The following is a 72,089-nucleotide window of genomic DNA, read 5'->3' as shown; positions in this document are numbered from 1 at the left end:
TATTTCCATTTCTGTAGGAGGTGGGTAAAAAAGGATCTTGCTCTGACTTATGCCATAGAGTGTTATGCCTGTATTTTGCTCTAAGGGATTTATAGTGTCCGGCCTTCCATTTAGGTCTTTAATCCATTTTGAATTTATTATTTTGTATGGTGTTAGGGAGTGTTCTAATTTCATTCTTTTCCATGTAGCTGTCCAGTTTTCCCAGCACCACTCATTGAAGAGGTTGTCTTTTCTCCATTGTATATTCTTGCCTCCTTTATCAAAGATAACATGAACATATGTGTGTCAGTTTATCTCTGGACTTTCTATCCTGTTCCATTGATCTATATTTCTGTTTTTCTGCCAGTATCATACTGTCTTGATTACTGTAGCTCTCTAGCATAGTCTGATGTCTTCGAGCATGGTTCCTCCAGCTCTGTTTTTCTTTCTCAAGATTGCTTTGCCTTTTGGGGTCTTTTGTATTTCCATACAAATTGTGGATGTTTTTGTTCTGGTTCTGTGAAAAATGCCATTGGTAGCTTGATAGAGATTGCATTGAATCTGTAGATTGCTTTGGGTATTATAATCACCTTCACAATGTTGATTCTTCCAACCCAAGAATATGGTATATGTCTCCTTCTGTTTGTATCATCTTTAATTTCTTTCATCAGTGTCTTATAGTTTTCTGCATACAGGTCTTTTCTCTTCTTAGGTAACTTTATTCCTAAGTATTTTATTCTTTTTGTTGTAATGATAAATAGGAATGTTTCCTTAATTTCTCTTTCAGGTTTTTCATCATTTTTTTATAGGAATCCAAAATATTTCTGTTTATTAATTTTGTATCCTGCTATTTAACCCACTTCATCCTTTGCTGCTTTTAATATTTTTTCTTTGTATTTAATTTTAGATAGGTTGTTTAATATGTGTCTTGGTATCTTTCTCCTTGGATTTATCCTGTATGGGACTCTCTGCGCTTCCTGGAATTGACTATTTCTTTTCCCGTCTTAGTGAATTTTTCAACTATAATCTCTTCAAGTATTTTCTCATTCTTCTTTTTCTCTTCTTCTACGACTCCTGTATTTTGAATGTTGGTGTGTTTACTGGTGTCCCAGAGGTCTCTGAGACTGTCCTCAATTCTTTCATTCTTTTTCTTATTCTCCTTTGTGATAGTTTTTTCCACTATTTTTTCTTCCAGGTCATTTATCCGTTCTTCTGCCTCAGTTATTCTGCTATTGATTCCTTCTAGAGAATTTTAAATTTCATTTATTATGTTTTTCATAATTGTTTGTTTGCTCTTTAGTTCTTCTAGGTCTTTTTTAAACATTTCTTGTATTTTCTCAAGTCTATTTCCAAGATTTTGGATCATCTTTACTATCATTATTCTGGATTATTTTTCAGGTAAACTGCCTATTTCCTCTTCATTTGTTTGTTCTGGTGGGTTTTTATCTTGCTCCTTCATGTTCTATGTAGTTCTGTCTTCTCATTTGCTTAACTTACTGTGTTTTGTGTACCCTTTTCGCAGGCTGCAGGTTCATATTTCCTGTTGTTTTTGATGTTTGCCCCCAGTGGCTAAGATTAGTTCAGTGGGTTGTGTTGGCTTCTTGGTGAAAGGGATTGGTGCCTGTGTTCTGGTGGTTGAGGCTGGATCTTGTCTTTCTGGTGGGCAGGACCATGTCTGGTGGTATGTTTTGAGGTGTCTGTGAACTTATGATTTTAGGCAGCCTGTCTGCTAATGCATAATTTTGTGTTTCTATCTTGTTAGTTGTTTGGCATGGCATGTCCTGCACTGTATCTTGCTGGTCGTTGAGTGGAGCTGGGTCTTAGCTTTGAAACAGAGATCTCTGGGAGAGCTCTCGTTGACTGATATTACATAGGGTCGGGAGGCCCCTGGTGGTCCCGTGTCCTGAACTCTGCTTTCCCACCTCAGAGGCTCAGCCCTGACACCTGGTCCAAGAACCAAGACCCTGTCAGACACACAGCTTGCTGTGTAGGAACTTAAACGTGGCTCACCAAGGTTGCAGATCCTGAATTGCAACTCAGCTGATCCTGAATAAATCTATCTTTGGTGGAGAAATATCTGTTAGTCTATCTTAGGTAAACACTAGTTGGTGGCCGTAATCCAGGGAAGATGGAAAGGAATTGGTCTTTGATAAAAGGGGTCCTATTTTCTCACCTACGGCTGTTACCAGTGATAGCCACAGCCTATGCTTCCCCTGATGCATTCAAGGGTCTTCCCTTTCAAGCTACTGTGGTCTTGCTCAGTTGCATGCTTAGGTGTCATAGTCAAGCCTTGCCTTCTTTGTCTCTCCCCAAACTCCCAAGCTGTAATAATTTCAAGCAAACATTAGTTTCTATCACTGAGTTAGGGAGTGAATAGGGAAAGAATACATGAAGGAAAGGACAAGTGTTAATTCAGGGGATTCCAAGAGAGAAAAACTTTAAATCGCAAATTGTTAAATGTAGGAATAAATTTAAACTTAAAAGTAAGTCTTTGGGGAGTAGTGCAACCTTTCTAGATGTCAACTAAGCCACTTCAAGTCTTAAAATATACGAACACATTCATCCAGCCATTTTAATTTTAGAGATTTTTCCTAAGAAAATAATGGAACAAATGCACAAAATGCATGTGCAATTATATTTAATATACATGTTACCAAATAAAATGCAAGATTATTTTAAATGAACAGGTTTAAATAGATTCGGTACCAAAATAAAATGTGTAAAGTGAAAAAAAAAAGATTTTTACTTCTTTCTTCTAAGTTAAACTTCTTTTCACATTCATTAAAATATCCATCAAGGTCTCCACCAAGTATATCTCTGGTTAGACTTCTTCAAAATGGGTGAGAGCTGCACATAAATGGTCTACTTAGTCTTTTAGTCCTTCAAAGTTTAATGCATTTAAACATCATTGTTTACTCAGAGCTGGGTGCAAAGCTCTCTTGGTAGCCCAAAGATTTAATTAGAATCAGTCACTGTATTTGAAAGCATCATGACTTTGTTTTTTGAGCCTTTCTGAGATCTAAGTGTCCCTGGCCCTACTTTCAAGCTCAGTGCCTAAAGACCTCACTATCAATTAAAGGATTCTCACTCCAAACCCACTAGAGCCCTATATTGTGTTCCTGAAACATACATCAAAGTAGATTCCTAAAACTTACAGATTTAGTGTTCTAAAATAGCCACTCTTTCTATCAGACTCCTTTCTCCTCTGTCTCCACAGTAATTTGGAAAAAAATCCTCCTGGTACTCAGAGTTATCAGAAACCTTAAAAAGGAAACCAACATTTTGGTGCAGTATAGAATGTCCTGTAATTGTGATTCAAACCTTTATGCTTCTAAGATCTTTCTCATCATGCTCTGTGTTTCTTATTTTCCCTCCCTATCCTCTGTTCATAAATACAATTTTTCTAAAGTAAAATTTCATATATTGTTTGGTGTCGGTACCCAGCAATGAAGACTACTGTTGGAGAGTAAATATAGAAGCAGTTATAATGTTTATTCCTAAAACAAGAACAAAATGTCAAATTCATGGTTACAGATTATATACATTTACATATTTTTAAATGCCCCATAAAATATGTATTAAGATAAAGCTAACTAATAATTTTTTGTTCTCGTTTTTATTGTTATATGGTAGCCCAATTGGGTTTTTTTTTATGCCTATGTCACATGGGACTTTCAGATATATTAACAAACTCAACAGATTGTTAATTGAGGACTCAACTCAATAACTACAAGAAGCAATAACATGTGCAGAAAATTTTAAAAAAGCAATTTCTGTTCTTGGGAATTGTGAGATGACTGAGCTCATTTGCTTCCATCTTTAGCATGTCTTACCTTGACAAATTACACTGGGACCAACAGACACTATGTGATCAATGGGATCGAAATGAGTGACATTCAATCACATCTTGCATTATTATAAGCACATTTTAATAAGATGAATGATGGCCTTGCAGCACAAACAAGACACAAGAAATCATTTTTTCTCCACAAATTATCAATTCCTTGAAAAGAGGAGGCATACTACGGAGCTGAAGCACCAACTCTTTGCTCTACTTTGCTTACATAAAAGAGCCATTTCACCTAGCCTGTGATACAAAGTGGTATCTTTAATCTTACCGACATTAAATCCCACTGACAGAAGAAGGTAAACTAAAGGAGAAGTAACCCCACTTTCTCATAAACATTTCAGTAACTTGTACCAATGTGAGTATGTCATTGATATTTTTAATATTTATATAATTATTGGGTAGTTTTGAGTCCAAAAACCTGTGAAACAGTTTCTCAATTGTAGATAGATCTATATCTATGTCTATATATATATATATATATATATATATATGTCTATATTTATACCTCTATATATAGATATTGAGAGAGAGAGGACAGAGAGAAAAAGAGAGAGTTTTCACCATGTTTTACTTGGAAATAAAGAAACTTATGTCACATTGTTAATGTTATATTTCTTTCATCATTATTTAATACTTGACCTAAAAGACTTACTCAGAAGTTAAACAACTAAATAAGAATTTCAACTTCTAAACATTGCTTTAATTTTCTTTCCTCAGAGAAGATACACATCAATAGCCAAAATGCCCTTGTTTCTATTCTTCATTCCTCAGAGTCACACAACTTGTCAATCATATAATGTTTTCAGTTAGCTAAAGTTTATAATGAAAAGAATTCCTTTTTCCTGAGTAAAGAGTATTACAATGGAGTAACTGGGATTAAATATTTTATGACCTTCATCAGCTTGTGGTGACAAAATTTCTCATTCCATATTTTTAGTTACTTAAAACTCTTAACATTAAAGCCATATATTTTACCTGTAAGGAATCAGTCTCTTTCCCCAATTGCTCTGTAGGGATTTGGAAACCAAGTCTAACAAATAAACAAAGAAAAGCATGAAATAAAATTCCATTAATTAGAGAGAAATCAGTATGAAAAGACTGGAATTTATAAATGGGCAAGGTGTGTGATAAAATTTATAGGCAATGAAGATTGGCTGCAGATCATGAGGAAACTAGTCCAGAGCTTAGATTTCCTGTCATTTTTGTTTTTATTTTTTCAAGTCAATTTCTCAAATGCTTATTTTGAAAGGCAAGTTCCTCTCACATGAGTTAAACTTCAGGACTTTTGCATTTTACAATTTCATAATTTTTTTTAACCTCCAGAAAGATTACCCTGGACACTATCATCACCTAGTGATTTGATGCTATTTATGGTTCTTACACAGATTAATTTAGTTACACCACCATTCACTTCTGAAAGCAGGAACTTCTAGTTTAGCCTGTCATTGAACTAATCAATTAAGACTTGATAATGAATATGCTTTTGGAAGGATACTAGTACCACTAAGAATAGCCACAAAGAAACTAGTTTATGTAATATATTAGGATTAAAAAATAGTTAAATATAATTAGCACAATTTTAAACAAGATTAGTGTCAAATCACAACCCAGGATTAGGAAAAAAACACTTTGACTAAGAAAGCCTTAATCTGACCCCAGCCCTAAAGAGATGAAGCTAAATGGTTATAGTTTCAAAATTTGTCAAGATTCTATCAGTGCATATATAAATGAAAACTGAAAACTTGAGTCAAGTCCCCAAACTTTATATTATCAACTCTAAAGCAAGCATAAAAAATAATAGAAGAAAGCTTTCTCTGTATCTATTCAGAAGATCATATGGTATTTCTCCTTCAATTTGTTAATATGGTGTATCAAGTTGATTGATTTGCATATATTTAAAAATCACTGCATTCCTGGAATAAATCCTACTTGACTATGGTTCAAGATCCTTTTAATGTCTGTTAGATTCTGTTTGCTAGTATTTTGTTGAGGATTTTTGCATCTATATTCATCAGTGATATTGGCTTGTAGTTTTCTTCCTTTGTGACATCTTTGTCTGGATTTCATTTCAGGGTGATGGTGGCTGCATAGAATGAGTTTGGGAGTGTTCCTTCCTCTGCTATATTTTGGAAGAGTTTGAGAAGGATAGGTGTTATCTCTTCTCTAAATGTTTGATAGAATTCGCCTGTGAAGCCATCTGGTCCTGGGCTTTTGTTTGTTGGAAGATTTTAAATCACCATCTCAATCTCAGTGCTTTCGACAAAATTCAAAACCCATTTATGATAAAAACCCTGCAGAAGATAGGCATAGATGGAACTTTCCTCAATATAATAACGGCCATATATGACAAACCCACAACCAACATCATCCTCAATGGTGAAAAACTGAAACTATTTCCACTAAGATCAGGAACAAGACAAGGTTGCCCACTCTCACCACTATTATTCAACATAGTTTTGGAAGTTTTAACCACAGCAATCAGAGAAGAAAAAGAAATAAAAGGAATCCAAATCAGAAAAGAAGAAGTAAAGCTGTCAGTGATTTCACATGACATGATACTATAAATAGAAAATCCTAAAGATGCTACCAGAAACCTGCTAGAACTAATCAAGGAATTTGGTAAAGTAACAAGATACAAAATTAAGGCACAGAAATCTCTGGCATTCCTATACAGTAATGATGAAAAATCTGAAAGTGAAATTAAGAAAACACTCCCATTTACCACTGCAAAAAAAAAGAATAAAATATCTAGGAATAAACCTACCTAAGAAGACCAAAGACTTGTATGCTGAAAATTATAAGACACTGATGAAAAAAAATTAAGGATGATACAAATAGATGGAGAGAAATACCATGTTTTTGGATTCAAAGAATCAACATTGTGAAAATGACTCTACTACCCAAAGCAATCTACAGATGCAATGCAATCCCTATCAAATTATCACTGACATTTTTCATAGAACTAGAACAAAAAATTTCACAATTTGTATGGAAACACAAAAGACCCTGAATAGCCAAAGCAATTTTGAGAACAAAAAGGAAGAATCAGGCTCCCTGACTTCAGACTATACTACAAAGCTATAGTAATCAAGACAGTATGGTACTGGCACAAAAACAGAAATATAGATCAATGGAACAAGATAGAAATCCCAGAGATAAACCCATGTACATATGGTCACCTTATCTTTGATAAAGGAGGCAAGAATATACAGTGGAGAAAAGACAGCCTTTTCAATAAGTGGTGCTGGGAAAACTGCAGAGGTACATGTCAAAGATGAAATTAGAACACTCCTTAACACCATATAGAAAAATAAACTCAAAATGGATTAAAGACCTAAATGGAAGGCCCAACACAATCAAACTCTTAGAGGAAAACATAGCAGAACACTCTTTGACATAAATCACTGCAAGATCTTTTTTGACCCACCTCCTAGAAAAATGGAAATAAAAACAAAAATAAACAAATGGGACCTAATGAAACTTAAAAGCTTTTGCACAGTAAAGGAAACCATAAACAAGGCCAGAAAATAACCCTCAGAATGTGAGAAAATATTTGCAAATGAAGCCACTGACCAAGGATTAATCTCCAAAATTTACAAGAAGCTCATGCAGCTCAATAACAAAAAAGCAAATAACCCAATCCAAAAATGGGCAGAAGACCTAAATAGACTTTTCTCCAAAAAAGATATACAGATTGCCAACAAACACATGAAAGAATGCTCAACATCATTAATCATTAGAGAAATGTAAATCAAAACTATAATGAGATATCACCTCACACCAGTCAGAATGGCCATCATCAAAAAATCTAGAAACAATAAATGCTGGAGAGGGTGTGGAGAAAAGGGAAACTTCTTGCACTGTTGGTGAGAATGTAAATTAATACAGCCACTATGAAGAACAGTATGGAGCTTCCTTAAAATACTAAAAATACAATTACCATATGACCCAGCAATCCCACTACTGGGCATATACCCTGAGAAAACCATAATTGAAAAAGAGTCATGTACCAAAATGTTCACTGTAGCTCTATTTACAGTAGCCAGGACATGGAAGCAACCTAAGTGTACATCGATAGAAGAATGGATAAAGAAGATGTGGCACATATATGCAATGGAATATTACTCAGCCATAAAAAGAAATGAAATTATTTATAGTGAGATGGATGAACCTAGAGTCTGTCATACAGAGTGAAGTAAGTCAGAAAGAGAAAAACAAATACTGTATGCTAACACATATATATATAGAATCTAAGGGGAAAAAAGGTCATGAAGAGCCTAGGGGTAAGGTGAGAATAAATACACAGATCTACTAGAGAGTGGACTTGAGGATATGGGGAGGGGTAAAGGTAAGCTGTGATAAAGTGAGAGAGTGGCATGGACATATATACACTATCAAATGTAAAAAAGATAGCTAGTGGTAAGCAGCCGCATAGCACAGGGAGATCAGTTCCTTGGCTTGTGACCACCTAGAGGGGTGGGATAGGGAGGGTGGGAGGGAGGGAGATGCCAGAGGGAAGAAATATGGGAACATATGTATATGTATAACTGATTCACTTTGTTATAAAGCAGAAACTAACACACCATTGTAAAGCAATTATGTTCCAATATAGATGTTTATATATATATATATATGAGAAAAAATATAGTATTTAGTTAAAAATTTGGGCTCTAGAGTTGAGTCCTTGAGGTTTATATCCTGGTTATACTACTTACTAAATATATATGAACTGGAGAACATAATCTAAATTCATTTTGTCCAGGTTTCCTCATTTTTTTAAAATGGATTATATCAATCATGTTCTTAGTCACACACAGCAAAACTCAGTCTAGCTAACTAAAGCAGAAAGGTATTTATTAAAACAGGGTTTAGAAACCTTTTTCTCTGTGAGCCTAAGAGTGAATATTTTAAACTTGTGGGCCAGATGGTCTCTATTGAGAACACTCAAGACTGACAAAAATATCCACACTCAACATATAAATAAATAGTTGTGCCTATGTTCAAAAAAATCTTTATTTACAAAAACGAGCATTGCCAACCTCTGTCTTCAGAAGACACCGTACAACTCAAAGAATCTTGAAGATTTCAGAGTTATAGATGCAGAACCAGAGGCATGACACCAGTTTTAGTGGCAAAAACCACTGAATCACACTTTTCACAGGCAAGGCCAATGCTCATAGAAACCATAGCTTGCAGCATCGGACACGGAGCACAGACAGGACAATATTACTAGAACCCCATCACTATTATGTGATCTAGTTATTTTGCTCTACCTCTTTGTCAGAAAAAATAGAGTCAACTGAACTCTTCCTTATTTATATTATTCTCTTCTGTGAGTGCATCTAATGGAAGAATCTGGGTCATATGATGTAAAGGAGGTTGGGAAATGAAATATTTGGCTTCTACCTTGGGAAATCATAACTCACAATGGAGAAATTACCAAAATTCAGGAATGGTGCTTCAAATATACTATGGCCACAAAATGGTAAAGATCTGTTATATAGATAGGTATGGAAAGAATATATATCACATAGTATTGTTGTGATAATTAAATATAATATAGAAATATTTCAAAACAATATATGGCATTCTTTGATTTCAAACTGAAGAATTCTTATAGTATTTCTTGTAAGACAGTTCTAGTGGTAATGAACTCCCTAAGCTTCTGTTTGTCTGGGAAAATTTTTGTCTCTTCTTCATTTTTGAAGGACAGTTTTTCCAAGCATAGTATTTTTCATTAGGCAAAGTTTCATTTTTATTTGTTTGTTTTTCCAGCAGTTTGAATGTATCACCCCACTTTTTCCTTGGCTGAAAGGTTTCTGTTGAAAAATCCACTAATAGCCTTATGGGGGTTCCTTTGTATGTGACAATTTATTTTTCCCTTGCAACTTTCAAAATTCTAACTCTGTCTTTGACTTTTAGGGGAAAGAAATGAGAGTTGCCATCAGCTTAAGTAGACAATTATAAATGTAAGATATTTTATGAAATTCGCTAGGTAACCACACACACACAAAATACCTATAGATGGTACACAAAAGAAACAAGTGAACCAATACAAAAAGCTCAACAAAACACAAAGGGAGACATTAAGAGAGGAAAAGACAGGCAAAAGAACTACAAGACTAACAGAAAACAATTAACAAAATGACAATAACAACCATTGCCTATCAATAGTTACTTTACTTTAAATGTGAATGGTTTGAACTCCCCAATCAAAAGACAGAGTGGTTGAGTGAATTAAAAAAAATAAACACAATGATATACTTTCTGTAAAACGTCACTTTAGGTTTAAGCATACACATAGGCTGAAAGTAAAGGGCTGTTAAATATTCCATGTAAATAACCAAGAGAAAGGAGGGGTGGTTATACTTATATCAGGAAAAATAAAATTTAAATCAAAAACTTTCACAAGAGATAAAGAAGGACATTATATAATGATAAAAGGTCAACCCACCTGGAAGATATAATAATTATAAATATATATGCAGCCAAAATTAGACACCTAAATGTATAAAACAAACATTATAAGAACTGAAGGGAGAACAATAATGGTAGGGTACTTCAATAACCAACTTTCAAAAGTGAGAAGAACATCTGGACAGAAATTCAATAAGTTAACACAGAACTTGAACAGCATTATATACAAATGGACATAAAGAACATATACAGAACATTTCTCCCAACAGCAGCATATACATTTTTCTCAAGTGCACACAGATCTTTCCCCAGACTGGATCTTATGTTATGTCACAAAACAAGTTGTAACAAAATCAAGAAGATGAAATCATAACAAATAACGTTTCCAACCACAATGGAATAAAACTAGAAATTGATAGAAAAAGGAAAACTATAAACTCACAAATATGTGGAAATTAAACAATACACACTTGAACAACTGTTGAGTCAAAGAAGAAATAAAAAAGGAAATTAGAAAATACACTGAGACAAATGAAAATGAGAACACAACATACCAAAACTTACGGAGTGCAATTAAAGCAGTACTAAAAGAGAAGTTCATAGCAATAAATCACTACATTATAAAAGAAAAGCTCAAATAAGCAGCCTATGTTTACATCTCCAGGAGCTAAAAAGAGGAGAACAAACTAAGCATAAAAATAAAACAACAAAGATTAAAATAGAAATATATATAATAGAAAATAGAGAATAATAGAAAATATAATGGAGTCAGTTTTTTGAAAATATTCACAAAATTAACAAATGATCAAACTAAGAAAAAAATAGAGAAGATTCAAATAAAATTACATACTAAAGAAGAGACATTACACTGATGTCACATAAATAAAAAGGATTACAAGAGGCTGTGATGAACAATTGTATACCAGCACACTGCATAATCTAGAAGAAATGGATAATTCATAGAAGCATACAACCTAACAAGACTAAATTATGGAGAAATAGAAAGACTGAACAGACCTATAATTTCTATGGATATTGAATCCTTAATAAAAAGTGTCCCAACCATGAAAACCTCAGGACGAGATGGCTTCACTTGTGAATTCTACCAAATATTTAAAGAAAGATTAGTACCAATCCTTCCCAAACACTTGCAAGAAATTGAAAAGAAAGAAACAGTTCCAAACTATTTTTATGAGGCCAGCATTATCCTGATACTAAAGCAAAGACATCACAAGGAGAGAAAGAGACAAGCCAATAGCCTGATGAATATATATATATATATATATATATATATATATGTATATATATATATATATATATGTATACACACACACATATGCAAAAATCCTCAACAAACTAGCAAACTGAATCCAACAGAATATAAAAAGGATCATACATCATGACTAAATGGGATTTATGCCTGAAATGCAAGGTTGGTCTAACATATGAAAATTAACTAATATGATACAACACAATAACAGAATAAAGGATAAAAAGCATATAAGCATCTCAATAGATGAAGAAAAAGCACTTTAAATAATTAAACATCTTTTCATGATAAAACTCTCAACAAACTAAGAAGTGAAAGAATGTACCTGAACACAATAAAGGTCATATATGAAAAGGCCACAACAAATATTATACTTAATTGTGATAAAATTAAAGCTTTCCCTCTAAGATCAGGAACAAGGAGGCCCACTCTTGCTGATTCTATTCAACAGATTATTGAAAGTCCTAGCCAGAAAAATTAGGCAAGAAAAAAAATAAATAAAAGTTATCCACATCAAAAAAAAATGTAAATTTCTTTTTGTTTTCAGACAGTAGGATTTAATGCATAGAGAACAGTAAAGACACCATTAAAAAAAAGAAAAGAAAAAAAAAGCTGTTAGAACTAATAGATGAGTTCAGTAAAGGTGCAGAATACAAAATTAATTACAAAAGTTAGTTTTGTTTATATACACATTGATCTATTTGAAAAGGAAATTGGGAAAAAATATTCTATTTACAATAACACCAAAAATAATAAAATACTCTGAAATAAATTTAGCTAAGGAAGTGGAAGACTGGTATGCTGAAAATTATAAAACATTGATGAAGACTGGACACTATAAAACTCTTATAGGAAAATATAGGAAGAACATACTTTGACATAAATCACAGTAAGATCTTTTTTGACCCACCTCCTAGAGTAATGAAAATAAAAACAAAAATAAACTAATGAGACCTAATTAAACTTAAAAGCTTTTGCACAGCAAAGGATACCATAAACAGATGAAAAGACAACCTTCAGAATGGGAGAAAATATTTGCAAATGAAGCAACAGACAACGGATTAATCTCCAAAATATATAAACAGCTTATGTAGTTCAATATCAAAAAAACAAACCAAAAAAACAATTAAAAAATGAGTGGAAAACCTAAATAGACATTTCTCCAAAGAAGACGTACAGATGGCCAAGAGTCATATGTAAAGATGCTCAACATCACTAATTATTAGAGAAATGCAGTCAAAACTACAATGAGGTATCACCTCACACCAGTTAGAATGGGCATCATCAGAAAATCTACAAATAATAAATGCTGGAGAGGGTGTGGAAAAAAGGGAACCTTCTTGCTCTGTTGATGGGAATGTAAATTGATACAGCCACTATAGAGAACAGTAGGGAGGTTCCTTAAAAAATTAAAAATAGAATTACCATATGACCCAGAAATCCCACTACTGGGCATATACCCTGAGAAAACCATAATTCAAAAGGACATATGCATCACAATGTTCATTGCAACACTATTTACAATAGCCAGGTCATGGAAGCAACCTAAGTGTCCATCAACAGATAAATGGGTAAAGAAAATGTGGTCTATATATACTCTGGAATGTTATTCAGCCATAAAAAGAACAAAATTTGGTCATTTGTAGAGAGGTGGATGTACCTAGAGACTGTCATACAGAGTGAAGTAAGCCAGGAAGAGAAAAACAAATATAATATATTAACACATATATGTGGAATCTAGAAAAACGGTACAGATGAGCAGCTTTGCAAGGCAGAAACAGAGACACAGATGTAGATAACAAACATATGGACACCAAGGGGGGAAGGGGCAGGGTGGGATTAATTGAGAGATTGGGATTGACATATATACACTAATATGTATAAAATAGATAACTAATGAGAACCTGCTGTACAGCATAGGGAACTCCACTTCACTGTACAGTAGAAACTAACACAACATTGAAAACAACTATACCCACCCCCAAAAATAAAGGTAAACAAATTGATTAAATAAAGATACAAAACAAATGGAAAGACATACTGTGTTCATGGATAGAAAATTTAATATTGTCAAATTGTCCATACTACCCAATGTGATCTATAGATTCAATGCAATCCCTAACCAAATCCTTATAGCATTTTTTACAGAAATAGAAAAAATAACATGCAATTTATATGGAGCCACAAAAGACCAGGAAGAGACAAATCAATCCTGAGAAAAAACAAAGCTGGAAGCATCACACTTCCTGATTTCAAAATATATTACAAAGTTTCAGTAATCAAAGCAGTGTAGCACTATATAAAGGTAGACATATAGACCAATGGTACAGATTAGAGGGTCCAAAAATAAAAACCATACATATGTGGTCAGCTAATCTTTGACAAGGGCACCAAGAATACATGATGGAAAAAGAATTGTTTCTTCAATACATGGTCCTGCGAAAATTGGATATCCATGTTCAAGAAAATGAAACTGGACCCCTATCTTACACCACTTACAAAAATTAGCTGGAAATGGATTAACAATTTAAATGTTAGACCTGAAACCATAAGAAGGCATAAGGAAAATTTTCCTTGACATTGTTCTCAACAATTATTTTTTGGATATGACACCAAAAACACAGGCAACAAAAGCAAAAATAGACAAGTGAGACTATATTGTTCTACTACATTATACCTGTAGTCAACAATAAGGTACACTTAAAAAAAATCATTAGAAGAGTACATCTCATGTTGTATTCTTACTATAATAAAATAATATTTGAAAAATAAAACAATGCCTGGCACTTGGTGCTCACTAATTGTTAGATATTATCACCCATATCTTCAATATGAATGCAGCCTGGACCAAGTATAATGCGTTCTGAGAAAATGAGTGCTCTCCACATCTCCTTCCCCCAACTCATGTACAGTTTTCTCTAGTCCACATATGTGCAGTAAAGATAGATGAAAAGATTAGACATTTGAAAATTTAAAGACATTTAAAGACAATTGAAAACCATGTGAAAACTCTTTATTTATTGCTAAATACTCTGCTTTCCTGTCTTGCCTTACTTCAAAACTCATTTACAGACCATGTACACTCAGAAGAGTCTTTCATCAAATCAAAAGGAATCAACAAACAAATAATAGAATTTTTGTTGGGAGAGCTAATGCTCTGTATTTCAACCTGTATCTTGGTATTAATTTTTTGTGCATCTCTTTTTCCCTAGCTTACGTTGCACCACTTTTTTTTTTTCCACCTTTATTGGAGTATAATTGCTTTACAACAGTGTGTTAATTTCTGCTGCCTAACAAAGTGAATCATCTATATAAAAATATATATCCCCATATCTCTTCCCTCTTGCATCTCCCTCCCACCCTCCCTATCGCACCCCTCTAGGTGGTCACAAAGCACCAAGCTGATCTCCCTGTGCTATGTGGCTGCTTCCCACTAACTATCTATTTCACATTTGGTAGTGTAAATATGTCCATGCCACTCTCTCACTTTGTCCCAGCTTAACCTTCCCACACCCCGTGTCCTCAAGTCCATTCTCTACATTTGCATCTTTGTTCCTGTCCTGCTGCTAGATTCTTCAGAACCTTTTTTTTTTTTTAGATTCCATATATATGTTAGCATACTGTATTTGTTTTTCTCTTCACCACCATTTTTTTGATTTGGAATGTGTTACTAGGTTTGATCAGTTTTCTTACTCTATTTCTGTGCTCAAAATCCTCCAAAGAATTTTTACCTCACTCAAAGTAAAATACAGTGCCCTGGAAATAATTAATAGGGTCTTACATGGTTATTTGGCCAGGTTGCCTCTCAGATTTCATCTCCTACAACTCCAGCTGGATCACTCCACTGTAGTCACATGGGTCTCCTCACCCTTCATCCAGCCTCCAAGACACCTCTACCTCAGGCCACGTTACACTTTCACCTTTTTTATCTGAGATGCTCTTTGCATATGGTTCCATCATTTCCTCAGAGATTTATTTAAATGTCACTTTCTTATACTTCTCATACTCTAATCCCCTTTTCTTTAAAATAAAAAAAAAATAATTCTTAAACTCTAATCATCACTTTAATTTCTCTACCCTCTCCCTAAATAAAATGAAAGCTCTATAAAGCGAGAGGGTTTTGCTTAGTTCATTTTCTCTTGCATACCCTAGAAATGTGTCTGGCAATAGTAGAGTCTCAAAAAGTATCTTTGTAGGTATCAAAAATATTCATCATATGCACAGGCCACAATGTTAAAATGTGGTAGCAATTCATTTTGCATCTATCAGTAGAAATTTAGCAAAATCATGATATTGTTACTTCCTTAACCTTATTTTCAAGTTCACTTAAATTAATAAGCAATCTAGTGAAGTAAGCAAGAGATGGCCTCCTTCGTATAAAAATCTTTGCACATTACACACAGGTAAAATTAAGTTCCTTAGAATGTCAGTCCAAGATTGTTTTCCAAAATGCTGTCTAGTTCCATCCACTTGCACATTTGTCATAAAACACTTGAGAAAAATATTCACAAATATATTAAAGACTCCCTCTGATTACCCTTCTTGTATTTCTCACAAATGAACCCACAGACAGGAAGAAAATATTTTCCTTTCGGTCATGGAAAACAGTACAATATTCTCTGAATATGTTCATTTGTTTCAACCTCCTTTGAAGAGAACATACCACTTTCAATATCATAGAAAAGATTCTTTAGGGAAGGACAGGCTGGAGGAGGAGACAGGAAGGATGCAACTGAGGATGTCTGCAGAGAGGAAAAATAAAACAGAAAGAGTAATGAGAGTAAAAGCATGCTTGCTGAGCACAGATTTCAACATGTTCATTTCAAAACCTTTAGGGGAAGATTGATGATCAGATTTCCAAACACTTAAGGGGACCCAACACGACTACCTTGTGAGTAGAAACATCATGTTATTTTTATTTATTTATTTATTTATTGCTCTTTATTTTTGTGAAAACCATTTTCTCCCACCTGTAATTTTCAATGTGAAAGTCTTGGAAATTTCTGCCACAACACTTCTTTTGATACAAATGACACAGCCAGGGTATAACCCAGCAATTTCTATCACATATTAGCCTCTGTGATTCCAAATGATTTGATTTTCCCTAAGCAGTGAATTTAAACGTTTTTAAAATTTAAATGCTGTTTGAAAGAAATAAAGTAACTTCAAATCTATTTTCACTTTTTCTAAAGCAAGTTCAGACTAATTTCTGCACCCCAAAATGACAGACAGGCAATGTGAATTTCTCACTGTACGTTCAGAAGTAATTGCAACAAAGACTATATGGAGCCCAAAGTGGCAATGAAGATATGCAAAAGAGAGTCATACCTTGATTTTCATTTCCTGGTAAATTAAAGGGCCTGCCCAAGTACACACACAGCATTGTATTATCACTGCAAGTACTCACAATCTTATCTCATTTAGTTTGTCTACTGCTTCGTTTACCTTCTTATTCCTTTGGGCATCACAATCATGAGCTCTGATTTCTCTGAAACTCTGACAAAAGATCTTAAAATTCTATTCCTTAATTTCCTCCTCCCCTGACACCTTCTTCAAATCCCATGAACACTTTATCTAGAAAAGCTTTTATATGCATATTCATCTTCAACTCCATTTGTCAAAATTGTTAAAATTTTTCACTGACTAATTCTCTCCCTACTACAATATATTTACCTCTCTACCACAAGTATTACTTTATAAACACTGTTTAAAATTAAAATACATGTTTTTATGCAAGTACTTTTATTTCAAAATTGGAGGAATCAAAAGGACATTGAACACAAAACTAGAAAACCTGGGTTTGAAGCCCAATTTTCCATTTACTGAGAGATTGGACTTAATTTTCAAACTCTCTGAATTTCATCCTACCCATCTGAAACCTGGAAATGATAATAACTGTCCCCCCCCTTGTGTGATTAGAATTCAATCAACACCAAATGAGAAGTATGCAATAGTAGTAGTACATGTGGACAACAGAGTGGGAAAGAATCCCCTCTTCTTATGTCATTATATGAAATGAAGCTATTGCAATGATGGATTATTTTTTGTGTATATTTGTATATTTAAAAATTAAAATTACATACACACATCACTCTATCCATCATCTATCTGTATTTTTTTAAGAGGGAATAATTGTCAAGTATTTTCCCAGACGCACTTAATCAATACATCTTCATTTGCCAAGTCTTATTTCCAAAATTTTGGGACTGATTAGTCAAGACCTGATAGCATGGAAGCCAAAGCAGTCACTCCAGTGGATGTTTTAGGAATCTACTGTGCCTCAAAGTGAGACCTTGAAACCCTGGGCTGAGGGGCATCTCGGATATGACCTATAGAATTCTCTCAAGCCATACCTGTCCAATTTCTCCTGTGTAAGTTAAATCTAATAAGAAATCTGGCAGCTGTATTTCCAGCCTGCAAAAAATGTTTTCAAAATGAGATCTATGACATAGTGCTTTACTGGTTATGACAAATAACACATTTACTGCTCTAACTGAAATGGCAAATGAGAATATACAGTGATTAAAAATATATAGACCAGCATTATGGAAAAGATAACTATGCTTTATAATTTGGGCAGAAAAAAACCCAAATATTGAGAAGATTAGGGTATATGTGTTTTTGTTTTTTGGCTGTTCCACATGGCTTGTGGAATCTTAATTCCCCAACCAGGGATCAAACCCTGGCCCTTGGCAGTGAAAGCGCCAAGTCCTAACCACTGGACTGTCAGGAAATGCCTAATATATATGTGCGTTTTAATGTTTGTACTTTGTCTCTGCAGAGTACTGAGGCACTGACTCTAAGCAGCTTATTAATATGAAATGCATTCTCTCCAGCCCCTGTGATAGTGTCATTTCTGCAGCTTTGGGTCTTTTCTAATGTCTGTACTGACACTACATGACTTTATCCAAAAGTTTTCATCACTATGCGAACATTGGGTTTTATGCATAGAGATTTAACAAGGTTTTCCATGGGAGGAGGAAATGAGGAAATAGATCTGTATATTAAGAGTTAAACTGTAAAATCCAATGCTGAATATCTCACAGCAGATGTGCAAGATGACTTTCAAGGGACAGAATATTTCCCCAGGCATAAAAAGATTCACTAACATGTCTAACACAAATTTAAAGAAAAAAAATGCATAACAAAAAGATTATTGGAAACAGAATAAAAGGGGAGGCATGGTCCATGCCTGCATACAATTAGTGTCTAGCAGAGAAGCCACCTTAGTTAAAGATCTTTAACTCTAATGATCCCACCACCCCATCCATCCCCATTGTGAGATTGCACAGGTTCATATTTAATACAGGCTAGGCATTTTCCTAAGTATTTCACATACTGCATCATACATGAGATAAGTTACTATTATCACTCTCATTTTACTAATGAGCATATTAAGATTTAGAGAAGTTAAATAATTTGTCTAGGGCTTCACAGCTAGTAATTGTTCAAGCTGAGATTTGATCTGCTGATTTAGGGTATACAGTATACTATATTATTTAAATTTTGTCCAGTGCCACTTAATTTTCATTCAGTCTTCTTGTGCTCCTTCCATGTTCATAAAATGATTTTGTGGATAACTCTTGGCTTTTTAACATCTTTATTCTAGACATAAGTATTCCAGGTTTTGTTTTTTATCTAGTATAAACTAATAGAGTGACATTCTCATTTGATATATCAATCACATAGGCATGGTTACTAAGTGGCTTCTAGCTACAGATGGGTTTGTTCTCAGTATGGTTCTAAAAACCAGACAACCAGATGAAACTAGGTTTTTAGGCCTGCATATTTACCAAATATGATCTAGTCATTTAATTGGGTGAAGGGGTTTTCCAAGAGAGGAAAACTAAGTATAAAATTAAACTAAGAAATGAGTTAATTGCTCAGATTTGAGTCAGAAAGAAAGGATAAAGAGAAATATAGAGGGCTAACTCAACACAGCATGGAAGAAAAACTTATCTGGAGACTGAAGACTAACCAGTATAGGTCTTTCTTGTGACATACTCATTTTGAATCTTTGTTTTGTTCATGCTCTCTATCTCTAATACAAAGAAGAACATTTTGGTTGGTTCTCATTGAAATCCTATTAATTGACTTTATCCCTAAAATATAACAGCACGTTAGTAAGAGATAGGAAACTAGTAACTATTAAAGCCTTAAAGGTAACCCTGCAGACTCACAGCAGAAGCAAATTGATTATGAAGCACAATTTTCATTCCTGTTACTATGTCCTGGGACGTTTGGTGTGAGAGACAAGAAAAAGCCTCTGAGGAAAGAGATGGAAGAGTCTTTCTATGTTTCTCAGCCAAGAAATAGATCCATTTTTCTGCTTTAGACCATGAATGTATATATATCAACTCTCACTTGAACAGCAAGTAAGTTTAGGCTCCAACCAGTATATTCACAAGAATTCTCAAGCATTTTCCTTTCAGTTATTGAATATTATATTTTAGTAGATTAGCAGTTAGAAATAAAAGGGAAAGTACTGTGAACAACAAAAATAAACTTTACGAGTAATATAAACTTAGAAAACAGCATCTTAACACTTTTAGGATTGAACGCTGGACAGTTAAGGGAGATGATGAGCTAGAGATGGTTAGAATTGGTTTGATACCAGGAAAGAAAAGAGAAAGGGGACATTTACTCTCCACTGGATGGAAATAAGATCACTGGGTAATGTCCTCACAATTAACAGAAAAATATGCTCTTCGTACATTATCATGATAGACTACATTATTCATTATGATAATCAGGTTATTATGATGGGTTTGGGGAATAATGGACTAGGAGGGGAACTCTTTTATACTACTGTGAAGTATGTTTGTGTTTGAGGGGGGACAGTGGGGAATCTATATATTAAACAAGAGCTGATTTGTGTGACCTGCTTGGGATATCACATCACCTACACAAATGGCATACAGTCAATAAAACACCACAACATTAAACACTGTATAACAATGAACCATGGCATCAAAAGATATTTTAAGTTCAAATTCTGCTACTAATATGAATATGGCTTTGCATAAGTAACTACATCATATTTTTTTCATGTGGAAAATATCACACTTCATAACAATGCATAAGTGTAGAAGAAGCAAATGTCTCTTTCAGAAGCCATTATGGTAGGTACTGCAGGGAACCCCAAAGAAAAAACACCCAGAAAACGAGGGAGCAAAAATGATCTTAATTCTACAACTTTACAATTATGAAAACTCTGCTGGTAGAAGATGTTTTTAGAGGGATATATGTGTGTGTTCATGTGTATATGTAGATGTATTTATAAATGCAGGGGGCCCTAAAGCAGTGCATTTAGAATGGATAATGTGAAAGATAAAGGATAAAATTTTTAGAAATCACTTGAGAAGATTTTATCTGTGTATTTACTCATTTTTAGAAGAGGTTCAGTAAAGTATTTTTGTTTCTATTGTTATTATTATATAGTAGTAGCATTAGTATTTTCAAGAAAGTAGAGTGAACAAGCAGTTTAGAATGTAGCTGTATTCAGTTTAAAAGGTAGAACACTTCTGTTTTCTCCATATAACAGATGACCTAAAGCTTCATTTTTAATAGTGTTTTCACACTTGTCTTTTCCACATGCATAGGTTAGGCCCTACTGTAAGTGCAGTACCAAACTGCAAGGCATATATCAAAAATTTTCAAAATGTAATAGGTACTGTGACATAGTTTTCACTTGCAAATAGGCTCTTTTGAAAAGTAACCAAGGCAAGAACAACCCTGTTTTCTTAAGGTGTAATTCACATGAGTTAAAAGAAGGATGAATAGAGTCCACTGCTTTATTACATTCTACTAGATACCTTTAAACATGATGAAAGGCTTTTACACACCATGAGTTCAAGTCTCAGTTTTCTGTTGAAAGAGTAATTTATTTTTGATTATTCACTTACTAAAACAAATGCATTTGAAACACAGAGGAGATATGGATCAGCTCTCTGCAGTATCAGTGGAATGGATATTTACCAGACATTCTGATCGTAAAAAAAATCCATATTTCTTTGTTCTGAGTATGATAAGGGAAAGTTGATGCCAATTTTTCCAGCTGAAATCAGCAAGTAGCAGCTTAGATGAGAAACTAGCAAGTTACTTTTCAAATTTAATAGTAAGCCAACAATGCAGAGCCTTATAACCCAGAGAGTTGTTTGTCTTTAGACACATTTTACACTTATCCTGGTATATTATTTCTGTCAGACTCTAAGCCTAATGGTCAGGCACACCACATATCTGAAAATGCATGTGGAAAACAGTTTTTAAAATGATTACCATGTATCTTAATAGGATTAAAGCTGCAGAGAAGCAAGCCAAGTAAATGGAAGCTTCCAGCCTGGGCAAGTAGGTCGTACTCAATGAGATCAGTAGATAAATTTATAATGCTACTGAGATTAATTTGGAGAAGTGTCCTGCCTCTCCCCCTTTACTTCCAGTATCTACATTATAAGATAGTTCTTCTTTATTAAGGAAACAACTTCTTATAGAAAAGACCTACAAAGGTGAATCTTGCCATACAGTCCTACTTTATCTTACTGTTTGATTTTAGTCTTGTTTCTCAATGCTCTACATCTCAGAATTTTCATATTAAGAACTCTGTGTCAGGTTGGTTGTGAGAATTAGTTGATAGAATGTAGATGAATCACCTGGGACAATATGGCACCAAATAGGTGCTCATTCAATGTTGGCTTCTGGCGTCCACTTGCACCTCTATACTTTGAAATTTCCAGAAGGCACCACAATCTTTCTACTGCGATCTTCCTAGGGAGAGAAGAATATAGTTTCTTGCCTTATATATTCAGCACCATTTATGGATTTATTATTTTCTGTTCGATCCATGCAAGCAGGTGCCGATAAAATATCTTTTGAGAAAGCATACGGAATATCTATAAATATAACACTTGGATCCAGTTCTGAGGTTTTGTTCCTGCAGGGATTCAGAAGGTAAGTGAAAAACATACTCTCTTGAGTCAAACAGAGTCTTTGAGAAGAAGAAAATCTGTAAGAACATTCGAGGAGAAAACTTGAGCTACAGCATCTGAACCCAAATAGAGAAAAACAGGGGGAAATAAAACTCTCCTACTTAAACAGGTTTGAAATCTATTCCTTGTGTTTAAAGAATTCACAGTTGGAAACAGACTAGAATAGTGATTGCCAGGGCTTGGGAGTGAGGGAAATGGAAAGAGGTTGGTCAAAGGTACAAACTTCCCTATCTTAAGATAAATAAGTTCTGAAGATCTAATATACAGCATGGTGACTATAGTTAGCAATACTGTATTATATACTTGAAAGTAGTCTAAGAGAACACATCTTAAATATTCTCATCATACCCATACAAAAAAATGGTAATTGTGTAATGGGATGGAGGTGTTAGTTAACTTTATAATATACTTTCAATACATACATATTTCAAATCATCATCTTGCACACTTTGAACTTACACAATGTTGTATGTCAACTATATCTCCACAAAGCCATTAAAAATAATTCAGAATTCATAGTTGGATTAGTCCTTATTAAATTATCCAAATTAAAAATACTTAATTTGTCAATGAGATGTCCAGGCATTTTGTGAGATGCAAAACTTACTGAAACTCCTTATAATATATCTGCCTGTAATATTGCTTTACCAAATACTGTGGATGCTCATAAATTCCTGGACGGTTGGGTAAAATACCTGGACACGATATGTGAGGATTGGGAAAAGAAGAGACAATCTTGAAACCTAACAAATGGAATTAATGAGTCCAACTGGAATTCCTTGTAATGCCACCATGTCCATCTTAATTTTTATAGTCCCCGTATAAGTAGATTTTATTATTACCTCTTTTCAGGGATGAGGGTCTTGAAACTCTGATAATTTAAGTATTACTTTCCAGTTTTAATGAGAAATGATATACTATATAAGTTTAAGACATAAGTTTGAAGTATACAGCATGATGGTTTGAGTTACATATATTGTTAAATAATTACCATAATAGGTTTAGTTAACATCCATCATCTCATGTAGCTACAATAAAGAGAAAAGAAAAAAAATTCTCCTTTTGATGAGAACTCTTAGTATCTACTCTCTTAATTTTCTTATGCATCATGCAGCAGTGTTATCTATAGTCATCATGCTGTACATTACATTACATCCCTAGTACTTATTTATCTTATACTGGAAGCTTGTGCCTTTTGGCCACCTTCCTCTGAATTTCACTAGTTTTAATCAGGTCACATGCATATGTGAAAGAAGCTTGGAATCAAAATAATTTTCCATTATTTAGTGTTCTTTGAACTTAATTCATAAACAAAAAGTTAAATATTTTTAAAAGCTAACTTTATCTCTCAGTGTCTTCTGTGATAACTCCATTATCAACTGTATGTTCACAAGGAATCTTATAATTCCTGATGCATGAGAGGAAGAGACTAAAGCTATCCTCTGAGGTGTAACCATAGCTTGACTATGGAAGACCTGGGCTGTATTTTTATACCATGCATAGAAGAAAAGGTGAGAAAGGATAAATATATCCTGCTGTTGAAAGCTAGACTCAGGAGACTTTACATTTTTTTTTACCAACTGTTATAGCCAAACACACATTTTCTTATACTTTATGCCTATACATGATTCTTTTTTCTGTTTTTATTGTCTTCCATTTTCTGTTAAAGGAACTTCTATTCATTCTTATTTAGTAGTGACTAAAATGACATTATCTGGATGGAGTCTTCCCTGTTTCTACCAGACTATTATTAGGAAAAAAAGTCCTGCTTTGTTACACTAATATTTTACAATATTTTTATTATAGTACTTTGTATGTTGTAATCTAGTTGCTAGTGTGTTTTATATCTGCTTCTCTCCTTTAGTTAATCAACTTGAGAAATAATTCTGCAACACATAATACAATTTATAATTTTATTAATATGACAAAACAATCATAATATATTATGTAAAACATACATAATTTAGATAGGGAACAGTCTAAAAAATACCACAAAAATATTTATAATTGTAACCACTGAGTAACTGAGTAGTAGGATTTGGGGTGGTAATTTTCTTTTTGCTTATCTGTTTTCCTAATTTTTCAACACTGGTTATATTACTTGCATCTTGAAAGTGAGAGAAATTACTCTTCACCAATTATATAAAAGATGAACAACCATATAATTTATGATGACCAGCTGTTCTCCATCTCTATGGAAGACTGAATTGAAAGAAAGCAAGGAGGAAAGAAGCAAATAAGAAAGAAAGAAAGAAAGAAAGAAAGAAAGAAAGAAAGAAAGAAAGAAAGAAAGAAAGAAAGAAAGAAAGAAAGAAAGAAAGAAAGAAAAAGAAAGGAAACTCAGAAGGAATTTAAGTAATATATAAGGAAGACTTTTCTGACAGTGAAAACTGTTAAGGCTATACCAGATTACTAATGGAATGAAGAAATATTTATTAAGGCCTTATAAAACTGGCCTGGAATAATTTTCAAATTGGCATGTGTGCAGACAGGGCGATGTTTAGGTTGACTTTTAAAGGTCCTTTGCAGTGTTTTGCCTTTATTGTATGGTGGATTTTGTAGGAATAACACCTATTTCTCATATGACACTAAGTGACTCATTCAAGACTTTCCAGAAGCCAAAAAGCCCTATCTCCAGTTCTCTACTGACATGTAGGTTTTATTTTCTAAATCTCCAGGGTGGAAAACAGATTTCTTAAATGTAGGCACTGGGATTTTAGCAATCCCTTAAAGCTCTTATGTTTTGAATTCCCAACTCAGATCAAATTCATTTTATGCTTTTCTAAATGCATATAATCTCTGAGAAGCAATTTTTCCTCTTTAAAATCTAACCTTTCCTCTTCCTGTGTTCCACTTTGATTTCCCCTACTGGCAAGCTCAGTTTTAGCGATGATCTTTTAGCCCCTGGTTTCTCATTAACTTAGATGATGACAGTGAATGTGCTGTCATTTATGGCAGAGAAAATTGAGAAGATGAGTAATTAGATGGTCTGGAAAATTTCCTATCTCAAATTTACTTCACACTATCCATATTGCTTGTTATTCTTCCTTTGATTAAGTATTATCCAAGATTGAATTGTTCATACTATTCTCCACAATTTAATTAATGTTGCCTTGATTGACTAATGTACAATTTCATTTTTTCCATCATATAATTTCCCATTTAAGAAAACACATGTCAAAAGCCTTAAGAGGCCTTATTCTTCCATGGCTCAATCATAATATTTTTCTGTTAACTACTTTTGTTTTTTCAGAATCACTTGAATGTAAAATACATGGAAGAAAACAATTTTAAAAATAGGGTAAACATAACATTTGTTTAGAAAAAAATATGTTTTGAATCTCTTTAGAGAATTTAGAGTAGGTACATCACTATCTTTATCCCCTTGGTATTTTCTATCATTAAAAAGCAAACAAACAAACATGCTTTGCCTTTTTTCCAAGGTGAGATAGAAAAAGACACAGAGGGATTATTTTCTTGAAAGTTAATCCAGAAATCACAGTTTTAATGGAATTTATTCATTCATTCATCACAGTCTTTATGATTTTTAAGAACTAATGTATCTGGAGTTAGATACATCATCATACTTTTATCATATCTAATTATTTTCCAAATTCACAGGCTTATGCAAGAAATCACTTGACCAAACTAGCAGTCATCAGAGCACTGGCATTTCTTGAATAAAAAAGTATAGAAAACGTGCCAGGCACTGTGCTAGGCAATAAAGATACAGCAAGGAGGTATGAATGAGGTATACAAAAGAAGGAATAAGAAACCATAATAGAATGTGATAAAACTGGGGTACAATAAGACTCTATGGAACATCTAAGAGAGAGGGAAAATGTGTATTTGGGGAATGTCCTTAGAGGAAATAAAAGTATACTGAGACCTGGAAAATGAATAACAGCCAATAATGTGAAAAAAAAAAAAAAAAGGCAAAGGGGTGGGGGCAGGAGAGTGAAACTCCACAGACAGAGCAAAAGTGTGTGAAGGAAGACTGCAGGTGGTTGTGTGAGAGTGTGTGATGTTGATCACTGGACCAACATCATTGGCATCACCCGGGAATAACGTATTATATATGCACATTCTCCAGCCCCATCCCAGATCAAATGAGTCAGAAACCCTAGAATGGAGCCTGGCAATCTGTGTTTTAACAAGCCCTCCTTGTGACTGTTACGCCAGCTGAAGTGTGAGAACCACTATGTACAAGGAACTCAAATTAAATTAGCAAGATTGTACAGAATGATCAAAAGTAGCCTTGCAAAATGAGAGATAAGAACCTGAAAGTATTAAATGGATAACTAATAAGAACCTGATATATATAAAAAATAAATTTAAAAAAAAACCTGAAAAATCATGACCTTATCTCATGAAGACAATGATGACCACAGAAAATTTATAAGGAGGAGAGTGACAACCATACATTCACATCACTTCCTTTGAGGAGCTTTCCCTGACCTACCTTACCTTAAGCAGCCCATTGGCCACCATTTGTTCACACCACAAGTTTATTTGTGTCATAGCACTCATACCTTCCTTATAATTTCTCATTTGTCTATTTTTGTTTGTTTAGGTCTGTCTTCTTTTGTTGAAATGTAAGGTTCTTGGGGACAAAGCCGTTGCCTGTCTTGTTCTATATTGAATTTCCAAAGCTTAGAACATTGCTTAGTATATAGTAAACACTCATTGAATGTTTGTTGAATGAATAAATCAATGTATAAGTTACTAGGGATGAAGAGGTGAGAAAGAAAGACCCAGGTCCTGATCTCATGGAGCTTACTTTCTGGTTTACAGTATTATATTTGCATTTAGATAGCATTTAGATTGCTGTAGGGTGACTGGGGGAAAAGCTGGAGACAGGAAAACTAATTTGGATGCTGTTGCTGCCGTCAGTGTCAGAGGTAACAGTGACCTCTAATAGAGAAATGCCATTGGGGATGGAAAGGAATAAAACTTAAAATACAGTTAGGAGATAGAATCAGGAGTCTTCTGTGACTGATAAAATGTAAGAGAAAGGAGTCAAGGTATGGAGGATTGGATTCTGGCTTAAGACACTGAAAGACAGAAACTGTTTTGTGGAGAGATGGAACAGGGGGGGAGAGGCAAGCAGGTTACAAATATTATAGGGGGCATACTTATATTAAATATTTATTGCAAATCTAGGTGGGTGTATTTCCATTTGGTAATAAAATACAGCACAAAATTAAGAGCTTGTTGGTGAAGTTGCATGTAATAATCAACACGAATTCCTTAATAGACAAGTAGATAAACTGAACACTGAAAAAATTAAATTCAGTTTACTCAGTGACTTCATTCACTAACAAAAAGACATTGGGTTCCCAAGAATCTTGTACTTGTGTATCTTTTACATAGGAAACTATGGGATATCTAGGAAATTTTTGTACTATATTTAAGAATAATTGCCTCCATGTACATGAGAGGTATGTGAAGAAGAATTGGGAGATTTTGCCAAGTACTCTATTGTTTAAGTTTAGATATTACTAAACTATATTTCTCAGCTTGAATATCCCCCTTCAAAACCCATAACAAATGGGTTTTTGTTACAGTGAGAGCCTTAAAAAGCAGAAAATCAAGGCAGAGGAAACAGATTGGTACTATTATGATTGTGGTTATACAATCCCTTATATTCACATATAGTTTACAATTTTGAAAACATTTTCACATTAGTGTGATTTTTTTTAAGGCTTCCAGTACCTCTGGAGGTCATTAGGATTTATCTCCATCTCAACAGATGAGGGATATGAGATTCTTTGAGATTTTATGGTCTTCCTGAATTCACATCTTTAGAAAGTGAAAGAGACAATTCTTACCCAATCTTTCTGCCAACAAGGTCAGAATTCATTTCATGGCAAAGTTAAAGCGAAAATAGTAACATCAATGTAACAATATGTGTATATACGAAGATGTCCTTTCCCAGTGAAACTAGATGGTTATCTGAAATCACACACTGAAAGAGGTGTGCTGCAAGATAGCTGTGGTTAAAAGGTTTCACAGAAGTGCTTCTAAGAAGGACACTGCTGAGATAGTTCTCAGAGTGGAAGAATTTTTCTTTGCCAGCTACTGAGTGATAGTGGGACAGCATTATCCTACCAGAGTAGCCAGAAGAAGCTGCTAACTTGAACATCTGAAGCAAAGTTAATGCCAGTAGAAAATGCCATTTCTGAAAGCTGACAGGGACAGGCCAGTTGCTGAAAATGATTATTAAAGGAGTCATTACAAGCTGGAGAGGCTGAGGAAAACTGTTGGAAAACCCCATCTATGGCAGCAGGCACCAATGAGAACAGATAGAGTTGCAGGCAAAGGAAGACTAATTTTCTTCCATCGCTGCCTTATTCACCATGCCAGTAAAGTGTCAGTTTTAAACAGAAAATAATCATCCTCTCTGTTTCTCAGAGTGAGAGTGGAGTTCATCATTCTATTGTTAAGTCTGTCATGAAGAAGTGTGTGTAACAATTACCCACAGTGTTATGAGGGATGTTCAGGAACGTTTATTTTCAGCAGAGGGACCCTGGAAATTCAGAATACAGGGCATCAGGAAACATAGACAGAGGCTTACAACACGTAGGCCCTCAAAATATATTTTGCAAGCCCGAAGACCTTAAATTCTGTTTCCTTAAGTAATAAATGAAGGGATAGGTTAGACCGGGTTTATTTTCAAATATTTTGAAAGGCATTAAAGATTCTCTAAGTGCCCCAGGAGTCAATTTCCAGGCATGTGTTGAGGCCAGTACACAGGTCCAAGCCTGCCCCTTCCTCTTAGATCAACTCTTCTGTATCCATATGGGGATTCTGCATATGAATTTAATGTGTATTTCCTGTGGCTATAAAATTTGAAAATATCTAGACTAGGTCACCTCTACCTCTTCTTCTAACTTGAAAATCTGCATTCACTAGCACAAAAGTTATTTTGTTCTCTTGCTCTGTTTCCAAAATGTTCCAATTTCAGAATGCCGGTACATTCTTCTGTATTTTATCCCTTCCTCTCTTCACAACTCCCCCACTCTTTCCTGCTCTCTCTTTCTTCCCAGCCCCCAGACTTTCCCAGAGCCTGTAAATTCTATCATGATTTCTTGATTTTGCATTTGCTTGGCATTTGTCTCCCATTCCAAATTCGCCCTCAGGTTTGTAGGGAAGGCTCCAGCTGGAAAAATAAGCTTCCTGCTCTTGTCCATCCTGTTTCTAATCTGCTGCTGTTGTAAGAAAGTCCCTTCAGGGATTTCCTTACTTCCTATTGCTTTGCCTTTTTTGCTATAAACTTCAGAAATATTAATCTCTCCTGGTCCTCCTTTTCCCTTAATGCCTAACTTTTTTTTTTAGTCTAAAATGCCTGCCAGTACTTTTCACACTTCATCATGTCTCCAGGAATACTGGCCCTAGGTCAAAGCCAGAGGCTGCAACTTGACAAACTATGTTGCAAGGTGGTTTTTCCTCCACACAGTCTGCAGCTGTCATCTTCTCTCAAGTCCCCGAACTGCAAACTAGCCAGAGTCTGCATGGGATCATGGGATTTTGTAATTCTGATTTATTAGACAAAGAAAAAGAAAGTTTTAGCTTTTTTTCCCTCCATATTTAGGAAAATAATTAACCTATAAATCTATATTCTTTACTGGTTTCCTTTGATGGGATTCTGATTCACAGAATCAGAAATCACAATAGAGAAGAGGAATTGAAAAATCTCTTTGCTGGAGGAAAATGATTTACAAATAATACTTTGGCTATAAGAATTGTATATTGTCCTTTAAAAGAAAACTTCCCTGCTCTACCAATATTGTTTGATACTTAAATTTCCCTTTGAGTGAGTGTGGTAACTGTAGTGGCTCAGGAGAGAGAGAACTATGGCCTCTCTTTATTTCAAGAAAAAGCAATTTAAATTCCCTTTAGCTTATTTTCAGTTAAAAAGACATCAAAAGCACAATTTTCTATACTCTAGACACTGTGTTCTCACAGCATACAATTTGGAATCAATGTTGAGACCACTGATATTCAGGGGTTGGGTTTTTTTGTTTGTTTGTTTGTTTACAAATTTATGTGGAATAAACTTCAGACATTGCTGGATTTAGAATATAATTGGTATTCTACTTCCTTTATGAGTAAAGATAGAAATGCCATTTAGCTGAAAGTCTGAAACAGTCAATCCATTTAGGATTTAGAATAACCACTTAGGTTATACTAAATGTTATAATGAGTGTTTCACTTTTTTGGAATTTTGCCATAATCAGTCATTCTTAAAACAAGTTTGCCATAAGTTTTGACAAGGGGACTTGAGTTTTATATATTCTCATCTAAGAAATGCTGAAAGTTTTAAAATATTTGTTTAGTTACTACTATATGCTAAGACATGCACTAGGTATCTGGAATGCAATAGAAAACAATATAGACATCATTGTATACTCATAAATTGCTAAGATAATAAATGAATAATTACAAAATAGTGCTCTAAGCTAAATTTTGGGGATTTTGTATGGAAAAGTATATACTTCTATATTTTGAAAGATGATCTAGATCATATCTAAAACTGAAAATATATCTAAGTCTTCAAATTCTAAAAGACTATATATAATGTCTAGTCTTAAAGACATGTATAAAACATGAACAATTAATACCTTCTAGCCTATTATTTTTGCTTTTATGTGGCCAGATTTTAGGGTAAAACAATTAATGAAAGTGAGGTAGGAAATAGATGGGACCAGGCTGAACAGCTGGATCCAGTCTCCTGCTGACACTTCAAGATAAGATACAAGCAAGGGCATCAGGTACTGATTGGGTGGAAGACAAACTGACCACAGTTTCCTCAGTCTTGTGATCAAGGGGATTTCCCAGCCCAGTACATGCACAGAGAAGGTCCTTATTCCAGGGAGAGGCCAACAAAGGGAGGAAACACAAGTCAATAATATGTCCTGCCAACCTCCCAGAAGCCTTCATGCTGGAATCCATCTTGGCTGAGAAATGTGCACGCACACCAGGAAGGACCCTGAGTCAAGCCAAATATGGGCACAAGCAAGATGATTGGCCAGAGACAACCTGGAAGACTGCCTCCACATAAGCAATCTAAGCCACCCCATTGGGTGCAGCTCACTCCGAGTTCACACATGTGCTCTTCTACATGTACTTTGCTTCTAATAAACCCTTTATCTGTTTCACAATCTTAGTCTCTTTGCTGAATTCTTTCTTCAAAGAAGATGAGGACCGAGGTCCTGCTTCCAGCTGCTGCATCCCCAAATTCAGGAGACTCCTGTAAAATAAAAATCAGTAAAAAATTTCATACTGCTCCCCATTTCAACTGATACATAGAGGAAATATGTATAATCTTCAGTGAAAACCATATAGTCAGAGGAAATTTACATGAAAATTGTGTGCACAGAAATGGATGGTTATACAGATAGATAGATAAAATGCTAATGGACTGAAGAAAATGCACTCAATGTGATTTGTGTACTGAAAGTACATTCTGTAGCTGTGTAGATGGACTTAAGACTCCAAAACTAAAGTTTGAGTCCTTGGCTCTGTCTTATAAGGTGAGTGATGATAAACCTATCAATGTCTCTTGGTTTAAACTTTCTCATCAGCATAATGGAGATAATAATGATATCTACCTCAGAATGTTGTTCTAAAGATTAAATGTGAATGTATACATGAGAGGAATGTTTAAACTATAAACTGCAATAAAATTATTGTTGATACTTTTATCTTCATCCTATAATCAGATTGCCACCAGAATCTCATGATCTTAAAATTATCCAACTGGCAGTGAGGCTATTACAAGGCCACAGCAAATGGACAAGGACCCTTATGTTACTACCCTTAATCTCTCATAACTCTCATCAGGCTAAGTGATTATCATCTCCATCAACCACTACTTTCTGAGAGTAGGTGACATAACTCTCCAGCCCACTGTAGAAATTTGGTATCTCATAACTAAGCTCAGGCTTGGAAAAAAACTGTAATCATTTCATAAATGTATAATGAATCCATGAATCATGCATCTCTATGTCCACCCACTACTTTGAGGAACATTGATTAGACAGACAATTGGTTCTTATGGTTAGACTCTTTTTAAGGAGGGGGAGGAGGAAGTTGTATTATAAAACTGTCCAAAGTGTTTTAAATATAAAGCAGAGTGGTTTGGAAATGGAAAGAAAGGCTGAAACACTATCAAGTTAACCCACTGTGTCTAAGCTTGTCTAGGACACTGCTGAGATCACACCTGGTTGTAAGATCTAAGTAAGAAAAATTTTAAAAATTAAAACAACCTAAAGACAGCCTCTCATTTCTTAAGTCTGAAGACAGGAGAGATATCTGCAGGCATATATATATACATATATAATTTTTACAACATCATATTTGGAAAGACTGGATTTCACTGTATATCTAACCCAATACTTTACTTTCCTGAGCTTCTTAGTTGTGATAAACATTGGATGCTTACCAAGCTTTGTTACCTTTCCACAAAGTTGGAAGTTCACTTGATCTGTATCATATAACAATATTTAATATTTCTTATGCCTAAAATACTGACATGAACATAAGATTTTCAGACTTATATAAAGTATAACAGTTCAGACACTGAGCTATCAGATAGTATACTTAAGGTTGACATCAGATCCATCTTCCAGGAAGGTGATGAAGCCTCATATGGGCAGAATAATCTTGTGACACAAGTTGAGATTTGTTGACATATGCTTTGTAATGTCTTTTCTTTTCTGTCACAATTCTCAGGTTAACTCCATACCATATAATGGGGCACAGAATAAAGTATAAGTGTTTCCTTAAAACATTTTCTCTTACATAGTAGAAGTTAGGTCTGTGGCTTATAATGCTGTCATTAGAGAAGAAATAACTATTGAGCAGGAAATGACAGCATGTACATGCACTACAATGTACAAGCACAGATACACATGTAGATTGGTGACAAGAACGGTTTAATTGATATGGCAATAAAGAGTACACTATGAAAGATTAATAAAGAAAATTAAAGTAAAAAAGACACATGAAAAGGAAAATATACTGCTGTATCCACTGAGGATTTCAAGTCCGAAAATAAAAGCAAACCACAGAATTTTGAAAGGATGAAACTTCAGAATGTGTGAAAATAAACTTTATAAGATGACTTTAATATCTAAAGCTAATTCATCAATTAGTTGTTAAGCTTTATAAAAGAAGAAATCAAACATCTATCATTCAAAAAATAATATTTTCTTCTACAGGGATAGATTACCTTATTCAACGGTGTATTTCATTGAACACTTATTTCCTCTTAGTATGGTTCTAAAAGATACAACAATAAATAAAGCTAAAGTTCTAAAACAGGAAATAAAGCCCTAAACAAGTGAGCCATGAAATTAATTTTTAAAAAATTTCAGATAAACATAAAATCTTTGAAATAAAATGGGATGCTGTTATGGAGTAACTGGATTGGAAGTTGGAAACTTATTACAAGGGGAACAGAGAAGGTCCCTGAGGAAGTGACATTTGACTTGAGATCTGAATGACCAGAAGGAAGCAGCAATGAAAATGTCTGAGAGAAGGGCCAAGGTAAAAGCAAGACCAAAGATCCTGAAGCAAAATAAGTTGACATGCTTGAGTAAGACCAAAAGGACCAATGTTGATGAAGTACAGAGAACAAATAAATGGCCCCTTGTGACATTAAAGAAGTTCGGAGAGACTAGATCTCATAGGAGCTGAGTAGACCCTGGTAGAGGGTTTAGGGTTTTTTTGTTTGTTTGTTTGTTTGTTTTTAATCCAGCATAAACACATTAGAGAGTTTTAGGCCAATGCCATGTCTTAATAGATACCTTAAATAAGATCATTTTAACTACTGGAATGTACAATGGGGAAGAGGGAGGCATGTTAGGAGGACTGTTGACGAAGAGAATAATTAGTAAACTGGATCAGAGATACTAATGATATGAACAAGGGTAGTATGATACAAATGGAGGGAAGTGAGTAAATGAAAAACATATTTGACAGGCCAGCTGCTGAAGGGAAGGGGCTTGAAGAAAAGAGAAACCAAGGATCATTTCCTGGTTTGGGCTGAGCACATGGGTGGATGTCTGTGGGATTTGCTGATGTGAGGACTATGTGGAGGAAAAGAGGGGCTGCCAAGAGTTCTGTTTGAGATATGTTAACTAAACGACTATCTGCTTCAAAATAGATCATATGAAAAAAGTGTAAGAAAAATAAATCTTAAAGGAGATATTTATGAGGTAAGGACAGGGACTCATTCATCAAATCTTTTTGAAAAAATGTGATAATTCTCCATATAATATTCATTTTAAGAAGATTTCTGTTTAGATACAGATATTCAACTAGAATCTACATGAATGGGGAAAATTATCTCAAATGTAGCTTTCTTAAAAGTGTAATGAGCTATTTCTAAGTCATCTTCTACTAGTATACCTACTACTTCTATGGCAACCAGGCATATTAAAATAATATATTAGCAGAATCAAGTGCAATCCTTTACTTCTTTGAGAATGGCAACAGGCATATTTTTAGAGCTTAATAGCCATTTGGTAGGCAAATAATTTCTAATCAATGGCAATCTAAGTATATATTTTAGATTTAAGAATAATAGAAAGTTTTCATAAAATACAAACTCTTCTGGGCATAAAATTTTCATATTTAATATATTGAACAAAGTTTTATGAAGAGCAGCTCATAAATATTTTTAAATGACTTCTCTATATTTGCATTGAGTGCTTTTTATGATATTTTCACATTCAATGATTCAACTTCAATAACACTTGATGTTAAATGCTTGCATGAAAATGATGCATTTTAACATAACCTCATTCTACACACTTGAATTTGTCAGGTGTATTTTCCTTTGTTAAAGAATTTTTCTTTCTGATTATATCCTCATGAGAAAATGTTAAAGAAACGCCTTTCTATCAATTGGATAATTTTGTATTTTTGAATTTGAAATCACAGGATTGTTTTTAGCTCTTCTTTCCTTCTGGAAATACATATGCCTAAATCTCACTCAGCCCACAATGACACATAGTTTCACCTGCATACAAAAGTTCCTAAAAGAAATTAGGAGTGAAGGTGATAGTTTGATTCCTCCACTGATTTTAGTACATTTCAGTAAGTGTAATAGAAATCCCGTGTTCCAGCGGTTGCACAAATTCACCTTATGAAGGAAATACAAAGTAGCATTTTTTTGTATAAAAGAATCCACCTGGCTTAATGATCTTTACAAAATGGTGCCATATGTGAGTATATGTGTCTCACACTGCATGCCTTGACCTTCCAATGCATTTTTCCTGGAAAGAAATTAGGACCCTGAATAAGCAGTTGTATTGGAAAGTTATATATAATGATATTTAATGAATTTAAACATTAGAGTTATTTTCAATGCTATTTTATTTTGCGTTTATCTTGGGAAGGTAAATAATGATGTGAATGAACCAGAACTATCTACATTTGAAAGAGTGTGTCCTTACTTGATGAGTGGCAAATAGTTTTTCAAGATCCAGAAAATAATAAATTTTATTATAACCTCTGCAAAGTTAATTAATTTGTTTTCTCTCATGGAGATTTTATATTCAGTTAACATTTTTTCCCTGAAACATAGACAATATACTGTATGCATATGTGTGTATTACTATATAGTAGTTGTTGATATGTCTTTAATAATAAATAAAAACATCAGACATACTTCAAGTTAGAAAGTAAGAAAAGGTTCAAAAAACAATCAGTGTTACTATTTCAACTTAATCCCTCCCGGTTGTTTCCTTAATACAAGAGGCCTAACTCTGCTCTTGTTTAACTCATCTCTTATCAAATTCAGATTTTTATAGAACACAACTACCACACAATGAGTGATCAGAATTTATTTATGTGTTCATTAACTTTCAAGTATAATTGAAAGCAATTGTTAGCAAGCAGATAAAAATTAACTTCCTTTGCTGATTTTAGAAATATTTTCACATTATTAAGTTAAATCACCTGATATGTTGAACATTTAAAAAAATAAACAAAGACAATATGGAAAATTTAAGTAAAATTAACACACAGAAATAATCACTGTTAACAATTTAATAGTTAAATCGGATTTTAAACAACATTAGATCAAACTATAAATTCTGCTTTGTAACATACTATATTTATAATACTTATTGTAAACAATTGTCCGTGTTATTAAATATTAAGCTATGATAAATTGATTGACTATATTCTATCTCATTTTATGGAAGAGTAAACCTTTAAATAATACTCTAATGTTAGATATGTAGACTGTTTCTATTTTTCAGTCTTTAGGCTTTGCTGCAATGAATAGCCTTATATCTACATCCCTGCCCACATTCACGATTTTTTCTCATGATTAATCTTAAAAGGTGGCCATGGGTTGTCAGATACTTAAGACTTTTGAAACATGTTATCAAATTGCCCTTTGGAAAGTGTGTACCAATTTACAGTCCTGTCAGCATTATATGAAAGCACCTATTTTTATGGTATTGCATTTAATAAATTAAAAACAATTGAGCAAACTAGAAAATAGACTAAAATTCAGTCAAAATATATCATGTTCTCTCCTGTCAAATTGACATATATTTGTAACTTCAAAGAAATGCAGCTCATATTTTCTCTTGTGTTTATGAAATTAGACTGTGACCTTTGAGTAATGAACATATATGCAAGTAAATTTCTACTTATTTTTTGAATTTGGTTGCCTATAGAATATAGTTGTGTGGTGGATTCCATGCTTTCAGTTTTCTATTGCAGCAGGAGGTATCAGCTATTATCTTTAGCTTGGGGAAATCAATTTCTATTCTCTAGGGAATAATACTTTATAATACTGTACATTTGTGGTCATTTATGTTTTGTTAGATAATTCTGATTGTGTTTCTTAAAGATCCATAGTTGGAAAGCTTGCCAAGTTTAGCAATGTACTGGCTTTCAGCCTGAAGTATAATGTAACATTAATATAAACTCAACTACTTCTGATTTAACAATTTTAAGATAATGTCTGCCTTTATGTCCATTTGATGAGAAAGCTTAGAATTTAGCAATTAGAGAACCAAAGATTTTCTTCTTCCATAGATGTGTGGCTAGAATAACTTACATTCAACAAAACATGGAGTTGGAAATAATTCTCTGGGTCATCTACTCTAGTTTCTGGACCAATAAACGCATTTTGTTTTTAAAGTGAAACAACCCATTTTACTCTTAGGTAGCACAGTTAGACATTTCTTCCTCACATTGGACTTAAATTTGTTTCCTTTTTACAATCCACCCATTAGATCATTTTATTTTCTCTTTCACATCACAGGATATTTGAAAATGCCTATTATATCCTCTTAGTCTTTCTTTTAAGACATATTATCTTCATTTCTTTGTATTCCTTCTCACATGATATGTTTCCTCAGTTTTTTTACTAGATAACCTTCCTGTGCAAACATCGTATTAGCTCATTGAGGCCTCATTAATAGAGGTATAGTGATGACATAATAGGAGATCTGGACGCATTGTGCTTATGTTGAGTGAACACTCTTTGGAGTGTTGTCGTCAAGTCTGAACACAGCATTTCGAACTAGAATGTATCTAACAGAGCTTTACCTACAATAATCTTGAGTAAATACCTTTGTATTACCTTCATTGCCAATTAATCAATATGGCCCTTTGTAGCCAAGATGTGTCCCTATAAAATGCATACAGAATTAGTGAACACAATATTTAGAATATATGTCAGTATAATTGAGAAACATTTGTCTCATGTAAAAAATGTTACTCTACAAAAGAAGGTAGGTGATTTAACCCAGTCGGTTGAATTTCAACAGTCAATTCCTTTATTAAGTCTTAGCAGTTTACTAGCACTGAGGTGGAGAGGTAAATACTTAAGACATTAGGAGCTCTAAACCGTGAATTTAAAAATGTTTAAAATGTACTGTTCTTGTAAAAAAAGGAGGTAGTTTCATCAGGATAGTCTCTTCTTCTCCTCTCTATCCCTGTAAACTTGATGCCAGACAACACTGCCTAAAATCATTCCCCGACTATTGTATTTCCCCTCTAAAAGGTGATAATGATTAATGGGTCACCATTTACTACTGGATAAAATCTGAAATACTTCATTGTGATCAAGTTAAGGTCATGAACGCAGTTAAGGTTGCTAATTTTCTGACCTTAAAAAGGGAGTTTATCTTGGATAGTCCTGGTTAGTTCAATGTAATCATAAGGGTCTTAAATGTAGAGGATAAAGACAGAAGAGGAGAATCAGTCAGAGGGAGGTGTGACTACTGAAGGAAATCACAGAGCAATACAACATAGCTGACTTTGCAGGTGGAGAAGGGGCCATGGGCCGTGGAACGTAAGTGGCCTCTGGAAACTGGAAAAGGCAAGGAAATGAATTCTCCTCTAGAGCTTCAACAAGGAATACAACAGTACAGGTATCTTGATTTTATTCCAGTGACATCCTTGTCAGTCTTGCAAGCTAGAGAACTGAAAGTAATAAATTCTTGTCGCATTGAACCACCAAGTTTGTGGTCATTTTTAAGGTAGCCATATAAAACTAATACACAGAAGAAAACTGATTAATTTCTTTAGTCATTAGATGAACTGGAAAGTTTTCCTAATAACTACTCATCTTATCATACATATTTTATTAAAATGCCTTGTACATATTTATATATATGTATGAATATATTTATATCCCTCTATTTATCTTTATCGATATATCAATATATGTTACTGAACCAAACTTGGGTCTGCTCGCCTACAGGCAGTAGAACTAAACTTGGGTCTGCTTGCCTGCAGTCAGTAAAGCCAATCTACTGACATGGGTTGTGGTGAAGGAAAGCACAGTGTTTATTGTATATGCCAAACAGTGTGGGCAGCTAATGCTCAAAAAACTGGAACTCCCAGATGGGTTTCAGGGAAGTGTTTTTAAAGACAAGGTGTTGGAGAGCATTGCAGGCTGCATGATCAGCTCCTGTACAGTTCTCTGACTGGTTGATGATGAAGTAACAGGGTGGTGTCACAGGGGTTGATATCATCAACCCTCAGGCTCCAGCAGGTGTGGGGCTACCTGCTTATGGTCATCATGGAGTTAACTTCTTCCATGTGGTTGTGGGTGGGGGGGTTAGTCTTTAAAACAACTCAAGAATGTGCATCAGATACTATTATCTATATCCTTCAGTGAGGAACTCAAGATTCTGTGACTGCTGTACAGCTGATTTACTGTTTAAATTGTTACCAGTTCTCCTGGCCCAACTGTTATTTTTGTCACTACATGTTCACATCCTTTCAATAATTAATTCTTAAGCCAGGTTTTTGTTCCTCAGGGGAGGCCTGGGAGACTACAGCTTTTTTACAAGCAAGAGGCAGGCAGAGGATATTGGGGGTGGGGGTCTGTCCTAGGAAGCCCCCATAGGGTCCAGCTTTTATATAAATTTACATACATTTTAAATTTATGTATAATCATGGCCTCCAGATACATCACTCACATGTCCCATACACATATGAGGGCAAAAATAATATGTTGCCAAGCTGGCCTGGAGCTCCTGCAGGTGACATTAGGTGGAATTGGCCTCTAGGTTATGTAGAAGTTAAATAGTATTTGGAATTTTTCACCTATAGATGATCGTTAAAATAGTATTTGGAATTAAATAGTATTTGGAATTTTTCACCTATAGATGATCATTAAAATCATAAAAGTGATTAAGATTTTCCAGTAACGAAATGTGAACCAAAAGATCAGAGAGTAAGGAGAAGTACCCCTGTGCATTTAGGAAGAGATGGAAGGAGAAGAACTTAAAAAAGAAATATGAGAAATTGTGATTAGCAAAATATTACTCTTAAGGTCAAGGGAGACAAGTAGTTAACTGTTAACTGTTAAATATTTAGTAGTTAACTGTTAAATAAAAGCCATATGGCTGAAAAGTTATCTATAGAATACCAGCTTTACTGATATGATAAAATAGAAAAACAAAAAACCCACATATTTTGTCTCAACCTTTCCTGGGTTTAGAATCAATCCTGATTTCTGGTGACAATTTTTTTTTCTTTTTTTTTTCGATAGAGATAGATTGGAGGCTGCGGGACAGACACACAGACATAGTGGAAGGGTAGAGAGGGACCTTATAATACTTGTTTTATCCCATAACCCTTACTTGACCCTCAAGTTGTAGGTAATCTAATCATGATAGATATATGATAGGAATATTTTATTATATAAAACAGTATCATAGTAATCCTGATGACTGTATATAGAGATGTAATTCTTGCACCTTTCCAATCTTGTAATTTTATGTAAATCTTATGGTCATTAAAGAGTAACCTTTGTCATTTGCTTTGCTTCCTTGTCACCTCTGACTTGGACCAGCTATTTAAGTCCTGGCATTTTCTGTTTGGTGCTGTGTTTACTTGAGGGCTTGGAGTCAATAGTTTCTCTCTAGCTTTGACCTTATTGAAAGAAACCTTTTAGATCCACCAATGAAATTAACATCTCTACCCAAAGATTTTAATTTTTTTTATTTTTAACGTTTAATTAATTTATTATTATTATTTTAACATATTTATTGGAGTATAACTGTTTTACAGTACTGTGTTAGTTTTTCCTTTACAACAAAGTGAATCAGTTATACATATACATATGTTCCCATATCTCTTCCCTCTTGTGTCACCAAAGATTTTTAGATCAAGTGAAAGCAAAACAAATAAAATAAAACAAACTTTGCCACTATAACTGAAAACAGAGGAAAAAAATGCTTTCTCTACTCTTTCTTCTTAATATCCAAATCTTATCATATCACTTTTGAGACAGGACACATGAGAAAATCTGAAGTACTTAATATATTTTTAGTGTGAATGCTTTAAATAGACAAGCGTGTTAAGGGGCAAGTAGGGAACATTTTCTTTAGAATTCAAATGCCAGGGCCCAATTTCAGGTTTCATGATAACCCCAGGAATGCTCTGATTGACATTAATTACTGGTACGGGGCAGCAGGTGAGTTGTAGCAGCTGGGTTAAAGCTTTGACTGAGCTGCAGAGTCCAATCTATTATCCAGTGATAACACATAAACCCTTTCAAAGAACAAATTGACCCTTGCCCTGATGCTATCTCAGGCCTGATTCATTCCTTGCAGATTCATGTTGCTGGAGTCATTATGAGTGACATATCACAGTCCAGGTCAAGAGGCTTTTGTCAAATAATTCTCTTGGAAATTACTTAGGAGTTCTAATATTCCCAATTCACATGTAAGCAGTTCATTTAGTATTATATCAGATCTTTCAGCTCCCTTTCCTTGGCCGACAATTATCATTATGTTTAACTTTAATGGATATTTTAAATAATAATGATATTGTGTTCTTTTAAAAAGTCTTCCAGAGAGTTCCTTTCTCCTCCACTTTTGTCTCACTCTAACACATTATGGATTATTACCTGGATTTCTCTTCTCTCTGCTGCCATGGCTTGAGCACAGGTCTGGATTATTACCTGTATTACTCTACACTGACATTGTTCCAGCACAAACATGGATTATTACCACTGCTTCCTTCAGATCTCCTCTCCAGTCTATCCTACCTGTCATTTCTGTCTACCCACCTTAAGGTACAGATTCCATGGTAGCACTCCCTTAATAAGAATTCCCTGTGTCACATAGTCCTTAGCATTGTGATTCATACACAGTAGATATTCAAGTACTTTTAGGTTCATTTACTAATGATTAATTAATGATTTAAATGCATGGAAATATTTAAATATATTGCAATATTGAATTAGTCTAAGTATTTTTCAGCTGATTTCAGGATATTACAGATTCAGTTTAATCATTTCAAGAAATATTAAATATTATCTAATTTCCTGACACAGTGTAAACTTTTTCGCCACCTCACTGCCAAATGATTGATCAGTTTCAGGGAAAACACATACATCAGAAAAAGTCTAAACTTCCACCCACATACTCTTTTCTTAAAACTAGGCAATGTGTATTTTTTATGTTTTCTGTTGCTCAGCACCGTATTAAATGTTTTTCTCAGAATTTGAAAATCTAGCCAAATGCCTATTACAAAGAGCCAAATAGCTAAGGTCCATCAAAGGAAAATTAGCTTTTGCAAACCTCATAGTATAAAAATGTTAAAATCATGCATTGTTTCCTGCTTTGTAGAAAAATAAGAGGAGTTTCTTATCCACAGGAAAAATTAATATTGTGATAGAGACAGAATAGGAACTTATTGCCAGACATATAAATATGAAAAAGTAGATGTGAGTTTGATAAATAATTTTATTTCTGCTCTATAAAGCTATCAAATAAATATATACTTATATTAATATTTGAAAAGTATCAAGATATTCACTACTTCTCTACATTCCTTGAATATCTTTGACTTCTTGCTAAAACCCAGTATTACCCTAATTTATGCTCTGTGAGCTATAAATGGGGAAGAGAGACAACTGAGTAGTTCCCAGATGCCTGGCTGTGTGCTTTACATGATTCTATATTTTAATTCTTATGAAACTCTATCGATATGGGCTACTATTATTATCACCTTCTTGTTACCTATAAGGAAACAGCCTTTAGCTTGGTAGATTGATATTGGCTACACAGCTAATAAGTGATGAAGCTAAGAAGTAGACCTGTGCAGGGCTTCCCTGGTGGCGCAGTGGTTGAGAATCTGCCTGCCAATGTAGGGGACACGGGTTTGAGCCCTGGTCTGGGAAGATTCCACATGCCACGGAGCAACTAGGCCCGTGAGCCACAACTACTGAGCCTGCGCGTCTGGAGCCTGTGCCCCGCAACAAGTGAGGCCGCGATAGTGAAAGGCCTGTGCACAGCGATGAAGAGTGGCCCCCAGCTTGCCGCAACTAGAGAAAGCCCACGCACGAAACGAGGACCCAACATGGTCAAAAAAAATTTTTAAATAAAAAATTCTCCCCTCAAAAAAACACAAAAGACCTAATTGGGGGTCTTAGGGTCGGTGCTTTATTAATTAATTACTCAGCTATACTACTTATTTATCCTAAGGAAGCTGGCCTGATTGGCTAAATTAATCTAACAGTGAAGGACGTCACAGGTGCTGCTTTGAGTAATAATATTAATTTGGTTTGGACATTTTGACTTCAAGATTTCAATGTGCATCAAACTAGGTTTGCCAATTCAATAAATAAAAATATGGAAGTCCAGGTTAAATTGAATTTCAGATAAATATTAATTATTTTAGGATAACTAAGTCCCATGCAATATTTGGTACATATTCATAGTTTAGAAATATTAACAGGGTGTCCTATATTTTACTTGGAAATTCTACATCAAATGAATATGTCTCATAAGTAGTTGGACATGAGCTCCAATGGCTTGGGAAGAATTAGGATGTGAAATATAAAGTTGGGAGTCATCAAAAGTTTTAAATTTTGCTTGTGTATAGAGCTCCTGCTGCTGCCAGGCCCTGTGTTAGATGCTGTAGAAAGGTGAGAGTTGAAATACATGAATATATAAAATCCATTTATAAAAACATACGATCAAAGCAAGAAAGCAGTCAGAGGAACACTGATTTTTGAAAAAAATTTTTATGGGATGAGACATGGCCACAGAGTCAGATGAAGAAGTAAAGATTAAGGCTCAAAGGATAACTGAGTTGATGTTATATAAAACTCAGGGAGCATATTGGTAAAAGCCAAATGCCTCACAATATTAATGAGGATGAGGCCCAAGAGAAGGTCATTACATTTGGAGTTTATCTATCATGGTAGACTGCTGCCTGAAGACAGTAACTCATTGTACAACTGTGACCAAATTATTCCAAGAACATTAAGCACATTTTTTTTTTATGTCCTGTATCTAACTATAGGTGAACACCTATAGAAAGTCAAGGGCACAGATCAAGAGATTTAGAAACAATTATCTTACCAGAAAATATTTAAAGTAAGATTTTTTCTTTGTTTTTTAAGACAAACATTATGAAAAACTAGTAAAAGTTAAAGAATGCATATTGACTATGAAGTGAAGAAACCTAACATTTATCTGTACTGGTGTTCTATTGCTACAATGCAAATTTTCACAAGTAAAGAAGTTTAAAGCCACTCCCTTTTATCATCTCATAGTTTCTATAGGTCACAAGTCCTATATGGCTCAGCTGAGTTCTCTGCCCAGGGTCTCACACTGAAGGAGTCTCACACCTGGGCTCTTTTACAGAAGATCTGGAGAAAAAATCCAATTCTGAGCCCACTCAGATTGTGGCTTAATTCAATTCACTGTGTTTATAGACTGTAGTCCTCATTTCCTGGCTATTGGCCAGAAGCTGTTCTCATCCCCTAAAGAACACTAGCTAGTCCTTGCCAAGGATCTTTTCAGAAAATTGTAGCTGATAATGTTGAATTGTCAGCTGTATCCCTTTCATGCTTCAACTCCCTTTGATTTTTCTCTTCTGCTACCAGCTAAAGAAAACTCTAAGGTCAAGTGACTTGGGACTTTATTTACATCTGCAAAGTCCTTCACAACAGTACCTAGATCAACATTTATTGACTAACCAGGACATGGGATCTGGGGGACTGCAGGTTCTTCAGAATTTGCTTATCACATTATCCATCAAGTTTAAATTATCCAGAATTAAAAGGTGCCATGCAACTGAAGGTGAAAGGCTGTTAAGCACTGTGTTAGGCACCTGAAATTGTTATTTTCTGTAATTCTTAAAATATCTCTAAGGGATAATTATCATTATTTTCAGATAAAGAAAATCTGGCTCAAAATGATTACATATTTTATCCACATCATACAGCTTTTCAGGTCACTCTGTCCGCCCAAATCTTTGACAGTTCCATAAGACTACACATGCACAAAAATTCCAGTAGTTTTGAAATCACTTTCAAATTTCTAATTCTGAACCATGAGTAATAATGATATGAGAGGTAAACTATAGTCAAGCTGAATTTCAACATTATTTTCTTCTTTACACAGGGGTAACACCAGATAATAATAATAATACTGGGTACCTATTGTGGTAATTTTGACTTTAACATCTCTATCTACAAGTCGAATATTAATTCCATGAAGGCAGGGTATTTGTCTAATAAAACAGCCAGGTTAGACTCAATTGGAAGCTTCAAGGTGGGTTTTAGTAATATTTGTTGGGAAAAGGGAGAGGGTTTACCCTCTCTTTAGAAAAGTCATGGTGTTGTCATGAGAAACTTAAAAAAACCCAGAGACTGTATATTAATGGATAAGGTATATTAAGTAAGTTATTCCAATATTCTTGTGTCCTGAGAACTTCACCTTATGTGCAGCAGTGGTTGCCATGGCTCAGCAAGTGATATTTGGTTACAACATACCCAAGACATTCTTCAACTACAAAGAATGGAACAAGATTATGTAAAGTGTCAACTTATACATAGTCTATAATTTAAATTACAGAAGGTAGGGAATGGTTGAAAAAGTAATCATTACTGTTTGGAGTTATAAATTTTATAGGATTGATTTTCACATAATTTTAGTTATTTATAAATATGTTTTATTTTCAAAAGATGGCTTTACCATTTTAATAAAATCCACAAAAACTATAATCTGTAATATAGATGAGCTAGTTATTAATTAAACTATTACAAAGTCATTATTTGCCTCAAGAATAAAAAAGAAAGACACATTAAGAATCCCAACCTCCATTCTATGTTGACAAATGTAAAATAATTTGTAATTATTTGTAACAATAAAGTAATCATTTTTATCATTAATATAATAGCTAATGATTACTGGTTGCATATGATGTACCAGACTCAAGACTGAAAATTGTGTGTGTGTATCCTGTAAACCTCATGTCTGCTGTAAGAGATCAGTGTGGTTAGCATTCCCATTTTACAGCTGAGAGAAATGAAGCTAAGAACATTTAAGTAACTTGCTCAAGTTACATAGCTAGTAAATAGTGGAATTAATTTCAAACCCATGTTTGATTTCTGTTAAGAATCATTTAGTATTCCATCCTTTGCATAACAGATGGTGCCCTATCACAATTATTGTTTTTAGCAATAGTTACAGCTCAGAGAAGAGAATTTGAAGAAACATAAATATAATGTACTCAAATTATTTAGAGATGGGTATATTTCTGCATTTCTCTATTTTGTTTACTGCTGACGCTATGTATTGATTTTAAGATATTGAAAGTAAGTCTGCTTCACAATATTAGTCTACTAGTAGCATAAATAAGAAAGTTGTTCAGTGAATTAGTATAAATAAATCAGAGATGTGTAAACAGTAGGCAATATTCTTCATAGACTATTATATGTAACATTAATAATAGAATGTTTATTGTTTACAAAGATGAATATACTTATTCACTATTTAACTTGCCTCAGCAAACATTTATTGAACACTTTCATGTGTTAGGCTATGTCAAGATATTCTAACATTAGTGGAACTAAGTATCTCTTAGGAGGTCAGAAATGTCCATAAATTATTTTGAATATTGGGCAAAAGCAAAATAGATCACTGAAGAAGGAGCAACGATTTCCAGTTGAGTTCATTGGGGAAGGCATAACAAAGATGATGGTATATCAGCTGGATCTTGAAGGATTTCAACAGTTGATAAAGAACATTCCAGGCAGAGGGAAAAGTCCATGCAGACATGGAAGTAAATTTCAAGATGTTGATAGAATAATAAATAGTTTAGTTTCCTTTTTTTTGTATGGAAGTCTGAGACAGATGATAAAGCTAAAAGAATCAGATGGGACAAAACTGAAGATAGCCTCAAATATTAGAATTTGACCTTTCTGTATGTTCATCTATATGATGGGAATAAAATAAACCTTTCTCCAGTAGGAAAACTAGGTGATCAGATGAATGTTTCACAAAGTTAAATTCAGATATTATGTGGAAAACAGATTGAAGGAAAATAGAATATAAGAAGATTAGTCAGGAGGGATTGAAAATTATCTTTTATCATTCATGTGATCCACACAGCTATTAGTTTTCCACTTATAGATAAGGAGATAGAGGTTCAGACAGTTTAAGGCACATACCCCAAATTGGGTGAGATCAAACCCATTAGAACCCATATTTCCTGACTTCTAGTTCTGTTTTCTAATTACACTGATATTACTTTCTCCTCAAATACTCATTTTGAGCAATTTCAAACAGTTGTTTTATGTCTGGACAACTTAATAGCTGTGTTAGAATTATGGATATGAGGTGGTTATGGTATTACTCTAAGGATCCAAAGATTCCCAGATTCTGTCCTGCCACATAAAATTTCTCCACATGAGTTACCTCAAGTAGGGAGTCATTGGCAAGGACGTATGGTCAAATGAGAATAAAGTTATTGCTTTACTTTTATTTGTTATTGTTTATTATTGTTGTTATTTTATTATTTCCTTTTCTTCTTCATCTCCAAAATATAGTGGTTTCCAGGTTTGTTCAGGTAGCAGAGTACCTAAAGGTACTACTAATAGAATATTATGACACATATTAAACTTAAACCTATCTTAACTCTCAAATAAGAGAGTACATTGTTGGGCTTAATCTAATACATACATAAGCCATATTCTAGTGTAGATAAACAGTAGCATGTGCCAAATTTTTAACAAAAATGTATTAATGGGAACACAGTGTCACTGAACTTTTTTAAAAATAATATTTTGTAAATATGGGACATGACCATTAATTATTGGGTTGGTGTAACACAACTACTTAGTTCTCTCCTGAAAACCAGTGTCCCACCAGAACATACTGTGAGAGACTTTGTTGTAATATCCTATAGGAGAAAGAAAGAAGTGTGTTTCCTAACATTACCATCTGAATTTTTTCATAGGTCAGGACTTTATCATTTTAATTTCTGAGTTTATATCATAAACAGTAATCTCCTAAAGATCATTCATGTGTCACCGTGTTAGTTTAGAAAATAGAAGCATGTAACATTGACTAGATAGTGGCAAAGAGAAATTGACCTGTGAATTCTCATCTTAGAGCTATTGCACTCAATCAAAAATAGCTTAGGCTAAGTGATTCTTAAATGCACTGAAACTTGTTGGGCATTTCCCTTTACATTGCAAAACCTCTCATCCCACTTGAGTTGCATTCAAGCAGAGTCAAAGGAAAAATTGATGGTTTCAACTCAAAATCATTGAAATCAGCTGAGAAATGCATCTACTGGTCTATCTTACCCTGCCTTTGCATTGTCATTAACCAGTCTTATGTACCTCACAATCATAGGAATGATTTTGTGACTATTTCACACTGGGATGTTTTCTGAAATTTCAGGCTCCACTTTAACATTTCTTATGATGAACATTTACCAATATCCCCAAACCAGGAAACATTGCTTTACTAGGACTGAGTCAAAGAGTGTCTAGATCTAGAAATTACCTGATAAAGATACTTAGAATTGGAAATTTAAGCACAATAGTTCCCCTATTTCCATTATAAAAATGTTATACCTAAACTAAGAGTTCTTATATTTTCCTTAAGAAACAGTGACCTCTTTGTTTCACTTACAAAATACCTGCCTACTTCAGAAGCATGATAGGATAATAGCCTAAAATAGAGGATTTTGAGATGCAACTGCTTAATTTACAGGTGAGAAAACTACAACTCACAAAGTCAAAAAATATATCCACAGTTATAGAATTACTTTGTGTTAGAAGAGGATAAAATCAAATTCATTTTTTCTAAGTTGACTTTCATTTTCAGGCAGAGCTAAAAAAGGTCAATGTTTCTCAAAGTGTGGTCTCTGGGCCAGTGGCATCAGTATCACCTGGGAACTTGTTGGAAATGTAAATACTAAGCCCACATCAGAAACTCTTTCTTTAAAGCTCTCCAAGTGATCCCAGTAAAGACTAATGTTTCAGGACTACTGAAATAAAGTACATGTATTGATAGATTTTGTGAAAATGTTGAACAAAATATATAATACTAGCCAAAAGAAAAATATTGATTTAATAGTTTATATTGAGCATAATAAAATAATACTATTTTATTATTATAAATAATATTTTTTATAAGGGGAAAAACGTAGCATGGTTAGGTAGCTTACCCAAGATCATCTAAAAATAATTTAAGGGACTGGATCATATGTTACTTGATTATCTGCACTTAATAAATATGTTTCCATCCTTCTCTCCACAGGCAATGATAATAGGAATGAAATAGTGAGTGGATTCTTATTTAGAATGTAAAATCAACAGGAGTAAGTGACTGATGGGATGAGATGAGTGAGGGAGAGATTGCAAGTAACCAGGAAGAATGAATAGTTTGGGGATGAAGATGAAAGAGCTTTTAGTTTTATGGGCTTTATTATTTAGAGATGGATTTAAGTTTAAGATTCACTTTACAGATATTGGGAGAAAGTTCCAGTAGGCCATCAAAAATATTAGTCTACCTTCCATTGTCCTAATTAAAGCTCTCTTTGCCTCTCATCTGCATTGGTTTAACAGTCTGCAAGCAGATGTTCCTGCCTCTATTTTCATGCCATCTGATACTGTCTGTGCATGCTTTCAGTTTAATTTTTCTGAAGCACAAACCTGACAACATCATCATTCCCTGCTTAAAATTCTTCCATCGTATCCTAACACTTACTTACCCTCAACTGGCAAATTGTTCAGGCCCACTTCCAAAACCCTCTACAGTTCTGGCCTTTCTATCTCCTAGCCATATCTATTGCAACATTATCATGTGGTTATCAACTCTAAGAAAATAATTATAACCTGAATATATTTTTTTGTTATACAAAATCTGCAGAAATGACAAACACTGGAAGCAGTAATGGCTCTTGAAAAGCAGAAGCCCTAAGGCAGTATTGACTAGGAGAGAAAGTGATGATGAATCTTTGGCTGGGATAGCTGTTCACACCAAGTCTGTCTGCTTTTCAGGTGTCAGTTCACTGATCTTCAGTGGTGCTGTATAAACCCAGCTGGCCGGTGACCCTTCTCAACCCACTCTTTCCCCTTCTCATCCCACTCCTGCATGGAAGCAGTCTGCCTCAGTCTGTCTCAGTTTTTGGTGGGCTCACAACACTTGTTTCAGTTGGAAAATTGACATGAAAAGTTTGCCCATGTCCTCAACCATTTGTTTTAGAAGGTACAGACCAAGCAGTGCTTATATGAGGAATCATGCCCAGGAAATTATTTCTAAAAAATAATATTTTGATCAAATGCATATAAACAAATGATATGCAGAGAAAATTGGCACATATCTGGATCACATAAGGCTGTAGCAGTTGCAGAGGAAGTTAAATGAAAGAAAAATAGTCAATTGTTCATGTTAGTGTTGAATGAAAGTAACAGTATTAGAATTAAAGCTTCTCTATTCATATTATGTGCAGGTTGGCTGAGCAGTAGCTGGCTAATCGTCCTGACCAATGAATCAACTAATTGAGGATATTCATTCATTCATTTTTAACAAAAACTTATAGAGTATCTCCTGTAAGTCAGAGGCAGTGCTAGGCACTAAGATAGAGGTCATTAAGACCTAGCTCTCTCTCTCAAGACTGAAATTCTAGGAAGAAAAATAATAAGTAGATTACAATTCAATGTGATATGTGTGAAAGTAGAGAACTGTATAGAATACTGTGAGGACACAGAGCAGAAGAGTTGTTAACTGCATGGGAAGTCAGAAAAGGGTTCACAGAGAAGGCAGCATTTTATTTCAGTCCTATATAACTTGGCATAGTGAAAGATAATGGGAATGAGAGTTGAAGAGGAGAAGGGCAGGAATAGAGTAAAGATGTGCCAACTCTAGAGAATACCATGGACAAAGCCCTAGGGTGAGAACATGCATCGTTTTCCTAGGGACAGAAATTGTTTTCAGATTCAAATAGAGCTTGCTGCCTCTCAGTTGAAACTGAAATTCTCGGTGACTTATTTGCTTTGTCTTTTTAAATTTTTAAAATATTATTGTGAAATATCTGCATGGTATGAAAAACCTTCCAAATCAGGCTCCAATCCGTCTGCCCTATATCTCTCCTTATTTATTTTGCAAATGCTGGGACCCAAAAACATGCCATGTTCCCCAAGCAGAAAGGACTGTCTCCCCACTTTCTGAGGTCAAGGGGGCTCTTTCCCACCTGGATGCCATTGCTCTAGTATTGTTCTGGTTTTCCTTCCTTACTCCACTGGTAAATTCTTGTCACTCAAGTAATGTGTCTCTTAGGGTCAATCCGTTCCTGCCACTAGGAAAAGTAGCTTCCTCCTTTTAGCATACATTTATTGTAAAATGAATTAGGTGTGTTATTTGTTGCTTTCATATTTGTGAACTTCTTTGGATTTGTGAGTTTCTGAATTGACTTGACAACTAGAGAAGACTCATGAAGAATCCTTTGTTGCACCAAAACAAAAGGCACATTTTGAACTGGCTGACTCATGTGTAGATTCAAATACTATGGAATTTTAAAAAATACCAGAGATATTAAAATACAAGCACACATAGATTCATATAATATGTAAAGCCTCAAACCAAATCAAGTATATATGTTTAATGATAAAGGGCACATTTAATTTTTATTTAAATTTTTGAATAGGTACTGTTTATAAGATTCAAAAATTATATTAAGTAATAAATAGGGAAGAACCTTACTCCGTCTCCTGTTTTTTTTCCACTCAATTTCCCCCTTGCTCCCTATGGGTAAACACTTTTTTTTTTGTATATATATTCTTCCAATGTTTCTTATTCCAATATAGACAAATACTAGTACCTACATATATATTTTATATTTCCCCCTTTCTTAAACCAAGAGTAGTGTAAGATATAAAGTGCTTTGAAATTCCTTTTTTAAAATTAGTAATATATACTGGATTTTTTTCTATATTGGTTACCTTATATGGCAAAAGGTAAAATTTTCCTTCTCTTTTGAGTTGTTTCAGAGTTTCCGTCATAAAAAAATATTGAATTTTTTCAATTTTTTTCCTGAATCAGTGGAGTTTTTCATGGTGTTTTTCCTTCATTGTATTATTGTGCCACTTTACATTCATTTTCTTATGGTGATCCACCCTTGAATTCCTAGAATAAATCTCAAGTGGATATGGTAAAAAATCTTTCTAATATTCTGCTAGATTAAATTTGCTAATTTCTGTTTGTTATTTTTGTATCTCTAGTCATAAGGGCTATTAGAATATGATTTTATTTTCTTGTGATGTCATTATCTGGCTTTGATATCAGAGTAATGCTAGCTTCATAGAATGAGATAGGAAAAGTTTCCTCCTCCTAAATTATTTTTGGAAAGTCTGAGAAGGGTTGATATGAATTCTTCTTTGAATGTTAAGTGGAATTCACTAGTGAAGTAATGCATTCCAGGCCTTTTCTTTATTGGGAGATTCTTGACTATTCATTGAATATTTGTTGTAGGTCATTTGAAATTTTCTATTTCTTCTTGAGTTCATTTATGTGATTTGTGTGTTTTGAGGAATCTGTCTTCTAGGTTTAAACTAATTTGTTGGCATATAATTGCTCATAGTAGTCCCTTATAATCCTTTAATAATTATTTTATATTTATATTATATTTAATCCTTTATATCCCTTATAGTAGACCCTTATAATCCCCTATAATTATTTTATATTTATATTTAATCATTTTATATTTATATTACTACTGTAAGGTCAGTAGTAATATCTCCAGTTTAATTTTTAATTTTATTTATTTTCACCTTATCTTTCTTTCCTTGTCAATGTTGTTGATCTTTTCAATGAACCAGCTTTTGGTTCCATTGATTTTCTCTATTGTTTTTTTATTCTCTACTTTGTTTATATCTGCTCTAATCTTTATAATTTTCTTCCTCTACTTGGTTTTGGTTTATTTTGCTCTTATTTTTCTAGTTCCTTATGATGTAAGTTTAGGTTATTGATTTGAGATGTTATTTTTTAGTGTAAGCATTTACAGCTATAAATTTCCCTTTAAGTACTGTTATTACTATATCCATAAATTTTGATATATTATATTTTCATTTTTATTTTTTTCTGAGTAGTTTCTGACTTTTCTTGTGATTTCTTCTTTGATGCATTGATTGTTTAAGAGTGCATTATTATAAAGCAGAAACTAACACACCATTGTAAAACAATTATACTCCAATAAAGATGTTAAAAAAAAGAGTAGATTATTTAATAGCCACATATTTTGAATCTTCCAGGTTTCCATCTGTTACTGATTTCTAATTTCATTCTGTTGTGGTTGGAAAAGATATATGATACTAATTAAAAAAAATCTATTGAGACTTATTTTGTGGTCTAAATATGATCTAACCTGGAGAATGTCCCATGTGAACTTGAGAATAATGTATATTCTGTTGTGGGGTGTGATGTTCTGCATGTTTGTTAGGTTTAGTCCATTTATTGTGTTGGTCAAGTCATCCATTCTCTCATTTATCTTCTGTCTGGTTGATCTATCTATTATTGAATGTGAGGTATTGAAATCTCCAACAATTATTGTAGAACTGTTTATCCCTTCAATTCTGTCAATTTTTGCTTCATATATTTTGAGTGTCTGTTATTAGGTATGTAAGTGTATATAATTTTAATATTTTATTATTTTATTGAATCTTTCATGATATGTAATTCCTTCCTATGATGGTTAGTTCTATATGTCAGCTTGGAGGTTGTTTTAGATGAGATTAACATTTAAATCAGTGAATTTTTAGTAGAACAGATTGTCCTCCATAATATGGGTGGACCTCATCCAATCAGTAGGAATGAATCAAACAAAAAGGCCATCTACCCCAAGCAAGAGGACTGTCTTAAAACTTTATCTGCACCATCAATTCTCCTATGGCTCCAGCCTACCAGCCCACACTGCAGATTGTGGACTTCCATAGTCATGTTAACCAGTTCTGCATAATAAATATTTATATAATCTCTGCTCCCATAGAGCTCCACTCACTTTCTGTTATTGGTGTCACAGATAACAACTTTTAACATTGTGCACCCAATAACATATTTTTTAATGCATTTGTCTTTTAAATAATATAGAAAATTAAAATGTTATAAATTAAAATTACAATACTAGCTTCTATAATTGCCCATGTATTTACCTGAGATATATATTTATTCATATTGTATTGACTGACTCTCTAGTTTTCTTTCATTTCAATCTGAAGGACTCCACACTACAGGTCTAATGGTGGAGAGCCTCCTCACCTCTCATTTATCCTAGAATGTCTTAATTTCTCCTGCATTTTTAAAGGACACTTATCAAATATAGAATTCTTCTTTCACAGTTGTTTTCTTTCAGCACTTTGAATATATCAACCCAATGTCTTCTGTCTTCTCCAAGATTTCTGATGACAAATAGGCTTGTAATCTTATTGAAGATCCCTCATATGTGATGTCAGTTTTCTCTTGCTAATTTCAAAATTCTCTCTCTGTCTTTAGCTGTCTATAGTTTGAGAATGGTATGTCTTGGTGCAGTCTTTTTGAGTTTATCATCTTTGGAGTTTTTGAGATTATGGAATTCACAGATTTATGACTTTCATCAACTTTGGAAAGACTTTAGACAGTGTTTCTTCAAATATTCTTTCTGCCACTGTCTCTAGAATGCATTTGTTGGTCTGATTGATGGTTTCCCAGAGGAACCTTAAGCTTTGTTCACTTTTCTTCTTATTCTTCAAAATTGTCTTACCTTGAGGTTCACAGATTCTTCATTCTGCTTTTTAAAATCTTCTTTGAACCTCTGTAATGTATTTTTCATTTCAATTATTGTACTTTCAACTCAAGAATTTGTTTTCATTTAAAAAATTCTATGTCATCCTAATATTTTCATTTTATTCACACATTATTTCCTTATCTCTTTCCATGTCTTCCTTTAAGTCTTGAGTACCTTTAAGATAATTGTTTTACAGTCTTTGTATAGTAAGTCTGATAACTCTGCTTCCTCAAGCATATTTTATGTAGATTTATTTTATTCCTTTGAGCGAGGCATATTTTGTTTCTTTAAATGCATTTTTGTTGTAGAAAACTGGACATTTGAATCTTATAAAATGGTAACTCTGGAAATCAGATTCTTGTCTTTCCCCTAGGTTTGTTATTTGTTTTTGTTGTTGTTGTTATGTGTCTCTATGTCAGGAATGAGTCTCAGATTAAGATTTCAAGTCTTTCCTGAGTCTACGTCTTTCCCTGGATATGTACAGTGTCTTTCCCAATTCCACTGTACACATAATTGTTTTTGAATGTCCAAAAAATTAAGTGAGGTTCCTTTAAATCTTGTGGAAGCTACTTCAGCCAGTGAGGTTTGAAACCATGGTAGGCAGGCTGCTTGCTAGCATCTTAGCAATCAGAAGCATCCATAATCAAAACACAGAACCCTGGTATCTGGAGGACAAAAGTCCTTATCGCTCACCCTGGCTCCAGGAAACCATGCCAAAAGTGTGTTTGCCATCACTGTAGCTGCCTGTCACGGGGCGGAGGGATGGAGAATGAGTAGTCACCTTCACACTAAGGGATGAAATGCAATGAAATGAACAGCAATTTACCAGCTAAACTTTACTCTGAAAGCTGCTATTGTTAAAATAAGCCACAGAGTTTCAAAATAGTCACTTCAGACAATTGCTGCTGGCACAATTGTTGTCTAGATGAAGAGAAATATTCTTGGTGCTACCTACTCCACCTTTTCCCCAAACTTCATTTTCTATGTCTTTTTAACATGTTTTACAATATATGCTCTTTTCTTTTTTCATTTTAATTAAATATTTCTGTAAAGGATCCGAGGCCAGCCTACTTTCTATTCTTATATTAATTGTGTGCGTGTGTGTGCGTGTGTTTGTGTATGTGCTTGTACCCAATAGAATCATTAATTTTTAAAGTTAACTTTATCGGGAGATTCTAAGGTTGTTATTCATGGGGTAATTCTTCCTGTAAAATAGCATTCCCTTTCAGTTATTTGTCTTCTTTTCTTATGATTTTAAAAATAATTATATTTTCATAGTTTGTTCTTTCTTTTATTGTCTTTTTGGTGTACTCCAATCTTGTATATATTTGATCTCCAATGCCTATTTTTTTTTCTATCATTTCTCTCAATCTCTTTTTAATCTTGCTTTTTATAATTCTATTTCCCTTTATCTCATATGCAATTTCTATCTTCCTTATAAAGCTTTCTGCAGTGTCTATTTTTCCTTGACTTATTTATATTTAACTTTTATTTTTAAAAGGGTTCTTTTTTGCTTTTATATCCTATGTTAAGTCTTATCAGCTCCTGGTTTACTTTTCTTACAGTCAAGTCATCACCTCCAGGATATCTGACCATCTCTTCACTTGTTATCATATTTACTTTTGCATTCTTCTTTTATAGCTGCAGTTGGTTTACATTTATTAACACTGAGTTATATTTTTCTCTTCTTTATTTTTTGGTGACTATAAAGCAAAGGAAAAATATAAGTATAGATTTATATGTATTGGGGGGGTGGTATTGTTTCACATATTTTTTCTTTTCTCAGGATTTCACCTTTGATGCTATAGTCACAAACTAATTATTTAAAATATGATTTTTCTAGGTAGCTAGGACTCCTTTTCCTCTCAGAAAGTTACCTAGCTTAGGAGGACCTAAATTAGCCTAGAGGTCTTCCTCTGATGACCCCCTCAGAGTATAAATTTCCTATTTCCCAAGATGCCTATGCCTTTCTGAAGGGGTGTTTCTGTCTCTGTTTGGGTATATTTCAACTTTTCACAGCCTATTATTTTTTCTTAACTTCTCTCCTCACACCTTCACAACTGCAGCCAGTTTATCCATGGTCCTACTTAACAGCAGTTTCTTCTTTCTTTTGGCACCCTAGGTCTCTTTTATTCTTCCTTCCCCATCTGGCAGCAAGATTCACTGACTTCTCTGTGCTGCAGAGCAATTACTCTGTGTTCCAAATTAACTTCTCTATTCATCTAGGTGTTCAAAATCCTCAACTTTCTGCCACTCATAGAACCCTCTCACATTACAAGGTGTTTGGTGACCATCTGGTATTATTTCAGTATACTTTCTTGAATTTCCAGTACCCCTATTTCCAAGCAGTTAATAAGGTGTTGAATTGGACATGACATTACTCTCCACAAGAGGACAGCTTTTGGTAGATATTAACAATTTTATATTTTCTCCATGTCATTGTATTTTTTTTCACAATTCAATAAAACAAAGGCATAATTAGAATGGAAAAATTAATAGATTTGATAACAAAGATATTTTTAAATTTATAGTTTTGTCAACAGACTTAAGGAAATGGATCTAAACAGATATTTAAGCATGGAACAATTTTTTAAGCATAGAACTTTTAACAAAATATTATTTATAGTAGTAAAAAAACTGAAAACAACCTGAAAATTATGGAAGACTATTTTACAACATAAGAAAGAGCTTATGATATATTGTAATGGAAAACAAAACCATGTGTACAACACTCACAATTAAATGTATACATACCTCCAGTAATACATTAAAAAAAACATTGAAAATGGTTTGAGATTTCACATGATTTATATTTTTTCTAATATTTTGTAAAATTTTTATAACACAGAGTATTGCATTTAAAACTGTGAAAAATAATGTTAAATAGAAAAACCCTGAAATTACTTAGAGACTGAATTTTAAAAATACTTTCATTATATGCAGTACTAAACATGATTGATATCTTGGGTAGAGTAAGAAAACAAAAGCTATTTAGAGTCACTTTTTAATTTATTATTTCATTCAAAAGCATAAAGGGCTAGAGGGAAAGTACTGATTTTCATATTCTGTGTATGGCTTGTGCATAGTGAATATAAGCATTTCTAGAATGTAGAAATAATTATAGGGATGTGGAAATGGTTATATAAAACATGCCTCTCTTTTATACCTGAGGTCAAAATATGGTTCCCTTCCTGTTCTTGATACATGTATATTTCCTTTCATTTATGTAGTATCTAAGGATGGAAGCTCATTGGAAGTTATTGCTCAAAGTCATATGCACCCTTAGGTGTTGAAAAGAGAGTCAGAGCAGGCACCAGATTGCAGATGCAAAGTAAAACTATATAAAAGAACAAAACGTGTGATGATGGTGTGCTGTGTAAAAGACTGAAGGGAAAATTCCATCTGGAGAATGGCAACCTGAAGATGATATAGAAAGGGCAAGCTCATGAGTTCAGCTGACTGTAAAACATAAGACTTTAAAAGGGAAGGTTACACAAGAGCTTAACAAATTTAACTTCAGAATCAAATAAAATGAGGGTGAAGTGTTATATTTTCTAAAGGGCTTATGAATATAATTTTTCTCTTTATTTGTGTGAGAATATTTCAAACTCCAAACAGCAGTTTCAGCATCTCTATGGGACACCATTGTACTTATGAGCAGTGCTGAAGATGCCTGCTGGAAAAACAAATTATAATCAGTGCTATCTCAGCAGAGTAGGAAGTAATAGACAAAAGAGTATTTTCCTCAAAAACATCTTTAGATGATTTTTGAAGGAATCAAGATTTCAGTAGAAATTTTTCATCATAGACAGTTAGCAAGCTTTTAATGGCAGTTGCAATATTCAGCAATGATCCTAAACATGCTGTGAAGATAAACTCCTCATCCTATAAAAATTACAAGCCTCCTCATGCTATAACTTATGATGATATTACACTACAGGTCACCTTCTATGTGCAGAGTTCAGTAGCTTGAATATGAGTGCTATTGCGCTCATGAAAAAATGTAATGGCTATTATAAAGGAATATGGTTTAAACAATGCTCTGAATGTTCCTTGTAGTGTATTCAGGTCAATTTCCTGCTGGTTTCCAGTTTCAGAACAATTTCCTGGAGGCTTCACATTTTTAGCACTTTCCAGATACTATTTCTTTGGGCAAGGAGTGAAATGGAGGAGAAAACTGGTACTTATTACTAGAGCAATCATGAATGCTCAGCTAAAATTGAAAAGCTTAGCATGAAACAAGATTCTATGACTGCATCAAAGTATGGTAAGATTTATGTGTTGTAAAGTCTCTTGGCTAAGTACTGGATGCAGTATCATGACATATTTTACTGTCTTGTAAATTACATGATTTACAACATAAGCTTTCCATCAGCACAATTTTTATTTATTGACTAGAGTGTCAGAAATGTCACGGGAGGCAAAAGTCATCCACAACGAAAAATGATTACATTTTTCTAAAATGATACAAACATTAGCTCTTGGTTGAACAGTTATGCTATGATGCTTCTTATAGCAGTTTCTGTCTTCACTTTTTAAATAGATAAATAAGGTCAATTCCATTCTTTCTTCCCTCTGCTGAGTCAGCTAGGATAATTGTTTTTTTCACTCATTCTACTTCCTAGGTGTTCATAAGAGGTTTCTATCTACTTTCAACGCACAACGGATTAGGTTACTTTACACCTTTAATATATTGTAACTGTTACTTACCAGCCAGAGAGAAGCTGGTATGCTGGCCTCTTACCTTCATAACTCTAAGAAAAGGCAACATTTCATAAATTAAGGGAAACTGGGCTAGTGAACAGGCAACCAGGGTTTTCTAGCCATTATTGCCAGTGATATTCTGCTTCTATTAAAACAACAACAGCAAACAAACGAAAAACAATATGGAGAAATAGACCAGGAATAGAAATGTTAAAGCTCCGTTACAGTTATTAGAACACAGCAGGCAGGGCTCTGATAGGACTGAAACCCAGCATCCTGAAAACTGTGCTCATTGCCCCACTTTTGGATGTGGGTGATTTGTATTAATCATCAGTTTTTATGCTTCAGAAAGTAAATAATTCTGAAAACAAGAAGATCACTGGCTTCATTAAAACACACCACGACTTCAAATGTTCTCCATTTTTTTCAAAAGGTCTAATGAATTGCAATGCACCACAGTATTTAAAACAAGTAGCATATTTACGGCTTGATGATAATATATATCAAAATATTGTCACTGACAGGATCCTTGGGGAAATGGGTTTATCTTTGTGTGATGAGATTCTGACTCTTCTTGAAACTCACCTGATTGCTGTTGCTTCCACCTTAGTAGCCTTTAATAGCAATCTGTGTAGTGTTTGGTAAAATAAATAAGTAAATCCATTCATCAACTTGCACCAGGGAAAACATATGGAAACCCAAGCATTCAATTTTCAAGAAGTTTGTGACTTGTGCATCCCAGTCCATGACCCAATCTACTTTATTTCATACACTTAGAGCAAAACTTTTTAAAAAGTAGTCTTTCTTCATTCTTTCCAATTCTTTCCTCTTATTCTATCTTAAATCCATTTAAATAAATCTTTAGTTCCCAATCCTCTATCAAAACTGCTCTTATCAAGCTCCATATTTTTCAGCCTAATGGCTAGTTCTCTGTGCTCATCTTATTTAGACTGACCCATAAGAAACATGATATTTGGCCATCTTGGACCCACAACAATAGTGATTTTGCATACTTTAATCTCTCTTAACCTAACAGGAACATTTTACTTGGTTGTACTTCCCACTCTCTTGAAATGTTTTCTTTATTTGGCTTCCAAACAACCACATCCTCCTGGTTTTTCTCCTACCTCATTGCCCTCCATCTCAGTCTTCTCACCAGCTCCTCCCAGTCTCTCCAACTTGTAATCATTGTGTCCCAAGACTCAGACCTTAAATGGGATCTATTCTCTATTTGCATACGTTCCCTTGGTGATCTCATCTGGTCTTGTGAATTTAAATTTCACCTCTTTGCTGATGATTCCCATCCCAGCTCTCTACCCATAGTTGATATTTGTACAACTATCCAAGTTGAATCTACTTGGATTTTAATTGGTATGCCAAACTAACATGTCCAAAACTATTTTTGTCAGTTGAAGTATAGTTGATTTACAATGTTGTGTTGGTTTCAGTTGTACAGCAAAGTGATTCAGTTATACATACATATATACCTATTTTTTTCAGATTCTTTGCCCTTGCAGAGTATTACAAAATATTGTGTATAGTTCCCTGTGCTATATAGTAGGTCCTTGTTTTTCTATTTTACATATAGTAGTGTGGATCTGTTAATCCCCAATTCCAAATTTATCCCTCCCCCTTACCCCTTTGGTAACCATAAGTTAGTTTCTATGTCTGTGAGTCTATTTGTGTTTTGTATATAAGTTCATTTGTATCATTTTCTTTTAGATTCCAAATATAAGCGATACCATATGATATTTGTCTTTGTCTGGCCTACTTCACTTAGTATGATATTCTCTATGCCCATCCATATTGCTGCAAATGGCATTATTTCATCTTTTTTATGGCTGAGTAATATTCCATTGTATATATGTACCAATTCTTTATCCATTCATCTGTTGATGGACATTTAGGTTGCTTTCATGTCTTAGCTATTGTAAACAGTGCTGCAATGAACATTGGGGTACATGTATATTTTCCATTTATGGTTTCCTCTAGATATATGCCTAGGAGTGGAATTACTGGATCATAAGGTATCTCTATTTTTAGTTTTAAAGGAACCTCCATAACTCTCTCCATAGTGGCTGCACCAATTTACATTCCCATGAATGGTATAGGAGGGTTACTTTTTCTCCACATCCTCTCAAGCATTTATTATTTGTAGATTTTTGATGATGGCCATTCTGACCAATGTGAGTTGTTACCTCATTTTTTTTTTTTTTTTTTTTGCGGTACAAGGGCCTCTCACTGTTGTGGCCTCTCCCATTGTGGAGCACAGGCTCCGGACGCGCAGGCTCAGCGGCCATGGCTCATGGGTCCAGCCCCTCAGCAGCATTCAGGATCCTCCTGGACCAGGGCACAAACCCGTGTCCCCTGAATCAGCAGGCGGGCTCTCAACCACTGCATCACCAGGGAAGCCCTCACTGTAGTTTCGATTGCATTTCTCTAATGATTAGCAATGTTGAGCATTTTTTCTTGTGCCTTCTAGCCATCTGTAAGTTTTATTTGGAGAAATGTCTATTTAGACCTTCTGCCCTTCTAAAACTTTTTTTTTTTTTTTTATTGGACCCCTACCCATGCTACTAAACCTACTTCTTCTAGCTGTTTTCCACCTTATTATCTTTCTAGTGTTCACAAATCAGCTTTCTGGTTTCTCAAGTAAAATTCTTCAAATCATCCTCCACCTCCATTACTCCTCACTTTCTCTCACACTTTAGATTAAATTTATCAAACAATATGGTTAACTGTATTTTCAGAATATACCCAGAATATAATTACTTTTTATCACCTTTCCTGCTTCTACTCTGATCCTAGTCACTATTATCTCTCTCCTGTATTATTTAAGCATCTAGATTGGCCTCTCTTTTCCCAACAGTTCTGCTTTTAGTTTTCTTCAACACCCCAGTCAGGGTGATTCTGTATCAGTATAAATCAGATCATCTCGGTTTAGAGCCCTTCAGGGGCTTCTGTCCCATTCATTTATATTGTAAAGTCTTTATATTATAAGGCCTTATATTGCTGAAGGCCTACCTGATAAGTCCCTTTAGCCTTCTGATCTCAGCTCCTAATCCACAAAGCAATAGCCACACAATAGTTATGAATATTTGATTACCTAGGGTCACATCCTCCAAGTAAGCAACTGATTCCCAAATTGGCTATGTAGCAGAGTCATCCAGAGAGCATTTACAATATGCTGATGTTAATCCAACATATAATGTCCAAATTAACCTCAGAACCTTGACACTTATGGTCTTTCCCAGAAGCCACATAACTTGCTCCCTTACCTCCTTGATCAAGTATCACTTTCACCAGAGGTCCCCTTTGCTACCTTTCTAAAATTCACTCTCCTACACACATACATTCCCCATTGCCATTTCATGCTTTGTATTTCTCCATAGTCCTTGTCACAATAAAATATATCAAATATTCTGCTTTTATTTTTGTTTCTATCCCACTATAATAGATGGTGTCAGGGCCTTGCCCATACTTCCTCAGCACTCTCCATTCCTTCCATGCCTACATCACCCTACTGCAAGCACCTGCAGCTCCCTTCCTGAAGACTTCCTTTCAACCTCACATGACCAGCAGTAGTGGGATTTGGTAAAGTTGGAGAATAAATACTCCATCACCTGAGGGTGGGATAACACTGATTAATATTATATACTATCTTCCAGAGTTCCCCTGTGGAATCTAACCTCAGTTGCCCTCAGGGATAACCTATACCCACACTGGCCTTCCATACATCCCCTGCATCACTCACCCATTCTCCTACAGGTACCTTCTGAAATGATCTCCAAATAAACTATTTTATTCAAAGGGTCTGCTTCTGGGGAGATCCACCCTAGGATATATCCCAAGAGCCCATCTTCCTTTAATGGAGAAGGATTTTTGATCTGTTTTACTTTACTGATTTATCTCCAATGACTAGAGCAGAGCCTGGATCACAGTAGAAAACTTCATAAGTATTTGTTGGATCAATGAATCCCTATTATAAAACATCACTGACTCTACTTTGAGAACAGTCAGGGCATGTTATTGCAATAAACTAATTTACAAATAATCTGCTCATACCAAAAAGCATTTCCTACAAGTCTCAACTGCCAGTGATTCTGTTAAGTTTTGAAAAATGTGGAGATTTTGTAGAATTGGTAGATTGGGGCAAAAAGAAAAATTTATATTAAAAAAGAGAAATTTATATTATAAAGAAATTTATATTACAATAATGATTTTCAATCGGTTGAACAGTAGAATCACCTTGTTGCAATTTACAAATTTCTGATTTCTGGACTTCAGTCTTCCTGAATCTAGATTCTGTTGATCTGGAGTAGAGTGTATAAATATATTTTAAATGTTCTCTTAATGATCCTGAGGCATAACTAAGTTTGGGAACCACGTGCTTACCTAGAAGATGCAACTCTAAGTAATCAAGTACTTAAACAATATGATACTTCAGAAGAGAAATATAAATGCCTTAAATATTTTCAATTGTATTTAAACAAGCATCAAAAACATTACTTTAAAAAATACTAACACTTAAAACATCTATGGAAGTAATGTTTTCATTATATGAAATATTTATTATCTTTCTATAAAGTTGCAATTACTTTTCCTTTGGTCTAGAAAGAAGAATGTGGAACTAATAAATACATGTATGAAGGAAAACTGTTAACTTTCATATAAGTTAAGGCATTGAACACCCATACAAATACAGTAAAAAGAATACCATTGTAATTTTTTGAAGAGTCCAAGGGCTGTATTTTTCTTCAAACTTACATATCATAGAGACCAGAGTTTCCAGTATCTCTCTGCTAAATATAAATGAAAGGAAAAAATCAAGTACACATTTTATATATTACATATTAATCGCCTGGTTGGTGCATGTTTCATCACTAGTAATTAGTATCTTAAGGATTAACATACTTGCCTCTTGCTGGTCTGGATAAGAAAAAAAAATAAATAACTTTATATTCTCTTGATATTTCCAGTGTAATTATCCACACTCAAAACAAAGGAAAATGGATTATAGAACCATCTGTCATTACAAGTAAATTAATTGCTCTTACAGAAGCAATAAAGTCTTTACTCCTTTGAGTCACTTCCGTGTCACACTGAAAAAAAAAAAAATCAAGTAAAAGTCATGCCCAGTCAGTCCAGTAGTGAACCTTGGGGAAGACTGTGTTTTGAATCCTAATTATAAAAAAAAAAAAAAAAAATCAATAAACTGATCCAGGGAGTTTCTCTAATGAGGCAAACAGGCCATTTTCTAGTATCAAATAGCACTTGTTTCCTAGGAGAAGAAGAAATATTTCAGGTCTTCCTAAGAGTCATTTTCTTATCCAACAGAGTCTAAGTCTGTACAAAAAGAAACAAGATTACATGAGTCAAAGAAGGAAATTTTTGTTTCTCCATCTCTCTCTCTCTCTCCCCTCCTTAGCAGGAAAACCAGTGGGGCTTATTACAGGGAGAACTAAAGAGTTGTAGGAAACTGAGACTCCATCCTTATGCACAGACTTTCTCACTCCCAGTCCCAGAACAGAAGCAGCAGATTTAAAAGTACCAGCCTGTCAAGAACATGTCAGACACCTCCAGCCTGTAGCATGGCCCAGCTCCAGACCAGACCCCCACCAAGGTAGTGGCCATCAGCAAGCCCCTGGAGAAGCCACTGCTTGAACTGGGCTTTGGCTCCAGCCCCTTTGGCTCAAGCCCCTCCCCTTGCCAAGGTGACAGCCACCAGTGCCCCCGAGGGAGGATTCAGCTTGCACATGGATCCAGTTCTGACCCTTCCAAGTCCACCCCTCACCCCTGCCAAGGTGGTGACTGCCATTGAGCTCTGTGAGAGTCTACTGTTCACACCCAGCCCCTTCCGTAGCCCCTCTTGCTCTCTATCCCAGTCCACACCAAGGCACCAGATGCTGCTGTGCCTGGGAAGAGGCCCGAGCTCACATCGGGCTATATTATAGCCATTTTGGCTGCATTCCTGTCCCTGTCAAGGTAGCACCCCCCAGCACATCCTGGGAGAAGCCGTGGCCTATGCTGGACTCGGCACTAACCCCACCCCCAGCTCAAGCCAATCCCTGCCAAGGTAATGACCCTGCACACACTGGACAATGCTCGCTTCAGATCCAGCTCTCTCACCAAAGCCACTGGACACACAGAGACTGAAGGAGGATGCTCCTCTAGAAGAATACATCTTCAAAACTGGGGTAAGTAACAGTTTCACCTAATTTCAAAGAGAAAAACAGAAAAAGTCAAACAAAATGAGAAGACAGGGATATGTTCCAAATGAAAGAGCAAGACAAAACCACAGAAAAAACCCAAATGAAACAGTGTTAAGTAATTTACCTGTTAAGAGTTCAAAACAACAGTCATAAGAAGTCTCACTGAACTTGGGAAAAGCAGAGAGGAACAGAGTGAGAACTTCAACAGATAATTAGAAAATATAAAAAAGAAACAATCAAAGCTGAACAATACAATAACTGGAATCAAAAACACACTAGAGGGCTTCCCTGGTGGTGCAGTGGTTGAGACTCCGCCTGCCGATGCAGGGGATACGGGTTCGTGCCCTGGTCCAGGAAGATTCCACATGCCGCAGAGCGGCTGGGCCCGTGAGCCATGGCCGCTGAGCCTGCGCGTCCGGAGCCTGTGCTTCGCAACGGGAGAGGCCACAGCAGTGAGAGGCCCGCATACCAAAAAAAAAAAACAAACAAACACTAGAAGGAATCAAGTATTTAGTGATTCAGAAGAATGTATAAATGATCTGAAAGACAGAATAGTGGATATCACTGAACCAGAACAGCAAAATAAAAAAATTACAAAATACCAATAGTTTAAGTCTCTGAGATGACATCAAGCATACTACACATTTTAGTTATAGGGGTCCCAGAAAGAGAAGAGAGAGAGAAATTGGCAGAAAACTTATTTGATGAAATAATGGCTGAAAACTTCCTTAACATAAAGAAGGAAAAGGATATCCAGGTCCAGAAAGCACAGAGTCCTAAAAAGAAGAACTTGAAAAGATCCACAACAATTCTTACCATAATTAAAATGGCAAAAGTTAAACAAGAAGAGACAATTTTAAGGTAGCAAGAGAAAAACAGAGTCCCATACAAGGGAGTCTCCATATGGCTATCAGCTGATTTTTCAGCAGAAACTCTGCAGGCCAGAAGGGAGAGGCATGATATATCTAAATTGATAAAAGGGAAAAACCTACAACAAAGAATACTCTGCCCAACAAGGTTATCCCTCAGAATTTTGAAAGAGAGAGAAAGATTTCCTCAGGCAAACAAAAACTGAAAGAGTTCATCATCACTAAACTGGTCTTATAAGAAATTTTATAGGGTCTTCTTTAAGTGAAAAATAAAAGGTCATAACAAGAAATAAGAAAATATATAAAGGAAAACAATCTCACTGGTAAAGGCAAATATATAGTTAAGGCAGTGGATCAACTAATTTAATAAGCTAATATGATATCAAAAGAAAAAAGTCATAATATCATTGGTAACCACATTGGTAACTACATTAACAGTTAAAGGATACACCTAAAGACATAAAATATGACATCAAAAACATAAAACATGAGGAGGGAGTAAAAAATGTAGAGCTTCATGAACATGCATGAACTTAAATAATTATCAGTTTTAAATAACATATCTATATACATATATAGATATATGTATATATATATATACATAATAACCTCCAGGTTCATCCATGTTGTCACAGATGGCAAGATTTCATTCTTTTTTATGGCTGAGTAATATTTCATGTTCAATTACTTCTACAGGGTCTGTATCTAAAATTAGAAATATCGGGCTTCCCTGGTGGCGCAGTGGTTGAGAATCCGCCTGCCGATGCAGGAGACACGGGTTCGTGCCCTGGTCCGGGAAGATCCCACATGCCGCGGAGCAACTAAGCCCGTGAGCCATGGCCGCTGGGCCTGCGCGTCCGGAGCCTGTGCTCCGCAACGGGAGAGGCCACAACAGTGAGAGGCCCACATACAGAAAAAAAAAAAAAAAAAAAAAAAAAAAAAAAAAAAAAAAAAAAAAAAAAAATTAAAATTAGAAATATCATATCTAAAAAGCATGCTGCATTGGTTTGTTAGGCAAGGCTGCCATAGCAAATTACTACAGACTAGGTGATTAAACAAAAAAAAAATTATTATTTTCTCACAGGTCTGGAGGCTGTATATCTGAGATCAAGGTGTCAGGAGATTTGCTATGTTTCAAGACCTCTCTTTGTGGCTGGCAGATGGCTGCCTCCTGCTGTGTCCTCACATGGCCCTTCTTCTGTGTGCTTACCTCCCTGGGGTCAAGTTGTATGACCAAGTTTCCTCTTCATATAAAGACTCCAGTTAGATTTTTTAAGGCCCACCCATATGATCTGATTTTACTTTAATCACCTCTTTAAACATCCTCTCTCAAAATACTGTCACATTTTAAGGTACTAAGGGTTAGGGTTTCAATACATGGATTTTCAGGAAACACAATTCAGCCCCTAACATATGCTATTTAAAAAAAAATTACAACCTAATTCCAAACTACATAGTCAACAAATTAGAGACAATACTCTCACTGGCAGTGTACAGTTCCCATTTCCTCACATTTTTACCTGTATTGTCAGTCATTCAATTTTCTGATTCTTTCTCATGTGGATCCTTAGCTAGAAACAACCAAGGAATGGCCTTTGTCTCCATTTATTTTTTTTCTTTTGTTTTACACATTTTTGCTATCAGGTTTCTTGAATCCAGTTATAATCTATGATAGGATATTATGTCTTTGTTTCAGGCCTTTCCACTCTTTCTTAAAAAGTGTATATATTACCAATTGTTCAAAGTCCATTTTAAGTTTAATGTATATCACCTATACTACCGAAGAATTTTTGTTTGCTTTACCATATCCTGCAAGATTCTGGCTTCTATTTATTTACTGCCAGGAAAGGACTGTCATGACAGTTATACTACATTTCTGCTCTGTTCTTTTTATTTATATTCACTCAGCTACCTGTATATTCTGCTTGTGTTTCAAATTTTATCATCCTTTCATTTCTGTGGGACGCATAATATTCAGATTGCTTCCCAGCTACATATATACCCATTGTGAAGGCACATGCCTACTCTTAGACTTTTTGTGTAAGACTATAAAGTATTCTATCTGATTGTAGTTTTAAATTATTTTATTTTTTGCATCAAGATGGTCACAAATATTTCATACCTCCATGTGATCTGAAAAGAATATCTTTGGTTTTCTCTTCTCAAAGCTAAACTTTTTCTAGGCTCTGCAGGAAAAGACTTTTAGACCTCTCAATATCTTTACTTTTCTCCCTAAGGTCTCATATTTATACAATTATCAATGTATTTTTGAAGACAAGTTCCTTGGTTTCATGCCTACTGACCATATTTATGTCAACATCTTATCATCTCTTATTTGAACACTTGTAAAATTTTCCTATCAGAATCCCCAACAAGTTGCTCATCTCTATTTTCCTCCATCATCTTCAGCGCTGACAAAATTATTTTTAAAAGAAAGGTGTGGCCACTTTATGTTCCTGCATTAAAATTTCTTTGACTCCACACTTGAATGAATTCCAATATAAGATATTCCCATCTGGCACCAAATTTTCTCTCCATATCCAACTTCAAACATCCCTCTCTCCTTATCTCAAGTCACATGGGAAACATTTCCCATGGCTTCCATAACACAACATGACTTTTGAAATGATACACTTACTAAAAAATACCCACTTACAGAAATTATTCTTCTGAGAAACTAATATCCATTCTTCAAGACCCAAATCAAATATCACCTTACTATGTAAACTCAAGGAAAATTAAATCCTGCCTTCTCTGTGCTTTCACAGTGGTTTATTCCTCTGTAATATTTATTACATCATATCTAAATTGTATGTTTATTTATCTTGTGTCTGTAACTTATCATATGTTTTTCCAAGGCAATGACCATGATGTATTATCAGTGCTGTTCACAGTAAGTATTCAGTGAGTGTTGAATGAATCGATAATGTGGTCAAACTACTATAAAATATAACCACATATTTTTCTATTATATAATGGAGTCTTAGAGGGTACTTCTCTTTTCATTTATATCATATTGTAGCTTTCCTCTAATTCTGAATTGATAAGGCTGCCTCTTAATTATCTATAGATCTCTATGAGTATATTCTCTTTGCCAGTAATTATAAAAAAATATTTAAAAAATATTAGAAAAACACTTTCCATTCTTTTATGCTTGCTTTAGTGAAAAGGGCATTAATGCTGGAAGATTTTTAGGAAGCAGATTCTTGAGTCTGACAGATTATTTTCCCTAAAGAACCAACTATTTCTATAGATAGTCACATTATGGTATTTAAGGGAAACACATGGTGTATAAAGTTCAAAAAACATCTATGTCTATCAGATAGCATCCAAAAATTAAAATACATTTTAAAAACCTACTTATATCTTAGGAAAAAGAAATATAGTCTGTAATTCAATTGTGAAGAATTGGATCAAACATGGAATAAAATTTTAATAAGTAAATTTGGGAAAGTATGTCAATTCACAAAGGTATAGCAACTCACTGAGTCTATGAATGATGCAAAATGGAGATTTATCATTAGCTATAAAGCAAATACTTTAGTGATACCATGAATGTGTAGCTTTAGTTTTCATCCTGCTAAGAAATGACCATGTAAATTCAGAAATTTATTGCTCTTATTCAGGAATGTATAACTTTTACTTCTGAGCACCTTTTTCTTTCTGCTGGCAAAGTGCTACTTATTAGCCATAAAGTTACAATTTTGCAAACCTGGAATTTGATTAGTTGTATTTGGCAGATAATTCACTGGGAGGAAACTATAGTATAAGGTTAACCATTCGTGAAAGCACAAAGTTATGGAAATTGCATACATCTTATCAGTAGAAGCTAAGTGAACTCATGAAAAGAAGCATAAACATTTATGACTCATTTTAAGGCAGTAGTTTCCAGACATTTTTGATCCATGAACTGCTTAAAGATTTTTTTTTTCTGGATTAATCAAAAGATAGATACAAGATTCTGACAAATTCAAATACAAATAATCACCTCTATTATTTATTAAGCTGATGATCCCAGAAAATATAACTTTATGTCTGTTGGCTGAGTTGACTTGATAACACTTTATCCATGAATGAGATAGACTTACCTGTAGAAGCAGCGTAAACCAGAGGTTCCCCCTTGGAGAAATTATACCTTCAAAATCACAGCACAAAAGAGTTGTGCCCATTTTTATTTTCCTTTTAATGTTCCTGGGATCTGTCGGTATGTTTCTTGAGGGTGAGTGATTCTCCAAACATAGAAAAAGATGCATTCCCAGTTTCTCCCCCCAAGCTCCAAAAGAAGTTGCTCCTCCTCTCACTGCTGATCAGAGAGATCAGCAGTGGTGTGTTAGGGAAGCTCTTTCCACGTGGTAGCCAGAAAAGTGAAAGACAGGTGTTCTACAGTAATCCTTACTTTTTCGGTTTCTATATAAAGATATTGAAAACAATAGTCTGCTATTGATAACACTTTATGATCACTGGGGGAGGGAGCCTGATATCTGGTTCCTGAATTGCCCTCTCAGTGTTCCACAGATTCTGCAGACCTATCCTTTATTACACATTGTCATGTACCCCGTGTTGGCCTCTCCTTCTCACATCTGAGTCCTTGTCACAAGCCCTGTTAACCTTGAGTCACCTGGATTTTCCCATGACTACAGATCCTAAATCTAATCCAGTACTTCTCAAACTCTCTGTGATAAAGGGTGAGGATTTTTTTTTTTTAAATTTCAATTTATAGCTGATGTTTAATTTTGCAAAATGCAATGGAAATGAATTACTAGAAAAATGACCAGATGTTGGATGCCATGTCAATTTCAAATTAATAGTTTCTAAATACTTACCTTAATTTCTCTCTTTTAGTAGTTATGTCTCAGTGCTGATTCTCAATCTTTGAATCAGTCTTGAATACCTGGAATAAAATCCCATTTGGTAGTAATACATAATTATTTTTATACATTTTTGGACTCAATTTACTAATAATTTTTGACGATTTTTGCATCTATGTTCATTAGAGATATTTGTATGTTGTTTTCCTTTCTTCTAATGTTTGTATCTGGTTTGGGTATTAGGGTAAGGCTGATCTCATAGAATTAATTAGAGGATATTCCTTGGACTTTTATTTTCTGAAAGAAGTTGTAGAGAATTGGTATAACTGCTTCTTTAAATGTCTGGTAGAATTTATTAGTGAACCCATCTGGCCTGGTGCTTTCTTTTTTGAAAGCTAGCAAGTGTAGATTCAAATTCTTTACTAGATAT

The sequence above is a fragment of the Kogia breviceps genome, chromosome 7, assembly GCF_026419965.1.
Source record: "Kogia breviceps isolate mKogBre1 chromosome 7, mKogBre1 haplotype 1, whole genome shotgun sequence".
NCBI lineage: Eukaryota > Metazoa > Chordata > Mammalia > Artiodactyla > Physeteridae > Kogia > Kogia breviceps.
The sequence above is the reverse complement of the archived record's forward strand: the minus strand, read 5'-3'. Positions refer to the sequence as shown.